Raw genomic sequence first — 72,089 nt, 5'->3', positions numbered from 1 at the left:
GGAAAACTATCGGAGTTAAAATGTGCAGCGGAATAAGCGGAAATAAAAATAAAGAGACAACACAAAGAGACAGGTCGATTTTACTTCGTTCGGAGCCTAAGTAGACTCCTACTCGAAGTCCCGCGATCCTTGATCGCTTCCGGTGGGCAACAACTATAAGCTCGTTAACATATTACAATTATGAGTACAAATAAAAGCTATCAAAAATTATACCGACGACAAGAAGTCGTCGGGCACTTGTAGTAGCACTTCGGAGCGTCTTTTGGAGCAGCGTGTTGATGAAAGATCACTTAGAATTCGTTGTACTTTGAAGCTGCACCTCAACCCTCCTTTTATATGCGGTTCCGGGCGCTTGGATCCCTTCCGGGCGCCTGGAGTGTGACGTGGCCAACCAACCAGGATGCTCCACGTGGCGAAGTCACGGCAGGGATAAAGTTTGGTCCCGGGCGCCCGGATCTATTCCGGGCGCCCGGACCACCTTTTTCCAGCAGGTTCCTCACCTGCAAAACCAGGTTAGTCCGAGCAAAATCCCTTGCAAGACAGTGTTAGAATCTGATAAAACACAGTAAGGAATAACTGACAGTCTTCGGACTGTCCGAGTCTGACTTCGGATTCCCAACCGGAAACCTTAGGTCGACCCGACGCCTACTGTTCCCTCTGCTGAGAACACGTCCTCACCTACTCCACTCAGGAGATTTACCTGTTGCCAGTCGATCCTCCAGATCGACTGGACTTTTGCTCAGCACTCGATGCTTCCGGACTTTCTGCTGGACATCCGCTTCCCCGGCTAGTCCAGTCTTTCACCTGGTTCGCGACACCAGGACTTTTCACCTAGGGTTACCACCCCCTGGGACTTTTGCCTGAAGCCATCGACCTGCCAAGACTTTCCGCATAGGGTTACCACCCCCTATGACCTAGGGTTACCGCCCCCTAGGGTTTTCCCTTTGCCTAACCGCAGCTAGGACTTTCCTGAAATCCTCAGGTAGGCTTGTTAGACTAAAAAACATCTTAACTTCGAATTCTTTGCCGTTATCAAAACACGAGTTCGATCGTCGGATGCTTCCCGCACCAACAATCTCCCCCTTTTTGATTATGGCAACACAAATTCGAAGTTAAGTAAACAAGCGAATAGATAGTCATTTTAAACACAGGCAAAATTTTGCTAAGTATGGATGAACAAAGTAACTAAAGTAAATTTTGCCCTATATACTCCCCCTTAACTTTGGCTCCCCCTTAATTTTTGCTCCTTAATTTTTGCTCCCCCTTAATTTTAATTTTTAACTTGAATTTTATGTTTACATTTTTGCTACTCTCCCCCTTTGCCATAATTAAAAAATAGGCAATGTATAAAGAGTTGTACATGATTAAAGTTAGCAATATTCAACAGAGTTTGGAAGTTTAAGGTCAATTGGAATTTAAGTTTTTAGGACAAGATTATTTTTTTTTAAGTTCAGTTGGTCCTTAAGTCCAAGCACAAGTCATGTTTATATATTAGGTATCAGAGCCATAGAGAACAAAACATTCTTAAAAAAGAAATTGAGTATCCTTTGCCAACTGTCTAACCTTTAGCTACTTGCTGATTGTCTATAGGACAATAGCTTTTACCAGGTTAGTCAAGTTAAGTTATTTAGGTCCAGATAGACTTGACTAAAGCTGGAGAACTTTAACTTGATTAATGTTTATTGCATATTTAACGCCCAGACTCATATTGATGCACAGATATAAGCATTCTTGAGTCCAGGCTATACCCTATGCATCTCACGCCATTCTATGTTTTTCAATCACAATCAAGGTAAACCTAGGTGTTTTGTGAGATGCTCTGGCTTAATTCTAGGGGAACATGATATCTAGGGGGAAGTCCTAGACTAAACCCAACTTTTGAAAGTCTAGTAAAATTGGAGTTTTTGAAAACTATTTTTCCTAGAATTTGAAAACAAAATAATAATAGTAAGATATCTATTCTACCCAACACATTCCTATTTGCCTTCTAAGTCCACTGAACTCAAGTTCAGGTAAGGGTTTTGTAAAAATGTCAGCTAGGTTTGATTTGGACTCAACGTGGTTGAGTGCAATTTCACCTTTAGCTACATGATCCCTTACAAAGTGGTGTTTTACCTCTATGTGTTTGGTCCTAGAGTGGTGTATAGGATTTTTGGTCAGATTAATTGAGCTGATATTATCAATAAAGATTTTAGTATTTTTATAGTCTAGTTGATAGTCTTTTAGTGTATACATCATTCATAACAATTGAGATGCACATTCTCCTAGAGCTATGTATTCACTTCAGAGAGAGCAACACAATGTTGCTTTTGACCAACTTACTAGGCACGACCTAGAAATTGGTACTTTTCTTGTACTTTGCATCCAACATAGTCTGAATCGGAGTAGCCATAAAGGTCAAAAGTGCAAGTTCTTGGATACCAAAGTCCTATATTTAGAGTTCCTTTAATATACCTCAAGATTCTTTTAACATATGTTAGGTGTGACTTTTGCATGTGATTGGTATCTTCACACATACCTACCGCAAAACAAGATGTCGTGTCGATTAGCTAGATAAAGTAAACTCCTATGACACTCCTATAGTATTTTGGGTCTCTGGTTTTCCTTCGGGATCGAGTCAATGTTTATGTTGGTTGCCATTGAGTATTTATAATTTTGAGTTTTCCATGCTGAATTTTTGATTAACTCCTTAGCATACTTAGTTTGATAAATGTAGATTCCATCTTTGGTTTGTTTTATTTGTAAGCCTAAGAAAAGTTGAGTTCCCCAACCATGCTCATTTCAAATTCACTTTCCATTAACTTAATAAATTCTTTTAGAAATTTTGAGTTAGTTGAGCCAAAAATTATGTCATCAACATAGATTTGGGCTATAAAGATGTCTTTTCCTATAGTTTTCACGAACAAAGTAGGATCGATTTGTCCTTGGTTAAATTCTTTGGATATTAAGTAATTAGATAATCTTTCATACCATGCTCTAGGGGCTTGTTTTAGTCCATATAGTGCCTTTTTTAATTTAAAAACGTGATTAGGGTAGTCTATGTCTTCAAACCCTGGAGGTTGGCTTACGTAGACTTCTTCCTTGATAAAACCATTTAAAAAGGCTGACTTAATGTCCATTTGGTACAATTTGAATCCTTTATTGGCTGCATAGGCTAATAACATCCTAATGGACTCGAGTCTAGCTACTGGAGCATAGGTTTCATCATAGTCTAGGCCTTCGACTTGACTAAACCCTTTGGCTACTAACCTTGCCTTGTTTCTTACTATATCACCGTGATCATCTAACTTGTTCCTAAAAACTCATTTAGTATCTATTATTGATTTACCTATGGGTTTAGGTACAAGGTCCCAGACTTGGTTTCTCTCAAATTGGGCTAATTCTTCCTGCATTGCAATGATCCAGTCTGGATCAGGCAGGGCTTCTTCTATAGTTTTAGGTTCAATTTTAGAAATTAGAGCAATCTGACTAAGGTTTCTATAGGACGACCTAGTTCTGACTCCTAGGTTTGGGTCACCCAAAATTTGGTCAGGTGGGTGAGAGGTGCTTATTCTAGTTGGTCTTATCTGTGAGTCAGAAACTGGTTCTTCAGACTCATTAAGATTAGGTTGGATTTCACCATCATCTACATCTCTTGGGTTAGTGTTAATATTTGTATTTATATTAGGTAAGTTGTTTTCTTCATCAAATATTACATTAGTTGTTTCTTCAACTTTCAATGTATTTTGATTATATACTCTAAAGGCTCTACTGGTAGAGGAGTATCCTAAGAATATTCCTTGGTTAGATTTGGGTGTAAATTTTCCTAAGTAATCTTTAGTATTTAAAATGTGAACTTTACAACCAAATACTTTTAAATAGTTTAGATTTGGAATTTTATGATAGTAGAGTTCATACGGTGTTTTGTTGTGATATTTGTTTATTAAAATTCTATTTTGAATATAATTTGCCGTATTTATTGCTTCAGCCCAAAATTGGTGACTTAACTCATATTCGTTTAACATTGTCCTAGCGGCTTCTTGTAGTGTTCTATTTTTACGTTCGACTAGTCCATTTTGTTGGGGGGTTCTAGGACATGAAAATTCATGTTGGTATCCATTTATTTTACAAAATTGGGTGAACTTATGATTATCAAATTTCCCTCCGTGATCACTTCTTATTCTTTTAATTTTAATATCTTTTTCATTTTCCGTTAAGTTGCAAAAATTACTAAATATTTCATAGGTTTCATCTTTTGTTTTTAGAAATTTTACCCAAGTGTACCTGGAGTAGTCATCAATTATTACTAAGCAATATTGGTTCTTGTTTAGTGATTTGGCTCCATGTGAATCAAATAGATCAAGGTGAAGGAGCTCAAGTATGGTGTTGGATCTTTCTAGGTTAGTTGACTTGTGGGTTGACTTGGTTTGTTTTCCTTTTTGACATGCATCACAGATTGAATTTTCAATAAATTTTAATTTAGGCAAACCTCTAACTAGACCATTTTGACTCATTCTTGAAATAAGTCTTGTGTGTGTGTGACCCAGCCTTCTGTGCCACAGTTGGATTTCCTCTTGTTGTGTCAGGAGACACTTTATAGAGGATATTGATAAATTAATTGTGTAGATGTTATTTTTTCTAAGTCCTTTAAGTCCGATTTCAGGGTTTTCGATGTTTTTAACTAAACACCCAGATTTGTCAAAATTGACTAAGTATCCACTATCACACAATTGACTTATGCTTAGTAAATTGAAGTTAATATTTTCAACCAATAAAACATTTCAAATAATGAAGTTAGAACTAAGTTCAATATTACCTTTTTCTGATTACTTTCAGTTTACCGTCGTTGCCGAAAGCAACCGATCCTAAATTCTTGTATTGAGTTTAGTAAACTTCAACTTGTCTCCAGTCATATGTCTGGAGCATCCACTATCCAACATCCATTGATTCAATTCCTACACATGAAGTAGTTGAATTGGTTTCTTTTTAATGGATTAAAGATAGCGTGATTGAAGCAGACACTATGTTTATTGTCTCCTTAAATTTTCTATTCTATTGTATTAAAGATAATTTTAAAATTTAAGTTTTTTTTTAAAATAATTTTGAAATTTAAGTTTTTCAAATAATTTTGAAATTTAAGTTTTTAAAATAATTTTGAAATTTAAGTTTTTAAAATAATTTTGAAATTTAAGTTTTTTTTTAAAATAATTTTGAAATTTAAGTTTTTAAAATAATTTTGAAATTTAAGTTTTTTTTTTTTTAAATAATTTTGAAATTTAAGTTTTTAAAATAATTTTGAAATTTAAGTTTTTTTTTTTTAAATAATTTTGAAATTTAAGTTTTTAAAATAATTTTGAAATTTAAGTTTTTTTAAAATAATTTTGAAATTTAAGTTTAAAATAATTTTGAAATTTAATTCTTTAAAATAATTTTGAAATTTAATTCTTTAAAATAATTTTGAAATTTAAGTTTTTAAAATAATTTTGAAATTTAAGTTTTTTAAATAATTTTGAAATTTAAGTTTTTTAAATAATTTTGAAATTTAAGTTTTTTAAAATAATTTTGAAATTTAAGTTTTTAAAATAATTTTGAAATTTAAGTTTTTAAAATAATTTTGAAATTTAAGTTTTTTTTTTAAAATAATTTTGAAATTTAAGTTTTAAAATAATTTTGAAATTTAAGTTTTTAAAATAATTTTGAAATTTAAGTTTTTTTTTTAAATAATTTTGAAATTTAAGTTTTTTTTTTAAATAATTTTGAAATTTAAGTTTTTAAAATAATTTTGAAATTTAATTATTTTTTTTTTTAAATAATTTTGAAATTTAAGTTTTTAAAATAATTTTGAAATTTAAGTTTTTTAAATAACTTTGAAATTTAAGTTTTTAAAATAATTTTGAAATTTAAGTTTTTAAAATAATTTTGAAATTTAAGTTTTTTTTTTTGTTTTTTTTTTTAGATTACTTAGTCATCTCACCCGATATAATTTTTCAATCAGGGAATCCTATAATTTTTTGTGAGATGAATTGAGGTTCAATTTAAGGGTTTTGTTTAGTCTTGTGTTAGATTCAGGTTTAGCTTTGGATTCAACAAGTAAACATTCTTTGGATAAACTTCTGGGCTATGGTGAGTCACAAGGAGCTCATTAAAGTAACCATGCCTTCGAGGTTTTCCAAATAGTTCTACCCATTGAACTTAATACTAAAACTTGGTCTAACTAGTTAGGATCCATTTAAGAGTAGCTTCGGTCAGTTCCACTTACCAGGTCGAAGCCATATCTTCCTAGACATGCGATGCCCAAGTTTCCCTAACGTACTATCATCCAAAAACTTCACCAGTACTGTGGTTCAAGTTAAACTTATCCCGTTTTAATCTAACCTTAACTACCCTGCCGGGTAATCCATTCTTGTTTTACCCATTCCGGGTAAATTAGGTTCAGTTACTCTGTCGGGTAGTTCAGTTGGAGGTGCCAGCTAGTTTGGACCCTCCTTCTATTTTTCATTTATAATTTTGATTTGTTTAATTTTTTAATTTTAAATTTGTAATTTAATTTCGAATTTTGAATTTTGAATTTGATTTTAGATTTTAAATTTTTAATTTAATTTCGAATTTTGAATTACAATCGTTTTCATTTTAGCTTTCCCTGGATCACGGCCTCGATATGGTCTGTCGAGGTAGTATATTTGATCCTTCGGAACCCAATATTGGCCAAGTCCAATTTGATTTATCAATTTGTGTAATGACCCAATTTTCCCTATTTCAAGTTCTAAAAGTCTATAAAAATATTTGGAAATACTTTTAAAATATTCTAGAGATTTTTAGGAATTTTTAGAGTATTTTTACGTAATTTTTGGAGGTCGTTTAGTAGGGTTACAAAAAGAAAGAAGTTTTAAAAAAAATATTGAAGGTGAGATTCGAACCCACGATCTCCGACCGGACTGACCCAAGCAAAACCGGCCCAACCAGCTGAGCTACATGGTTTTTGTTAATCATATATGGAGCGATGTATATTTAACTAGTAGTTAGGAACAGTAAAATAAATTGGAAATAAAAGGGGCGCGGCTGAGAATCGAAGCCCAGACCTGTGGCTTCGAGCAAAACTCAACGGACCAACTGCGCCAGCGGTCTTTGCTGATCAGATATGCAGCGATAAGTATATAAGGTAAAGTTAGAAACGAAAATAACCTAAAGTATAAGATTTAAGGGGGCGTTTGGTTTAGGGGAATAGGAGTGGGGAATGGGAATGAGAATCATTGATTGCCATTGTTAATGTTTGGATTATGGGAATAGGAATACAAATAAGGGAATGAATCCTTGAAATTGGGTAATAGCTCATTCCCATGTACCTCCCCTTCAATGAGTCATTACCTCATTTTCATTAATCAAAATATTCTCTTATTCCAAAAATACCCTTGACCTAAAATTAAAATTTTCTCCCTTAATATCAAATATCAAAATTTATTTATTTATTTTTTCTTTCGTATCACTTCTCTCTCCTTGTTCTCTCTCATCATATTTTCTCTCTCATCATTTTATCACACACTTTCTCTCTCCTTAATCTCTCCTATCACACTCTTTTTTTCTCATTACACTTTCTCTCTCATCATACTTTCTCTCTCCTCAATCTCTTCCATCACACTCTCTTCCTTCCTTTTTTCTCATCATACTTTCTCTCTCATCATACTTTCTCACTCCTCAATCTCTCCAATCACACTCTCTTTTCTCTTTTTTTCTTATCACACTTTCACTCTCATCATATTTTCTCTCTCCTCAATCTCTCTTGTCACACTCCCTCCTTTTTTTCCTCAACACACTTTCTCTCTCATCATACTTTCTCTCTCCTCAATCTCTCTCATCACACTCACTTTTCTTTTTTTTCTCATCGCACTTTCTCTCTCATCATACTTTCTCTCTCCTCAATCTCTCTCCTCACACTCTCTCTTCTCATTTTTTTCTCAGTACAGTTTCTCTCTCTTCATCCTCACCCATCATATTTTCTCTCTCATCTTCTCTCATCATGCTCTCTCCTATCACACTCTCTTTTCTCATTTTTTTCATCACACTTTCTCTCTCTTTATTCATTGTCATCACACTTTCTCTCTCATCATACTTTCTCTCTCATCATTCTCTTTCATCATATTTTTCTCTCACATTCATCTTTCTCTCCTATATAATTTTTTATCTTATTTTCCTTTAAGGGTAAAAAAGGAAATTTTAATTTATTCCGATAGAAAATATGCAACTAACCAAACATTGCTTTTAAGAGTGATATCCATGCTCATACCCATTCCCATTCCACAATACAATGATTCCCATTCCGATTCCTATTCCTAAGAATGAACCAAACGCCCCCTAAATCTTATTTCGAAAACCTAAAATTTTCTCTCATAATTCCCGATCCTTCACGCGCGACGGCGTTTCTGTGCTCGGGCGGAAACAACGCCGAACCTAGGGCATCGATTTCGACGACCGGCCGAGCATCTTTTTGTGAGATCGTCACACGGTGGTGGTCACCTCGTCGAGGAGAGTACACGGGTGTCAAGGGCTCGCCGAAACAGCCACACCTCCGAAGCCCTAGAGGTCGTCTCCGTCGGTTGTAAGTGCAAGAACAAGGGGTGAGTTGCTTCTCACCTGCAGTAGGAGTAGTTCCCTTCGATTGGTTTTCGATTGGTTTGGTTTCTTGCCACGATTGTGGATTTTCCGTGTAGCCTTGCCATGTTGTTCCCTTTTTGGTTGGGGTTCTGTTTTGTTGAAGTTTTAGAAGCATGCATTTTTGTTTTCCTTGCTTTTAAATTTTGTAGTAGCAAGAATTAGTATCCTGTTGCTAGATATGGGATTTGATTTTATTCTGTGATGTTCTTGAAGTAACTCAAGGTTTCTGTGCTTGATTCGGTTGAGATCTTAGAGTAGATTTTGTTAAGTGTATAATGTAGATTTGATTAAGATCACAAGTGCAGATTTTATAAGTTTAATATGCTGATTTTTGTTAAGTCTAGTATAGTGCAGATTTTTGATATTAGATGAGTGGGGAAACTGAGATAATTGAAATCAATTTGGAAGTTTAGATCTCCTCATAGTGCAGTTTTAAAAGATTATAGTGAAGTTTGATTAAGTCTTTAGAGTATACAGATTTGAGGTTCTTTAATCTGAACATGAGGTTTAGATAATTTGCTTATGTTAAATCTGAGCATGAGGTTTAGGTAATTTGCTTACATTAAATCTGAGCATGAGGTTTAGATAAATTGCTTATGTTGAATCTGAGCTTGAGGTTTAGCTATGCTACTTCCATTCAAGTATATGGATAAATCTGAGCATGAGGTTTCATTTATAGATGCATACGAAAGATACCCTAACAGTATTTTGGGATAAAGAAAAGTATAAGAAAGATAAAGAAAGGAAAGAAAAAGGCCAAGGCCTTAAGTAGATTCCAAAGTCAAGACTTTAGGGATTTTGGCACACGAGGTGCTTATTAAAATGCCAAGGCATTTAAAGAAGTAGTAAATAAGATAATAAGTATTTTACTTTTAAAGGGCATGTACCGGACACAAGGTCTAAGGGATGGGCTCCAAGTTGCCCCTAGGCACAAGGCCTAGAAGTATCTTAGTAGTTTCGGGATTAGCTACCTCGATTCTTACTAAGAATGCGCGCAAAGTGGTACAATGCCGGGCCCAAGAGAAGTTGATTATTATTTTAAAGTATTAAAGTATAAGTTTTGAAACAAATGCAACAAGCTTCAAATATGTTTAGAGTTGGAAAGTTTAGTTTCTTGTTATTTGAAGCATGCAGTAGTAGTTTTATTTGTTTCTTGCTATTAGATTATTCAGCATGCTTAGCTTTATTTGCTCTCAGCATGCAGTTATAGTTTTATTGGTTTATGAGCATGATCAGCTATACATGTTTAGTATTTCAGTTAGTATGATTCCTTCATTAGATTATGAGCATGATTAGCTATACATGTTTAGTATTTCAGATAGTATGATTCCTTTGCTATTTATGAGCATGAGTAGCTTTACATGTTAGCATTCAGTTTTAGCATGTTTTTATTTATATACATGCATATCGAGTTTTTGTGAGTAGATAGCGCTCACTAAGCTTTATGCTTATAGACTGCACTTCCTCCTACTGCAGATAAAGGAAAGGAAAAGATTTAGCAAGGAAGGCGACAAGGTGGTGGTGATGAAGGTGTGTGATGGCTGGACTATGGGGAGATCAAGAGTTTGCTAAGGAATTGTTAAGACTTTTCTGTTTAGAGTTCTTTAGTTTTCTTTAAATGCTATTATGAGTCAAGATTGTAATTAAGTTTATTCCGCATTTGTAGTTGGGTTCTATTGATGGAGTGATATTGTTGTTTGCTATTATTAGGGTAGTTTCCTTCCTTTATTTGTGATATTATACTGCGTGGTTGTGAAGATATATGTTCCAGCCGCCTGTGGCTGAGTATAGTTTGTTTGTATTGATGATTTAGTCATCGGTACAGGGGAGACTCTGTCGAAATTTTTCAGTAGAGATTCCTCGTGGTTTTTAATTATACCGGTTAAGTAGAGTTAGTAGTTAAGTAACGATCACTCTTAGAGAATAGTAGTAGTAGTAAGAAGGGTGGTCGTTACAATTTGGACTTGGGGACCCATGCTTGGACTGATTTACTACTTTGTTTGTTTATTAAGGATAAATAAGATTTATATTTCTTTTTACTTTTATATCCTAGCCCAGTTCTATTGTAGACGGCTCTTTGTGTCCCAAGAATTAGATCCAAATTCTTGGAGCCCAGAGAGAACTTTTCTAAAGTAATTTTTAAATCATTTAACTGTTTTTTCAGATTTGAATTTTCTTTCTCAAGTTGTTGTACTTGAGTTGAATCTTCAGTTAAAGATTTTGAGTTAGTTACTCCTTTAAGAATGGTTACTTCTTTTAAAAGTGACTTAATTTTCAAATTTGACTTGGCTAATTTGCGAAGTAAATAATTGACTAAATTATTAAGCCTAGGAATACTTACAGCGGAGTCTGGCCCTTCGGAAACGGATGCGGATCCGTGGCTTTGCTCGGAGTCGGCTTCTGACTCGCTCTCGGATTCGATGATCTGGTCCCGGGCCATCAATGCGAGTAAACTCGTTTGGTCGAGTTCGTCGTCTTCGTCCTCCGAAGAAGATTCGTCCCAGGTTGCCTTTAGGGCCTTCTTTCTTCTTTGCTTTTTGGCCTCCTTTTGGTTGGGACAGTTGGCCTTGATATGCCCTTTCTGGTTGCACCCGTAACATGTGACTTCGAACTTTACCTTTGAGTTGTGTTGGGCCTCCCTGGATTGGACTGCCTTCTTTAGATCTTTCTTGTTGAAGCCCTTCTTCTTCTTGTAGAGCTTCTTTACAAGATTCACAAGTTCGCTGGTCGGTTCATCTTCCGAATCTTCTGAGTCGGGTTCGTCTTCCGATTCCGATTCAATTTTTCGCCGTCCTCTTGATTCCCGTGTTCGACTTGTTCCTGCAATCAAAGCAATACCTTTCTCGGATGGCAGTGCATTAGTTTGTTCATGGAGTTCGAATTCACTAAATAATTCGTCTAATTTCAAGGAGGACAAATCCTTAGAGACTTTATAGGCATCTACCATTGATGCCCATAGTGTACTCCTAGGGAATGAGTTAAGGGCATACCTTATCATATCTCTGTTTTCTACCTTCTGCCCAATTCCATGTAGAGAATTCAGGATATCTTGAATTCGGGCGTGCAAAGAGCTTGCCGTCTCGCCTTCCTGCATTTTCAAATTATATAGTTTATTTAGTAACAAATCACGCTTACTTACCTTGGTTTCGAGGTGCCCTCGTGTAGTTCGACCGGCCTCATAGTTCCTTCATGGAGGAGAATGGACCGACTCTGAGCTCTTCTTTGGTAAGGCCGCACTGGATTGTGCAGGTGGCTTCGGCTTCCACCTTTTGATAAATGCCGGCTCCCGCTCACAAGATGTAGGCTTACCGTCTGCATCAGCTTGGTAGTTGCAATCTCGTTGACGATCATCCGTGTGTCGAATGGATCTTTAGATAATTTCCATTCGCCTTCCAATATCCAAGTCTTCTCAGGAAAATAATGGGGACGGTGCTAAATCCTTCTTGTTGGGCTATTTAGATCTAAAAAACAGAAACAACAAGATCTATTCCAAGACTAAGTCTTGGATTAGTAATCTTGGAGGAAGGAAAAATAACAGGCTCAAGTGGTATTGACCAGCTTTGAGCAGAAAATCGATTCGTCAAAAGAAATTAGAATATAGCTATGAGGCTAAATTCTAATCGACTCCGAACAAAACCACGAAAAAATTGTCTCGAATAGTGGTTGCACTGATTCAAGACGACCCCGCTCTGATACCAATTGTTGGATCGAGAAGCGCTAGAGGGGGGTGAATAGCGCTCGTGGCTATTTCATTCGATTATCGGAAAACTATCGGAGTTAAAACGTGCAGCGGAATAAGTGGAAATAAAATAAAGAGACAACACAAAGAGATAGGTCGATTTTACTTCGTTCGGAGCCTAAGTCGACTCCTACTCGAAGGCCCGCGATCCTTGATCACTTCCGGTGGGCAACAACTATAAGCTCGTTAACAGATTACAATTATGAGTACAAATAAAAGCTATCAAAAATTATACCGACAACAAGAAATGCTAATTCTGAAGCTTCGAGTCGTCGGGCCCTTGTAGTAGCGTTTCGGAGCGTCTTTTGGAGCAGCGTGTTGATGAAAGATCACTTAGAATTCGTTGTACTTTGAAGCCGCACCTCAACCCTCCTTTTATATGCGGTTCCGGGCGCTGGATCCCTTCCGGCGCCTGGAGTGTGACGTGGCCAACCAACCGGGATACTCCACGTGGCGAAGTCGTGCAGGGATAAAGTTTGGTCCCGGGAGCGCCCGGACCTGTTCCGAGCGCCCGGATCCATTCCGGGCCCAAACAACCTTTTCTAGCAGGCTCCTCACCGCAAACAAAGGTTAGTCCGAGCAAAATACCCCGCAAGACAGTGTTAGAATCGATAAAACATGTAGTAATAATTGATGCTTGACCGTCCGAGTCTGACTTTGATTTCCATCCGAAGCCCTAGGTCGACCCGACGCTCACTGCCCTCCTCTGGGAACGCGTCCTCACCTACTCCACTCGAGAGTTTTACCTCGATCCTCCGGATCGACGGACTTTTGCTCAAGACTCGATGCTTCCGGACTTTCTGCTGGACATCCGCTTCCCCGGCTAGTCCAGTCTTTCACCTGGTTCGCGACACCAGGACTTTTCACCTAGGGTTACCACCCCCTAGGACTTTTGCCTGAAGCCATCGACCTGCCAAGACTTTCCGCCTAGGATTACCACCCCCTATGACCTAGGGTTACCGCCCCCTAGGGTTTTCCCTTTGCCTAACCGCAGCTAGGACTTTCCTGAAATCCTCAGGTAGGCTTGTTAGACTAAAAAACATCTTAACTTCGAATTCTTTGCCGTTATCAAAACACGAGTTCGATCGTCGGATGCTTCCCGCACCAACAAAATATTCTCTTTTATAAGTTTCTACAAAAGATTAAGAAAAGATTTGATATCTTTCCTTATTTGTAGATTGAAAGGAGATTTTAATTTTTAGAGATAACTTTCCTTTTTGGGAATCATCCACATGTTTAAAAGAAAGATTTTAATTTATAAAATTTCCTTTTTATAATCCACCATGAAGGGAAAAATTATTGGAAATTTTTTTTATAAATTTCCGGAGACAAATTAGGAAGTTTTAATTCTTGTGTTAATTAAAACTCTCATTGTTTTGTTTTTAATAGTGGCCGGCCATTACAAATTGAGAAGAGAAAATTGTTTTTAATTAAATAAATTTTCCTTTTCATGGCATAAGAATTAAGGAAGTTTTTATTTAAATTTCCTTATTTACCAAGACCAAGGATTATAAAAGAGGGGGTAGAGGTGCCTTCATGGCTAACGATTCTATTCTTTTTCTCTCCCTCTTTTCCTTGGTGTGGCCAGCCATAGAAGTTCTCTCTTCTTCCTTTTCTTTCTTCTTCATTAGCCGAACCTCATCATCTCATGGAGCTTGAAAGTGGCCGGATTCTAGCATGGAGAAGAAGGAGAGAAAGGAAGCATCCCTTGGAGCTTGGTGGTGGTGGCCGAACCACATCTATTCATGGAATATTTGTGGTGGCCGAATCATGCTTGGAGAAGAAGGTGGCTTAGGTGGATTCTCATCTCGGTAGATCGTTGCCCACACAACGTCCGGGATAAGAAGAGGAATACGGTAGAAGATCAAGGGGTCATTAAAGTTTACAAAGGAAGGTATAATTAGTAATTAACTTCCGCATCATACTAGTTGTATTTCTTTTGTATGAATTCCAAACACAAGAGGCATTAGATTCTAGATTTTTGGATTTGTTTCGAAGATGTGTTTCTTTTTATTTTGTTTTTCGAATTTGTGATTCGATTGTTCTTTTTGATTAACCTAGAGTTATTTAAGGAAATTAAATATTAGCTTTCCTTAAAAGGCTTTGTCTAGGCGGTGGTGGTTGCTCCCATATCCAAGAAGTCCATGTGTCTCGCCATGCAGTCCTAGAAGCCAATTTTAGAAATTAATATTTAATGGAATTAATAACATAGGTGGATTTGAATCAATAGTGTTAAGTTCCGCTTGCGATTCAAATCTAAACCATTAAGAACAGATAAGTTAAATTTGGAATCAATGATGTTAAGTTCCGTCTGCGATTCTTAATTTAACTTCTAAAGAACACAATAGGTTATTTAAGGAAAGGTTTGACACTTGTACAAAAAATTTTATACAGTGGAACCGGTATGTTTTCCTAGGACTAACCAACACTTCAGCCTCATCCTAGTTGTCGGATTATACCACCACACTCGACTAACCTCGAACTAGCCTTCTAGCCTCCTCCATTAGCCTTGCGTCCCTCGGATATCTCTCCATCCTTCACACCTTGCCTTTAAGAGCTTCCTTCGGCCTCATCCTAGTTATCGAGTTCTTCTTGCCAAGTCACACTAGGACTTACCTTGCCAAGACCACATGCTTGGACTTATAACATGTGCCAAGATCACACTTGGACTTTCCAATTGCCTGGCTCCTCACCGGGACTTTCTCACTTGCCAAGATCACACTTGGACTTTCCACCCTTTGCCAAGATCACACTTAGACTTTCCAATTGCCTGATGTTGGTGCGGGAAGCATTCGACGATCGAACCTGAGTTTTGATAATGGCAAAGGATTCAAAGTTAAGGTGTGTTGTGATCTAACGTGCTTGACTAAGTGTTTCAGGAAAGTCCTAACTGTGGTTAGGCAGGTGAAAACCCTAGGGGGTGGTAACCCTAGGTCATAGGGGGTGGTAACCCTATGCGGAAAGTCTTGGTAGGTCGAGTGCTTCAGGTAAAAGTCCTAGGGGGGTAACCCTAGGTGAAAAGTCCTGGTGTCGCGAACCAGGTGAAAGACTGGACCAGCCGGGAAGCGGAAGTCCAGCAGAAAGTCCGGAAGCATCTGTTGGAACCCCAAGGTTGTTTTGGTGTGATCAACAAGATAAGTTAGGTCCTGCGTTGTTTCTAACCTTGTGTCTAAGTGTGCAGAAGCTTAGGAGCACAGGTACTCGAGCGGAAGACGCAGCTAGCGAGAAGGACGGCACGCGGTGCGTCCGAGGGACGAGGTGCTGCGGAAGAGTACACCGGCGGACGAGAAGGAAGTGCGCGCGGTGGTTCCGAGGTACGAAAGCCGGAGCGGAAGATTTCTCGGGGAGCAAGAGACGCAGCTAGCGCGAAGGTCGGCACGGGGTGCGACCGAGGGACGAAGTCTGCGGTTGAGTACGCTGGTGGACGAGAAGGGACACGCGACAATTCTGAGGAACGAGAAGCCGGAGGGAAGCATGGTCGAGAAGACCGGAAGATGGGTTCGGGTGAGCCATATTCCGGATGTCAGAGATCACCCAATCAAGTGGAGCCGGAGCAGAAAGACCCGGACCAGAGGCGAGCTGAACCGGAGAAGAGAGCACGGACCAAAAGTCAACTGGGTTGACTTTTGGCTCGGGAAACTTTTCCAAACTTTACGTGGTTCGAGCCATCCAACTGGGATAAATTTTATCCCTGTACGGAACTCCAGGCTCCCGACCAAGGCTATAAATATAGCCTTGGTCCAGAAGCTTTTCAACCATCACGATCATTCTATTTCCAAACACTTGTATGCTTTAGTTGTAGTTAAGCTTCTGTTTTCTGTGCCTAAAACGCTATAAGAGGCTTCTCCGCCTGAAGGAGTTTTTGAGCTTAATCTTCCTTGGATTAACAACCACATCGGTTGTAACCAAGTAAACATCTGGTGCCTCATATTTACTTTTATGCTTTTATTTATCTGCTTAATTCATTTTACAAGTGTTAGCTTAATCGTTCGAGGAAGGGTTGTCTGTTTTTAATTGGCAGGTTATTTACCAACCCTTCTAGCCGGCCCAACGGTCCTACACTATCTTCCCAGAAGGACTAATCGCCGTCTGAAGCAACAATGGCCGGAGCTAGCGACTACCCACCAGCATTCGAGGGGGAGCTTTCTTCATGGAAGCAACAAATGAAGGTATTTCTTAACTATGATATCGGTATTTCTCTAATAATGAAAACAGGTTATGAAGCACCAAACGACACGAACAGAGAGAAAATCGGCATACGCCTCTGGAACGAGAAGCAACGTGAAGAGTCCATGGCGAATGCTCGGGCAGAGTTTCACATTCTAAGCGCAATACCAACTAAAGATTTCGACAGAGTCGGAGAGTACAAAAGCGCGAAAGAACTTTGGGAAAAGTTCTTAATGCTCTATGAAGAACCGGTTGAAGTCGTCTCCTCAATAGACATCGAGCCGTCATCAGAAGAATCCGAGATGGAAGAAATTACCAAGACAACCCCAACAGCCGAAGTACATCTCGAGATCGATGAAGGGGGAGAATCTTCAGAAGAAATTAATTCAACAGGGGGAGAACCTACGGCCAAAAAGGTAAGTCAGGTATGGTCTCCATCTTCTAATCAATTGGTTAAACCAGTCGAAAAGCTGCCTAAAGATTTTTTCGAATTAGAAATTGATTCATCAAAAGAGATTTTCGGTTCAGAAAAACTTTTGTATAACAAATCTTGCAAACTAGATTCTTGCGAATTAAGTACTTTATCAAAAGATTTATTTCCAAATATGTTATCGAAAGAATTTTTCGGATTAAGAAATCGACTGTTAAAAGATTTTTGCAAGTTAGAATTTTTGTCGTCAAATTCTTGCAAATCACAAAATAGTCTTTCGAACGAATTTTGCACCTTTCCGAAAGAACTTCTTATATTGTCAAAAAATTTTATCAAGTTAAAATTTATGCTATTCAAATATTTTTGTGAAGTAAAAATTCAAAAAATAGAAATTAACATGATACAAATTTTTACATGTTTAATACTTGCGGTTTTAAATCTGAAAAAGATTGATTTAAGAAATTATGACAAGTTAAAATGGAAATTTAAAACTTTCTGATAAATAGAATTAAGAACTAAATAAATAAATAAATGCATAGAAATTTTTTTAATGTTTAAATTTTCTTGCATAAAAGTCTTTTTTGGGCTTAGAAAGTTTTTTTTAACTTAGAAACTTTTCAAAAAACTGTTGTTGACTTAGAAATATTTTAACAGATAACTTTTCAAAATTTCCTAAGTCTTTAAACCCTTAGAATTTTAAACCCCATTTTATTGTGATCAAAGGGGGAGAAGGAAAGTATAAGTCTAGGGGGAGGTACAAATTGAAAATTAAAAATTTCTGAAATTTAATTTTTCCTATCTTGTTGCACATTATTGTAATAAATTGTTTAATTTCATATCTATTTTTGACCCTAGCTTAACTTGGGTTGATCACACCAAAAAGGGGGAGATTGTTGGAACCCCAAGGTTGTTTTGGTGTGATCAACAAGTTAAGTTAGGTCCTGCGTTGTTTCTAACCTTGTGTCTAAGTGTGCAGGAGCTTAGGAGCACAGGTACTCGAGCGGAAGACGCAGCTAGCGAGAAGGACGGCACGCGGTGCGTCCGAGGGACGAGGTGCTGCGGAAGAGTACACCGGCGGACGAGAAGGAAGTGCGCGCGGTGGTTCCGAGGTACGAAAGCCGGAGCGGAAGATTTCTCGGGGAGCAAGAGACGCAGCTAGCGCGAAGGTCGGCACGGGGTGCGACCGAGGGACGAAGTCTGCGGTTGAGTACACTGGTGGACGAGAAGGGACACGCGACAATTCTGAGGAACGAGAAGCCGGAGGGAAGCATGGTCGAGAAGACCGGAAGATGGGTTCGGGTGAGCCCTATTCCGGATGTCAGAGATCACCCAAGCAAGCGGAGCCGGAGCAGAAAGACCCGGACCAGAGGCGAGCTGAACCGGAGAAGAGAGCACGGACCAAAAGTCAACTGGGTTGACTTTTGGCTCCGGGGCGCCCGGAAGTGACTTTTTCACAGGATCGAGCTTTGACTCGATCCAACCGTTGGGGGATAAATTTTATCCCCCCCAGGGCGCCCGGAACCCTTCCAGGCGCCCCGACCAAGGCTATAAATATAGCCTTGGTCCAGAAGCTTTTCAACAATCACGATCATTCTATTTCCAAACACTTGTATGCTTTAGTTGTAGTTAAGCTTCTATTTTCTGTGCCTAAACGCTGTAAGAGGCTTCTCCGCCTGAAGGAGTTTTTGAGCTTAATCTTCCTTGGATTAACAACCACATCGGTTGTAACCAAGTAAACATCTGGTGCCTCGTCTTTTCTTTTATGCTTCTATTTATCTGCTTAATTCATTTTACAAGTGTTAGCTTAATCGTTCGAGGAAGGGTTGTCTGTTTTTAATTGACAGGTTATTTACCAACCCTTCTAGCCGGCCCAACGGTCCTACAGCATCGAGCACCGAGAAAAAGTCCAGTCGATCTGGAGGATCGCACTGACAACAGGTAAATCTCCTGGGTGGAGTAGGTGAGGACGCGTTCCCTGTAGAGGGAACAGTAGGCGTCGGGTCGACCTAGGATTTCCGGTTGGAAATCCGAAGTCAGACCCGGACAATCCGATGACTGTCGTTCACTCATATTATTATGTTTTATGTGCTAACTTTGTGCTGCAGGGTATATTTGGGATTAATCTATCTTGCAGGGACCAAAGTGCAAAGAATAGCCTCGGATGAACAGTACCGAGGCGCCTCCATGGAGCTTGGAGGCACCTCGGGTGCGAGCCGAAGCCAGCTGTCCAGAATGGTTGGAGGCGCTTTGGAGGAAGCTCAAGGCGCCTTGGACTGGTGCATGGAGGCGCCTTGAGGAAGCATGAAGGCGCCTTGAACCTGATAAGGTTCGACTAGTTCAGCCCTTATCTCAGCGAGTGACTCGACCAACATTGAGGTGCCTTGGATAGCTTTCAAGGTGCCTTGAACACCCTTTATAAGAGGGTTTCGACCAGCAACTCAAAAAACGAACTCTGAAGCGATCTCTTGCTGCGTGCTGTGAACAATACGACCCCGAAGTGCTGTGACATCCTCCCAACGACCCGGAGCTCAGTTTTTCCGTCTTTACATTGTCGTTGGTATAGTTTATTGCTTTTTGTACTTTAAAGTTGTAAACATTTTTATGAGCTTATAGTTGTTGCCCACGAAGAGTGATCAAGGATCGCTGGCCTTCGAGTAGGAGTCGCCACAGGCTCCGAACGAAGTAAAAATCCTCGTGTCTCTCTGTGATTGTGTGCTTTTTATTCCGCTGTGTTTGCTCTTATTCGTACGATTCCGAAAAATGAAATAGCCGCGAGCGCTATTCACCCCCCCTCTAGCGCGTCTCGATCCAACACCTGGCTCCTCACCAGGACTTTATCCTTTGCCAAGATCACACTTGGACTTTCCAATTTGATTAACCTTCAGTTAGGACTTCTACCACTGCCTAAACTCCAGTTAGGACTTCCACCACTGTCTAAACTCCAGTTAGGACTTCCATACGCCTAACCTCCATACGCCTAACCTTCAGTTAGGACTTTACATACGCCTAACCTCCAGTTAGGACTTCCATACGCCTAACCTCTAGTTAGGACTTTCCCAGTCAAGTCTCTTGTCAACCTTGACCTACTTGACTTGTATTCTCATCAACCTGGTCAACCCTTTGACCATCTCCATAACCGGATGATTGCCCTAGCAATCTCCATATATTGTCAAACATCAAAACTCAAACCCTACTCAAGCTTGACTCAACCCAAGCTTAGTCAAACTGGTCAACCTTGACCAAGGGAAATTGCCCCAACAATCTCCCCCTTTTTGATGTTTGACAATTCCTCTAAGTTAGGCTAAATCCCATAGTCTTAACTTCTTCTTTATCACATGGCCAAATCTCATAGCCTTAACCTCTTCTTTATACCAAGGCTAAATCTCATAGTCTTAACCTCTTCTTTATATCAAGGCTAAATCTTATAGCCTTAACCTCTTCATGACAAGACATGAATGAAGGTTTCCTTCATTCTCTCCCTTTCCTAGAGGGCAAACTCCCCCTACTTGGGATGAAGGTATAACTTAACCTTCCATTCTCCCCATTTGTCACACATCAAACACTGAACACAGACTCTTCTCCATAAGAGTTAACTCTACGTCGTTGACAACTTCATATGTTGTTAACAACCATACAATGAAGTTCTCATATTCTTCATTGCCATCAAAGCTCCCCCTTGAGCTCTACTTCACTTCAAAATGCTCATCCTAGAGCATTGTATTCAATGCTCCCCCTTGAGCAGTAATCGTTTTCTCAATTGCTCATCCAGGAGCATTTTTCACTTTACCCATGAAGGTCCGAACCCCTTCATTAATCCAATGCTTCCCCTTGAGCAGTAATCTACTCCAAAATGCTCATCCAAGAGTATTTATCATCCTAACAACGAAGATAACCAATCTTTCATTGCTTCCCAATACTCGATCCCGAGTATTATCCAACACGAAGGTTTAACCCCCTTCCAAGGTCCTTAAAAGTAAATTTTCATGCATTCAAGGAGTAACTCCCCTAAAAATATGGTCAAACTTCTATCATTGTACCAACAATGACTTGGAATTCCTAAACAGTTAGGAAACCAAAACTTGAAGTTTTAAGGTTCAAAATTCAATAATGAAACTAAGCCCCAACCTAAACTTCACCTAAATCTACCTTAACCAATCCATTCTTGCTTTCAACATGAAAACTCCCTATAAATGGATACAAGTGTATGCCAAAGGGTTAGGAATGGTTAATGACCCTTGAAAATCAAAACTTGAAGTTTTAAGATTTCAAGATTCAGAATTGAAACTAAACCTTATCCTAAACTTCACTTTGGTTTCTCTTAACCAATTCATACTTATTTTTATCATGAAAAACTCCCCTTAAACGTATACAAATGTATTCCAAGGGGTTTGGAGTGGTTAACGAGACTCAAAGTAACTTGAAGTGCTGAAATCAGGCTTTTCAAGCCAAAATCAGACTTCTCAATCGATTGAAGTTGGGACTCAATCGATTGAAATCACTTCAATCGATCCATTAATCGATTCCGCAAGCTACTGCTCGCAGAAATTCCCTCTGAATCGATTGACTGATCGATCCAGCCTGGGTCAATCGATCGGCTGATCGATTCACTACCCTTCTGTTTGCGAGAATTGGTTTCCCAATCGATCGTCTGATCGATTGAACCCATACCAATCGATCAGCTGATCGATTGAGTTCCTGATTTCCTGAAATTCAATTTCAGTAAAATTCAGAAACTCCCCAAAAATTCTACAAAATTCTAAAATCATGAAAATTCATGTAGATATTATTTAGGGTATACTTTATCAAGGAAAAAATAGTTTTCTATGAAAATACTTCTTATTTTCAAAGATTGACACAAATTTGAAAACTTGTAAAAACTTTAGTGTTTTCTTCAAGTTTGTGTCTAACTATTCAATGATGATCACTATCAAAAGATAGTCTTCACTAAGGTTTTCCAAAAGTATTTTAAAATCATTTTCAAAGCTAATATCCAACCATGTTATTTGGGCTCAATGCACATGACTTGTACATTAGCTTTCCCAATGATTGAAAGTCACATGACTATGTGCTTTGATGAACCTAAAACTCAACAAGATGCACTAAATCAACATCTTGAGTTTTGTTCACCATCCTAACATCTCACTTGTATCTAATGTGTGCTAAAACACATACAAGTCACCTTATGATTCTTTGTAAGATGTATATTTGATTTTGCCCTAAACTAAGAGATCATGCATATCCATTTAGGCATTAAAAGACTTATGATCATCCACCTAGAATGCCATTTGGTATAATCCCACTTGTTGGGATATTTACCATTCTTAATAAATGTCTTTTGTCCTTAATTACAAGGAAATTAACATAATGCATGATGATTAATGACATACATCAAAATAAGTAATTTTTAAAAGAAAAGCATGCTATAGCTACATGATGTATGAATGACATGACATGATATTTTTGTGTTTTTCATAATACAAATAAATACAACACATGATGTCATGACATATGATAGGCAATCAATCATGACACTTTAGCATAGATAAAATATACCTAGATAGACTATCTAAGTATCCTTAATCCCTTAACTAAGCCCTTAAAAATTAAACATAGATTGCTTATCTCTTGAAAGAATGCCAAAACCCAACTTGACATTTATTTTCCCTTTCTAAATTTGTGCCATTTTAAATTAAATAAATTCCTCAAAGTATAGTACATTTTACTCTTTCAAAGAGTAAATGAAATCAAATTAAGGCTTAGATTCGCCTTTAACCTTCTAAGAAAATGTCAAAACCCCAACTTGGAATTTCTTATCCTTTTCTAAATGTGTCAATTTAAATTAAGTTCAAATCCTCAAAGTTTGACACATTTTACTCTTCCAAAGAGTAAACATCTTACATTAGGACCTAAATTTTCCTTTAATTACCCTAAGAAAATACCAAAACCCCAATTTGGCATTTCTTATGTTTTCCCAATTGTGCTAAGTTAAATTTGATTCAACTCCTCAAATTTTGACACATCTTACTCTTTCCAAGAGTAACACTTTAAATTAACACTTAGATTTCCCTTAAAACACTAAGAAGATACCAAAGTCTCAACTTGGTATTTCTTATAGTTTCCTTAGGTGTACCAATTTTAGATTAATTTCAATTCCTCAACACTTGACACTTTTTGCCCTTCAAGGCTTAATCCCATTTGATTAAAGCCTGGGTTTTCTCTTAATTCCTTAAGAAAGTATCAAAATTCTAACTTGATTTTTCTTATACTTTTCTTAAGTGTGCCAATTTAGATTAAGTTCAACTCTTCAAATTTTGGCACATATATTACTCTTTCAAAGAGTAACCCCATAATCCTTTTCATTTTCAAAGGTTAACAATAACCTTGAAAATGCTCTCAAGTGTCAACTTTAATAAGGTTGAGTTAACTACCCTTCCAATTTGAGTTGACACTCTCTAAACCCATCTAGGGTATAGAGAATATGCTCCTAGGAACCCAAAACCTATTGGTGCTCCTTGGATGCTCTAGGTATTCACTAGGGATGACTTCCCTAGATACCTTCCTAAGGACCTTTCTAGGCTTCTTAGAAGCCTTGGTCACTTCTACTAGGTCACTTCTAGGAATAACTTCCCTTGTAACCTTCTTTGTGACTTTGTTAGACTTCTTAGAAGTCTTAGTCACATTGGTCTTGCCAAAAGTACTTTTAGGGATTCCTTCTCTAGTATCTTTGGCTTGACCTCTACGCCTAGGGTTGGTCCTATAGCTATATGGAACTCTATGAAAGGTAGTCACATTCTTCTTGGCTTTAGGTTTGTATCTCAAACCTCTATAGCTATTGGATGACTCTTGTCTAGTTTTTCCTAGGTTTTGCTTATTTTGACCCTTAAGAATATTTTCCATTCTTGCTAGGGTCCTTTCTAAGTTATCAAGTCTTGACCTCAAGACTTAGTTTTCAGTCATTAAATCCATAGATTTGGATTTTTTTTGACCCCTATGAGCATTTCTATATCTAGGCATATATCTATAATTCTTAGAGTTATTGTCTAAATTGTTGTATACCTTCCTAACCTTAGGTGTGGTAGTTCTAGCATGAGGAGGAATGTATTTTCCCTTAATCATGCTTCCTACTTTCATGATAATTAACATTAAAATGATAGGAATTATTTCTAATATGCATTTTATCATGACTAAGAGGAATTGCACTATTAAAGTTTACCTTGGGTTTGCTCTTAAAAGCTCCCCCTTGATTTGTGTTTCCTCCTTTGACTTTGGTTGGCTTATTCCCCTTTGGACATTTACTTCGATAATGTCCATTTTGATTACAGAAGAAACACACGATGTGTTCCTTGCTCTTCTTTGTTGTGGGGATTGTCTCCTTGGGTTTCTCATTGCCCTTGGGTACTACTTGGCTCTTCTTTTTCGTCAACTTGGGACACTTGCTCTTGTAGTGCCCGTGCTCCCTACACTCAAAGCAAATGATATGATTTTTATTATTTTCAATTGAAGTTCCTATACCTTTGCTTGTAGGGATGATATTTGATTCTCCATTTGATGTAGCTTGAATTGTGGAGGTAACATCATCTTCTTCTTCTTCTCCTCTTGAGGGTGTGAGTGCTTCCACCTCTTCAATTCGTGAGGATGTGGATGCTTCCACCTCTTCCTCTCTTGAAGATGTGGATGATCTCTCCTCATCTTCCTTCTCCTCCTCTTCTTTTTCTTCCTCGAATGTTATACTCGTGTCAACATCCGATTGGTCCTTCTCTTCTTGGACCAATGAGCCCTTCTCCTTGGGCTCCTCCACTCCTTGGAGTTGTGTAGGGGTCTCATGATAAGCAATGATCTTTTTCCAAAGATCACTTGCACTCGTGTATTCACCTACACTCACAATGATATTAGAGGGTAATAAATTTAGCAAAATTTTAGTTACCTCCTTATCGGCCTCCGCTTGTTCCCGTTGTTCCTCTGTCCAATGTCGAGGTCGGAGGCACTTCCCCTTCTTGTCCGTTGGAGCTTCAAATGGGTCCTCCAAGACCATCCATTGGTTCCAATCCATTTGGAACCAAGTCTCCAATCGGTTCCTCCAAAAATTGAAGTCCTCTTTGTCGTATGGAGGTGGAATCCGGATGTCCCATCCGAGAGGTCCTTCACTCTCCATCTTCTTCTTCCTCTAGCTTCTTGCTCTCTTGGCGGTTAGTCCGTAGAAGAGCGACCTCGCTCTGATACCAATTGTTGTGACCTTTGTGTCCGCTAGAGGGGGGTGAATAGCGGTTTGTCGCGCACTTGTGCTTGCTTCGTCTTGATGATATGCAACGGAATACAAAGACACAAACAACCACAACGCTAACATTCAGATTTACTTGGTATCCACCTCAAGAAGAGGTGACTAATCCAAGGATCCACACACTCGAGCACTCTTCACTAGTAAACAACTCTTTCTCGGTCGCAGCCGGAGGCGGAGAAGCCTCTTACAAACACACACAACACTACAACACTCACACAAGAAGAAGATACAAAAATACAACTGAAATACATCCTTCTTCTTGCTTACTTGTTGATTGTTGTTGCCTCTTGAACATTGGGGATGCATCCCAAGAGCCTTCAAGAACTGGCGGAGAAGCTCGGAGAAGACTGTCGAAAAATCGTTGTGAGCTCGCAGGAAAAGATCGCAAAGATCTACAGAGAAAACGCTCCGCCCAGGCTTTAAACAGTGCTCCCAATCGATCCAATTCATCCTCAATTGATTGCCACGTCAGCACCGCTTCATCGTAGTCATCCATCACTCATTTCCTGCACAACGATCGAATCTCAATCGATCGACTGATTGATTGGGAACATCTGAATCGATCGGTGGATCGATTCAGAAGCGTTCTGTGTTCTTGCGACCGATCGATTGGGCAACTCCCAATCGATCTCTCGATCGATTGGGAAAGCTTCTGTGCTCGCGATTTTACATCCCAATCGATTGACCGATCGATTGGGCCTTCCCACAATCGCAACACACACCAATCGATCGACTGATCGATTGGACCCTAGTTCAATCGATCACCCGATCAATTGACCAGCCTGGACTTGACTCAAACTCAAGTCCAACGCCTCCAACCCAACTCCAGATCAACCGTGACCTGTTGGGTCTCCGTGCCTGGTATTTGGCCACACCCGACCAACCTCGAACTAGCCTTCTAGTCTCCTCCATCAACCTTGCGTCCCTCGAATATCTCCCATCCTTCACGCCTTGCCTTCAGGAGCTTCGTTCAGCCTCATCCTAGTTGTCAGATTATACCACCACACTCGACTAACCTCGAACTAGCCTTCTAGCCTCCTCCATCAGCCTTACGTCCCTCGGATATCTCTCCATCCTTCACGCCTTGCCTTTAAGAGCTTCCTTCGGCCTCATCCTAGTTATCGAGTTCTCCTTGCCAAGTCACACTAGGACTTACCTTGCCAAGACCACATGCTTGGACTTACAACCTGTGCCAAGATCACACTTGGACTTTCCAATTGTCTGACTCCTCACCAGGACTTTCTCACTTGCCAAGATCACACTTGGACTTTCCACCCTTTGCCAATATCACACTTGGACTTTCCAATTGCCTGGCTCCTCACCAGGACTTTCTCCTTTGCCAAGATTACACTTGGACTTTCCAATTTGTCTAACCTTCAGTTAGAACTTCCACCACTGCCTAAACTCTAGTTAGGACTTCCACCACTGCCTAAACTCAAGTTATGACTTCCATAGGCCTAACCTCCAATTAGGACTTCCATACGCCTAACCTTTAGTTAGGACTTTACATACGCCTAACCTCCAATTAGGACTTCCATACGCCTAACCTCTAGTTAGGACTTTCCTAATCAAGTCTCTTGTCAACCTTGACCTACTTGACTTGTATTCTCATCAACTTAGTCAACCCTTTGACCATTTTCATAACCGGACGATTGCCCTAGCAATCTTCATATATTGTCAAACATCAAAACTCAAACCCCGACTCAAGCTTGACTCAACTCAAGCTTAGTCAAATTGTTCAACCTTGACCAAGGGAAATTGCCCCAACAGTAGCTTCCGCTCGGCTTGGGTGGATCTGCACCTCTTCATTCTCTTCGTAAATCAAAGTAGGATGTTTTTCAGTTACAGTGCTAACCTCTAGCCGGGGAGTCTTCCGGGCGGACTTGGCCTCCGTCTTGACCATCTCGACGTAGCATCGTCGAGCGGCCAACTGATCACCCTTTACCTCTCCTACCCGATCTTCTATCGGGAACTTGATTTTCTGGCAGAAGGTCGAGATGACCGTTTTGAATTCATTGAGGGTCCGTTGGCCCAAAATGACGTTATAGGCTGAGACGGCGTCTACCACGATGAAGTTCGTGGCCCTCGTCCTTCGAAGTGATTCCTTTCCAAGTGATATGGCCAGCTTGATTTGGCCGATCAGTTGGACCTCATTGCCGGTGAACCCGTACAGCGGGGGTTGTCATTGGCAACAACTCGCCTCGATTGATTTGGAGTTGATTAAACGCCTTCTTGAAGATGGTATTGATCGAGCTGCCTGTGTCAACGAATACACGGTGAATGCTATAGTTTGTAATCACCGCTCGGATAATGAGGGCGTCATCATGCAGCACTTCGACTCCTTCGAGATCTCTAGGGCCAAAGCTGATCTCAGGCCTGCTGACATTCTCCCTACTGTAGCTAACGGCGTGGATCTCCAGCCGCTGAGTGTATGATTTTTGGGTTCGGTTGGAGTCTCCGCTGGTCAGTCCGCTAGCTATAATGTTGATCTCGCCTCGTGCCACGTTTCTCCTATTCTCCTCCTCCCGAGTGGACGGTTTGCTTCGCTCACGTGCGATTCGGTCGGGCTCGACGCTTCTTCGATGAGGTTGTTGTGATGATCTCCTTACTTCCTCTCGCCGTTCGGTGCCGTGGTGCCCGTTTCGCCGGTCAGGAGAGGGAGACCGGCGGCGATAACTTTTGGGCGCCGGTTGGGCGACTGAATTGAATCCGCGACAGTCGCGGGTGTTGTGAGTTGCTGACTGGTGGAAGGAACAGAAAATAGGGGTCCATATCTTTCCTTTCGGTTTTCGACGCTCGGCGGCCACATGCTGAACTGCATGAGGCCTTGCTTCCTGGTGTAGCCGTGCCCCTTCGGCTCAGGGTCCTCGTGGTGGCTGATGGCTGATTGGCGACCTCCGTTCGGTCGGCGCTGATGGTTTGGATGACGTTTTCTTCCTCCTTGCCGCTTGGGTCTCTTCCACTTTTATGTATTCGTTGGTCTTCTTCAGTATGTGATCGTAGTCCCGGGGTGGCTTTCGGATGAGAGACCGGAAGAAATTGTTGGTGCGGTTAGCACTAACGATTTAACCCAGGTTTTGATGAATGACAAATCAGGTTAAGTTAGTATGTTGTTGTCTGACACTTTGATAAAGTGCACAGGAGAAGTCCAGACAGGTCGACGGGCCGACCAGATATTTGGCACGAAGTCCAGCTAGGTCGACGGGCTGATCGGATAGCTGGCGAGAAGTCCAAGTGGGTCGACGGGCTGACCGGACGCTTGGCGAGAAGTCCAGCTAGGTCGACGGGCTGACCGGATAGCTGGCGAGAAGTCCAGACGGGTCGAAGGGCTGACCGGACGTCTGGCAGGTAAGTAAGGTAAGTCACTGGAGGGGAGTGACTGCGAGGACGCGTTCCCGGGAAGGGAACATTAGGCGTCGATCCGGCTTAGATCCATTTCGGATATCTAAGTCGAGATCGTGACTAGATTCCGGTCTCGGAAAGACGGAATCTAAGTCATACTTTGCTTATCTATAAAACTGTGCTAACAATCTTTGCTGCAGGGTACATTTTGCCTCGGACTAACCTTTTCTGGCAGGAGAAGGACTTTCTGGAGAAGAGGGGTCCGGGCGCCCGGAGGTCCGGGCGCCCGGAGGTCCGAGCGCCCGGAAGGGATCCGGGCGCCCGGAGGCAAGTTTTATCCCCAGGACGACGTTGACACTTGGAGCATGCTGGTTGGGAGTGTTACGTCACATTCCAGGCGCCCGGAAGGGATCCAGGCGCCCGGAGCAGCATATAAAAGAAGCCCCAGGCAGGAGCTTCAATACATCTGCTTTCTGAGAACTCTGAGCTCAATCACTCTGCTACTCTGCACTCCAACGACGTTCACAAAGCTTCGACGACTCACTCCGGTTTCCTTTAATTCATTAGTTGTCGGTATAGCTTTGTTTTTCTTTCATTAGCAATATTTGTACATAAATTGTAATTATCCGAATTGCTAGTGAATTGCCCAACGAAAGTACTCAAGGAGTACGGGCCTTCGAGTAGGAGTCGTCACAGGCTCCGAACGAAGTAAAAATCAACCGTGTTCATCTCTTTACTTCCTTACTTTTCCGCTGCGTTTTAACTCGAGATTTTCGAATCGATATTCACCCCCCCCCCTCTATCGAATTCAACGGTCTTACAAGTGGTATCAGAGCCAAGTTCCGCTCTGATTTGGTGCAACCACCAAACAGATAGGGGGTGAAATTTTTTTTAAAACTGATATTATTATCTTTTTGGAAGATTTTTTTTTCATTTAAAATCTAAATTGGTGCAACACCAACTTAGAGTTTCTGTTTCTCCAGCACTGCTAATCCAAGACGAAGTTTTGGGATATTTTTCCAGTTAATTTCGTGTGTGTAGGTTATAATGTCTCAACAAGAAGGCTTCAGCACAGTACGTCCTCCTCTATTCAACGGGGATGACTTTTCGTACTGGAAGAGGAGAATGGAGGTCTACATGAAGACAGACTACGACCAATGGATGAGCGTCACAAAGGCTTACAAAATTCCAGTAGACAACTCCGGGAACGTACTAGACCCTGAAGACTGGACAAATGATGTGAAGAAAAAGGCATCAATTGAAAACAAAGCCATCAATACACTACACTACGGACTAACACGAGAAGAACTGAACCGGGTCGGACCGCATCAAAACGCTAAGGAGCTTTGGGATAAACTGATCGAGCTGCACGAAGGAACAAGCGACGCGAAGGTAACAAAGAGAGATTTGCTGTTAAATAGAATTTTTAATATAAAAATGCAGGAAGGAGAAACGGCAAGTCAGCTCCACGCAAGGGTCAAAGATATCCTCAATGGTCTCCACGCGATAGGCCACCAAATGGAGAACCGAGACTTAATCAGGTACGCGTTAAATGCTTTTCCGCGAAACAATTTGTGGGCATCAATCGTAGATGCCTACAAAATTTCAAAAAATTTATCTAAATTAAAATTGGACGAACTCTTTTGTGAATTAGAACTTCATGAGCAAACTAACGCCGGGGTCGAGAAAAGTGTAGCTTTATTTGCAGGTTCCTCTAAAGAAAAGAAGAACAAGCCCGAATCCGAAGAAGATTCCGATCAAAACTCTGAAGACGAAGAACACCTGGTGAACCTGGTAAGGAAAATGTTCACCAGGAAAAAGAAAACAGGATCTTCAGAAGATCAGTTCGCCAGCCGACTCAAGAAATGTCACATGTTTCGGATGTAACAAAAAGGGGCACTACAAGAACGAATGACCAAGATTGAAACTTGACAAACCAAAGTCAACAAAGAAGAAAGCCCTCAAAGCAACATGGGACGATTCCTCCTCGGACTAATCGGAAGGAGAAAAGCACCAAAGTCACCTCGCACTGATGGCTCGCGAAACTGAAACGGAAGACGAATCGGAAGACGGGTCCGAACCCGAATCGTGCCACGAGTCCGTACTCGTTTCCGAAGGTTCCAAAGAGGTATACCTAAACTTAAATCGTAAATTCTTTAGAATTATCTCGTGTTTGAATAAAAAATTAGTTAAATTGGAAAATAAAAATAAATCGCTTCTTGAGGAAAATCAAAACCTCAAGGAACAATTAAAAAATTTGAATCCAACTCAAGATCGAACACTTGAGGAGGAGAATTTATCATTAAAAAATGAACTTAATAAGTTAAAGGAAATGTTGGAAAAATTCACAACAAGATCTAAAAATTTAGATTTAATTCTAAATAACCAAAAGGCATGCTATAATAAAACCGGACTTGGATATAAGTCAAACTCAAATAAAACCTTTAAATCATTATTAACCCAACACAAAGCAACTAAACAAGCTTGGGTCCCGAAAGCGTGCTTAACCACGCAAGTAGGACTTAATCAATTCTATATACCTAAAGAAAAATACATTTTATAAATAAACCAAACCAAAATCCAAAATACAAACCTAAATCAAATTCAAAATCTAAACAGTTTAAGAAACAACAAAATTATCACCAAGTTAACTATAACTATAAAAAGAATCGACACAAGCCTAAAATTAAAACTTAAATTAATAGCTAAAAATTCAGGGGGAGGCTCCAGAATAGCTGGCACCTCCAAAACTAGCTTACCCGACAGGGTAACCCAAAACTAACAAACCCGGCAGGGCAATTAGAATTAGAGACCAAGTTTAACTTGAATCATGGTATTGGTGAAATTTTTGGATGATAGTACGTTAGGGAAACTTGGGCATCGCATGTCTAGAAAGATATGGTTTCGATCTGGTGTATTTGGCCAAGTAGAACTAACCGAAGCTACCCTTAAATGAATCCTAACCAGTTAGACCAAGATTTAGTACTAAGTTCCGTGGATAGGACTATTCGGAAAACCTCGAAAGGTTGGTTACTCCTAATGATGTCCTTGTGACTCACCAAGCTTAGAAGTTTATCTGAAGAATGCCTATTTGTGGAAACCAAAGCTAAGTCTGAATCTAACACAAGTTAAACCAAAAGTCTGTAATCAAACCAATTTCATCTCACAAAATCATAGGATTCCCTGATTGATAATATAGTTCGGGTGAGATGAATAAAGCTTTAAAAATTTTAATTTTAACTTAAAAAAAAAAAATTAATTTCAAAATTTTAATTTTAATTTAAAAATTAATTTTAATTTAAAAATTAATTTTAATTTTAACTTAAAAATTAATTTCAAAATTTTAATTTTAACTTAAAAATTAATTTCAAAATTTTAATTTTAACTTAAAAAATTAATTTCAAAATTTTAATTTTAATTTAAAAATTAATTTTAATTTTAACTTAAAAATTAATTTCAAAATTTTAATTTTAATTTAAAAATTAATTTCAAAATTTTAATTTTAATTTAAAAATTAATTTTAATTTTAACTTAAAAATTAATTTCAAAATTTGTAATTTTAATTTAAAAATTAATTTCAAAATTTTAACTTTAAACTTAATTTCAAAATTTTATTCAAACTTAAACTTCAAACCTAAAAAAAAAAAAAATCAAAAACCAGGGGCGGGCGCCCCTAGTATTCCCCTCCGGGGCGCCCGGAATCCCCTATAAATAAGGGGCAGCAGCGCCCCCAACCTTTGCACCACCAACTTTTCTCTTTTGCTAAGGTTCACTCCGAACCTCCGCGCGAAAGTATTTTAACTAAAATTTTCTAGCGGTGAAGACGCTGTTGCGATTCAACCGAGGTCGTCATATCTTTATTTGTCGATGGCTCCTCGGTAAAATTTCTTTCCCTCCTAAAATGTTATTAGAATTTGTCCTCCTATTGTGTTCTTAGAATATTTTCTTATATATACAGTAGGAAACGAACAAACACTGGTGCTGGACCCTCCAATGCTAGCACAGACCCTAGGTTTCCCACAGATGAACTTAGGATTAAGTTTGAGTCAACTATCTATAAGGCCATTAGAACTACCTGCATAGATAGATCATTTTTTCTAAAGTCATGCCCCTCCGCTTTAGAGGTTATAGGCCACTATAACTTAAGGAACCTCGTCGAATGTACTAGTCCTATAAACATAAGTCTGTGTGCCGAATTTTGCAATAACCTAGTAAAAGTAGACGATCTCACCTATACCACTAGGGCGGCAGGCATTGATATCACATTTTCCCCTAGCGCTATCCGAGAGTTCTTAGAGCTGCGTCCGTCTACTTGTCCCTTTTTGTGCTACCCTCCTAGGGATCTACCGTTCGGAGATCCCTACGCACATATTACTCTCGATACGATTTATTCGTATTTCTTTGGAGGAGAGAGAGATCCCACTGTGACACAGTTTAGGTCAGTAGAGCTACGGGTCCAGGATTACGCTCTCTATAGGGTTGTGGTCCTTTGTATTTTACCACTGACTACCCGAGACATCGCTGTGATGCGCCCATTTCATTCGTTCTTACTTTATGCCCTGATCCATAGGTTAGAAATTGACATCAGCCTGCATATTTTTTCCACCATTATCTACTCGGTCGGATTCGTGACTGATAGACGAGTCCATATGCCATATGGTCACATTCTGACAGCCTACATGTCCTCATTGCACATTGATGTCACTAGAGGAGCCATTGCCAACATGACCGAGTTCGATGTTATCACAGCTCGAAACTTCTCCTTAGCTGGTGTCCATATAGATAGAGATGACGGGACTATGTCTTGGCGGAGGGGGGCACAGCACCAGCCCGATCCAGACGCACAGGTGGATGAGTTCATGCTCGCACTATTTCCAGAGGAAGCCGCACCGGCTCCACCACCACCACCAGCTAGAGCACGAGGTCACGCTTCCCGCACTATGTCCGACCGTATGACCGGATTAGAGAGAGCTATGGCGAGTCTCCAGCAGGAGAACTCTGATTTTCATCGGGACATACGACGAGAGATTACCGAGCTACGAGCTGCCGGGGATACACGACACACTGAGCTGATGGCACTTCTCCGATCCTTGGGATCTGGACCACCCCCTTCTTCATCTCAGTAGATCTAGTTATACTCACTTCTGTAGCTACACCACCTGTAAACTATTTTGAATTTATCTAGTGATATTTCTGCTAGACTTACATTGATAATATGCTCCATAGACTAGGATAATTCAAAATACTGTCAAAATTCAGGAGGATTAAATTTGAGTATCAAATTTACATAGACAGCTATGTAAATTTGAGTATCAAATTCAGGAGGATTAACTAAAGCGTTTTTTTAAATTTCTTTTGAAAATTCTACTCCAATTACTTTGAAAATCTTATATTAAAAATTCTTACCAAATATTTTCAAAAGCTTTATCTTAGATATCAGGTTCAGGGGGAGAAATAAAACTAATTCAGTTTTTCAAAACGAATTTTAAGCTTAATTTTGAAAATCAAAGTTTACAAACAACTTTTTTAAAATTGTGAAATTTTTTACAAAAATTTGAAAGTTTGAAAGGTTTTGAATCTAATACTTTTAAAATTTGATTTTGAAAAAAAAAATTTCTAAAAATATGATCTTACTTTTACCAAACTCCTTTGAAAACTAAAAGTAAAGATTTAAATTTAATTTAACTTTACTTTGAAAATTGTCCTGAATCTAGTTCTTAAAATTTGATTTTACTTAATTTTGGCATTTTGATTTGAAGGTTAAATTTTATAAAAAAAAATTTTTACTAAAGCTTCTCAAACTCATTTTCCTTAATTTTGAAAATTGAATCTTATACAAACTTAGTGTTGAAAAATAAATTTCATTTAGTTTTGAAAAATAGATTTTTTCAAACTTAGTTTTGGAATTTTGGTTTTTCTAAAAGCTAAAAGCTACTGCTTTATACAAGTTTTCAAAACTTTATACTCCCCCAAATCAACTTCTTTTCTTGGACTTAAAAATTGTACTTTTTTCCTTGAATTCTGAACCAAACTCAGTTATCTTTTAAGATTAAGTGTTATTGTTTTCAGTAACTCTACACTATGCTTGTTTACTCTTGTTTATTTTTTTGATGAATGCCAAAGGGGGAGAGTTAGGTGGTTAAGTTAGCTAAACCAGAATTGAAAATACAAACTAACTTAAAAACCCTTTAAATGCTTGTTTTTTTCTTGCATATGCTTTCACTAACTTAACCAGGTTGTCATTCCATCAAAAAGGGGGAGATTGTTGGTGCGGTTAGCACTAACGATTTAACCCAGGTTTTGATGAATGACAAATCAGGTTAAGTTAGTATGTTATTGTCTGACACTTTGATAAAGTGCGCAGGAGAAGTCCAGACAGGTCGACGGGCCGACCAGATGTTTGGCACGAAGTCCAGCTAGGTCGACGGGCTGACCGGATAGCTGGCGAGAAGTCCAAGCGGGTCGACGGGCTGACCGGACGCTTGGCGAGAAGTCCAGCTAGGTCGACGGGCTGACCGGATAGCTGGCGAGAAGTCCAGACGGGTCGAAGGGCTGACCGGACGTCTGGCAGGTAAGTAAGGTAAGTCACTGGAGGGGAGTGACTGCGAGGACGCGTTCCCGGGAAGGGAACATTAGGCGTCGATCTGGCTTAGATCCATTTCGGATATCTAAGTCAAGATCGTGACTAGATTCCGGTCTCGGAAATACGGAATCTAAGTCATACTTTGCTTATCTATAAAACTGTGCTAACAATCTTTGCTGCAGGGTACATTTTGCCTCGGACTAACCTTTTCTGGCAGGAGAAGGACTTTCTGGAGAAGAGGGGTCCGGGCGCCCTGAGGGGATCCGGGCGCCCGGAGGTCCGGGCGCCCGGAGGCAAGTTTTATCCCCAGGATGACGTTGACACTTGGAGCATGCTGGTTGGGAGTGTTACGTCACATTCCAGGCGCCCGGAAGGGATCCAGGCGCCCCGGAGCAGCATATAAAAGAAGCCCCAGGCAGGAGCTTCAATACATCTGCTTTTTGAGAACTCTGAGCTCAATCACTCTGCTACTCTGCACTCCAACGACGTTCACAAAGCTTCGATGACTCACTCCGGTTTCCTTTAATTCATTAGTTGTCGGTATAGCTTTGTTTTTCTTTCATTAGCAATATTTGTACGTAAATTGTAATTATCCGAATTGCTAGTGAATTGCCCAACGAAAGTACTCAAGGAGTACGGGCCTTCGAGTAGGAGTCGTCACAGGCTCCGAACGAAGTAAAAATCAACCGTGTTCATCTCTTTACTTCCTTACTTTTCCGCTGCGTTTTAACTCGAGATTTTCGAATCGATATTCACCCCCCCCTCTATCGAATTCAACGGTCTTACAGAAATCTCTGTCCACGAGCCCTTGGGTGAGTGCATTCATCATAGTCTCGGACGAGACCGATGGGATGTCCATGACCACCTGATTGAGGCGTTGGATGTATGCTCGAAGGGGCTCTCTGGGGCCTTACTTCATGGAGAACAAGCTGACGCTTGTCTTATGGTATCGTCTGCTGCTTGCGAAGTGGTGCAAGAAGGCCGTTCGGAAGTCCTTGAAGCTTTGGATGGACCCGTCCGACAGCTTTCTGAACCATCGTTGTGCCGAGCCGGAGAGCGTGGTGAGGAAGACTCGGCACTTGACTCCCTCTGTATAATGATGGAGAGTGAAAGCGTTATCGAACTTACCAAGATGGTCGTCCGGGTCGGTCGACCCATTATATTCTCCGATCGCGAGCGTAGTGTCTTGGCAGCAGATCTTGTAGGATTGCCTCGGAGAATTGACGGTTGATCCGCTCGGGCGACGAATCAGCTCGGGGCGCCTTGCCTTTACTTGTGCCCCGCACGGGTGCTTCATCTGAAGAAGAGTCCCTTCCTTGATGGGCTTCAGCAATCTCGGAGGGCGTTTGAAACAAGGCTCGGTGGATTGGAATAGGCGCGGGCGGAGCCTCCCCGTGAGTGTCGGTCGCCCCTTTATTCTGCCCCCAGATGGACAATTGCTCCGGTCGATCTTCATGGGCCGCTCGGCCTCCCGAGGCCGATGTTGCTTGTTGAGCCAGCCGATCGGCTAGCACACTTTGCTGTTGTTGCTCGACTAATTTTGCCGCTCGCGATTGTACTGTCTGGGCTGAGCGGGACGGCCGTTCGGCTACTTCCATTGTTCAGGTTTGTCGGGTCGGGTTTGCACTTTGATGGCTGTGATATGATCTGTGGCTGATCCGGATGTCTGCCCGACACATACCCAGCGGCTCGGCAAATGACTTGCTGGTCGGCGCCTGCTTTGGTGATAGTTTTGAGCGTCAGAAGCTCGATGCGAGACCGAGTTGTAATAACGTCGGACCGGCCATTCCCTAAGTTGATCGGTAGATGGGGTTGCCCGATCGGACACTAGCCCGGGGTGTTGACCATCTTGACTTTGACCTTTCACGTGGCGTTGACCTCTCTGCGGGGCGGGACGGGGTGGGACCTTGTCACGGATCATAAATATATATATATATATATATATATATTCTTGATTCTTATATAAAATTAATTATAAATTTATTTCATTATTTATAAAATTTTACAATCCGTTGATAATATATTAAAAATAAAATAAATTTTATGTATTGAATCAATATCATTAATTGAGTTTGATAAAAACAACAACTTAAATTTGATAAAAAGAATTACGAAACAAATTTGAACAAGCTTAATAATATAAATAAATAAATAAATTTGAACGCAAATAAATTCAGCTCTATTTAACTTATTTACACTCCTAATTCGAAGTCTCTCTAAAGAAGATGTTAGGGAATTAATGCGCATTTATTCTGTTTTATTAGAAACCATTTAAGCATATGTCATTATGTTTTGTCGAAAAAAATAGAGAAAACAAATTATTTTTTATTATTTAACTCTTCCTTAACGTTCATAAATTCTTTTGACATTTACAGCTTTCTTGTCGTGGTCCAAACTGGTGCCTTATCTATCCCAATTTTAAGGATGCGTTGACAAATTGAAATTATGATCTTATTATTTATTCGAACAACAAATAACAACGACTCCGTGGCCCAATGGATATGGCGCTGGTCTACGGAACCAGAGATTCTGGGTTCGATCCCCAGCGGAGTCGTTGGTTCTATTACTCAATTTGATGTTTGATTTTTTTTTTCAATAAACCGTGGATTAAAAGGACATTTCCAGGAATTAAATCCAAAATGACAAGTCAAGAAGGCAAAGGAGCGTACGTTTTTGTTGTTTGTAATTATCCTCTTTTTAATGCGATTAATTTAATTCATCGACGTAAGTGCGAAATTAATCAACTAATAATTACTATTAATTCAATCGCCCCCAATTATTCTGCCGGATATTCCATCCGGCCAGTATTTGTATCCATGCGGAATCTCCAATGAGGACGTACTCCATTCTATCACCCTCGATCGGAGGCCACAAGGGAAGAGCTGCGACGGGGACGATTGAGGAGGAACAGGAACGAGATTGAAATGAGTCCCCTCTGTAAACTCTGATTCCCTCTTCTTATTTATTTATTTATTTTTTTTTTTGATGATATTCTTGCGATTCTTTTCCTTTCAAATTGTTTGCCGTGGAATTGTATGGGAGTTAAAGAAGAATCGGGCTGAAAGATTTTTCTTTGCGAGGGTTTCAAATGGCTAATAAGAATAGTCGAGATTCTTTTGTGTTTTTTTTCCTCGAAATGCTTACTGATGGAATTAAGCGATGTGGATTAGGACGCCTAGGGTTTGTATTTTCTCATATTGACATTCGTTATAGATGATCAAAGTTACTTTTTTTTTCCCGAAAAGAAAAAGATTTAATACATTCTCAACGTTCTATAGGGGCTACTAGTGTGCTTTTCTTCTCCTTGTTCTTGGGGTCTCACGGCAGGCCACTGTATCCGCTACCAAGTAAGCAACAGCACAAAGAGAAAAAGGCCTTGCAGACATCGAGGCCTTACAACATTGCTCATCGTGGATCGAATGGAGAGATTCCTGAAGAAACAGCTGCTGCTTATATGGTAACTACTATCCAACTTAAGCTCATGGAATGTGATATCTTAAGTTACAGGGCGTATCTAAAGAGCATTCAGCACCCTCACTGCTGTAAGAACTTTTAGAAATATTTACTAAAGGATAACACAATCCAAGTGTCCAAACCTATACTGGTGTAATGAATTTAAATGCTTTTCTCGATGCCAGGTAGTGGGATCCTTCTTGAGCTACGTGATTTTTGTTCTATAAGACATGTTTGTTTGTTTTGAGGAACTACTTATTTAGAGTGTTATGATATTACCTTGGGCAGCCTTATTTGGGATATGGAGAGACTGGATCAAGCAAATAACTAACTAGATGTGGTGTTTCCTAGCTATGTCTCCAAGTATCGGATTTTATCCTTTATCAGCAATTGTTCTACTTTATTTTTATTTTCACCTTTTTAGTGAAGCAGATATTTGAGAAAAACAATCTATGTCGGTGTAGACGACTATAGACAACACAATACTTGGTTCTTTTTGCAAAAACATATGTAGCTCAAAGATTCTGAGAAAATTTTCTACAACAAAATAGTGAAATTCGCTTTATTCTGGAAACCAAATGTACCTAAAAGATGCCAAACAACCAAATGAAATTACATACAGATAATAATTGCAGTGGGTAGTTAATCTGAATTTAGTTAGATAGAGAATAAGATTTATGTTGCTAGACTCAAGTGGTAGGAAACACTTTCTTTTGTAATAGATGTTCAGTTGTTTAATTTGAGTTCACCAATATTTTGGTTCATGAGTGACTTTTACTTGCAGAGAGCTATTGAAGAAGGTGCCGACTTCATAGAATCAGATATTCTTGCCACAAAAGATGGTCAATTGATATGCTTTCATGATGTAACACTTGATGCTACAACTGATATTGCCAAACATGCAAAATTTGCCAATCGCAAAAGAACCTATGAAGTTGAAGGGTCTAATATGACTGGGTATTTTGTGGGCAAGTTTTCCTGCATTTCTTCAACTTTGTTTTTCTTACAAGTTTATTGTCTGCATATAACATTTGGCTTTTTGAATTTAATGTGTTAAATATTGTCAGAAATCGTTTGTAATGAACTTTTTTTATCCTTTAGGTACTTTGGTTTTAAAAGTTACTTAGACTATATGCTAGTGTATGATCCTCTTTGCAGAGATCTTATTGAACTTAGTGAACTACTGAAGTGGCTTTGGTCTTATGTTATTATTATTATTTGTTGATATTGTTATTATTATTATTTTGCTTGTCACATGAAGCATATTAACAACTGACATTATCTTTTTGGCTTATTTGCAGTGGATTTCACCCTTGCTGAACTTAAATCACTTGGGGTGAAGCAGAGGTTTTCATTCCGAGATCAACAATACAATGGTATACTAACTAGATTATTATGGGTTATAGATGTTTTTTTTTGTCACATCTGTTATACTTGAAATTATTTTGATTATGTTTACCAGGAAAGTTCTCAATTATCACATTTGAAGAATTTATTGCCATTGCACTTGATGCCAATAGAATTGTTGGGATCTACCCTGAGATAAAGGATCCAGTTTTCATCAACCAGCGGGTCAGTATATATTAACTGTGTTAAGAATTCAATTACTGTCACAAAGTACAGTTTTCCATGGTGCCTTATTTGATGCACATTTGACTTTCAGCTGAATTGATTACGTTTTATTGGAGCATTACTTATATGTACTTCTGAAATCAGCTGTTACAAGTATTTTGATATCCGTCCAACAACTTAATAGGTCAAATGGGCCAACGGAAAGAAATTTGAGGACAAGTTTGTCGAGACACTACAGAAGTATGGATATGGTGGTGCATACATGTCGACTGAATGGCTTAAACAACCAGTGTTTATTCAATCTTTTGCCCCAACTTCTCTTGTGTACATTTCAAACCTGACGGACTCTCCAAAAATATTCCTGATCGATGATTTTGACATACGCACACAAGATACAAATCAGGTTTACTTCTGTCTGAATAAGGACTCGTTTATCTATTGATCTAATTTGTTCATATTAAAATAAAGACAATATCTTGGTTTCTTCTTCTGGGCACAGCCTAATCCTTTTGGGTTTTTTTTTTTGTTTTGCAGTCATTCTGGGAAATTACTTCCGACAGCTATCTTGAGTATATCGCAAACTTTGTGATTGGTATTGGACCTTGGAAAGACACAATTGTACCTACGAAAAACAATTATTTGACCACACCAACTGATCTTGTTGATAGAGCCCATGCACACAACCTTCAGGTATAAATTTGTGTTCCTACAGTTGACTTTTGCTTTTCAACGACATTTTATTGCCAGTGTTATGTTTGTTGACTTCTTGAAATTTGCTTGTTTGATTCCTCTACTTTTATCTTGCCGATTCTATATTACCCTTTAAATGAGTTGTAACTTCAAAAAAAATCAGAATTTATTTTTGTTGTCTTGTTATAGGTACATACATACACCTTCAGAAACGAAAACTCTTACTTGCATTTCGATTTCCATCAAGATCCTTATGCTGAGTATGACTACTGGATCAAGACGATTGGAGTGGATGGACTGTTTACCGACTTCACTGGGAGTGTCCATCAGTATCAAGAGTGGGCGCAGGCATCTGCAACAAATGAAGCAAGTGCTCTTGGCTTATTGCATAAGTTGGCGCTTATGATCTCCTCGTTCGAAGGAGAAGAATGAACATATATTATCCTGTGTGTCAATCTCCCTCTCCCTTCTCGCGTCGTCTCAACAGTAAATCCAGAATGTTTGTAAAACAAGTGCTGTAAAATTGACTTATCGATTTGTCTGAATTTTTCAGCAAAAGTCGTCTCTTTAAATGGAACTTGGGGTGATATTCTTATTACATTTTTTCAGTCTTTTAGAGCGAGGGTATTTGGTTATTTCTCCGAATAAATTTATTTATTAACTATTATAAAATTTAATAATAAAAAATAATATGTATGAAAAATATTCATGAATAATTTTATAAATTTCTTTTATATTTTTTCTAGATATTATATTTTAAAACTATTTGTGCCTAATTATATTATATTAGTATTCATTTAAATACAAGGAAATATTTTTTTAAAAAAGATTTCTACTAAAATTATTTTAAAATATTTTAAATTTTAGAAAAAGTTAAAAGATATTATTTTTATATACAAAACCCTGGAGCAATTCTTAACTTACCTTTTAAAATTTAATAACTTAAAAAAAAATAATTTATTGAATATTAAATCTTGAATACATTTATTTTAAATTAAAAATACCTATTTTATTCTAGAAATTTAAATAAATTTTTAAAGGACATATTTGAGGCCGAACCGCTGGGGTTTGTAATTCTGAGCCGCGTCTCTGCTCCTCTCCTCTACCTGGCGATTAAGCGGTTCCCTCTGAGAGCACTCGAGCGGCGGCGTAGCCGCTTTCCCTTTCGCCGCCGTATGTGATAGGATCCACGACCGCGCGCCTATCCTCTCTGACGAAGGGGGCGACGGGACTGTCTGCTACTGACGCTTCCTGCTGCCTTCTTCCAAGCTGTGTTATCGTTTCTTCTCATCATCGCATCGCTACGTAATATATCTTCTACTTCTCGATTGAACCCTCCGTAAGAAGAGGGAAAAGTTATCTTTTTGGTGTTACGATATAGATGGGGAAGAGGAAACGAAGCAATGACTCCTCTGAGGAGAAGATCGATGGTGGGCACTGCCCTTCCACCATCTTCGTATCCAATCTCCCCTATTCGTTCAAGTCCTCTGAGGTAATTTTAGAACTTTTATTTTTCCTGTCGTTTGGTTTGATTGTTTCCTCAGTTATTTATTTGGTTCATCTTTTCTTCCTCTACAGCTGGAAGCATTATTTGGTGAAGTCGGACCTGTAAGACGCTGCTTTATGGTCACTTCAAAAGGTAAGTTGTGTATATACACATTGCACGCCTTTAGTAGTAGTTGTTGTTCAGTTTTGCTATGGATGATTTAATCTGCAATCAAAGGAATGAAGTGGTAACTATGTTAATTGAGATTAATGGATAAGAGTTTTTGAGGTGTAATAAATTATGAGGTAACATCTTGGTGTTGGCTAGTTTTAGTTTGTGAACCTGAATTTGTACATTTGATATTTGCTTTTTCACTTAGCTATGGTTTTATGTTAACTATTGCTAGTATGAGGTCATTCATCTTCTTCTAAAAATAGTTTGCTTCCTCTTTTGCAGGATCAGAAGAGAGTTTGGGGTTTGGTTTTGTCCAATTGTAAGTTTGACTAAAAAAAATCTTTTACCCAATTGGCAGTTAATCTTGTGTTGAAATGGCGAACCAAAATGTTTCGATCATACTCTCTTTCTGATTGTTTTAGTGCCTCTGTGTTGTTTGTTCGATTTCCCTTTCTTTTTATTTTGTTGTAATGATGTGTTTCCATGTTGATGTTGTCATTGTATGCAACACTATTGACTACTTTTTCCTAAACCTTGAAAAGACTTGCTGGAAGGAATTAACACAACATTTACTATGTATCTGAATAATGACCCTAAGCATAGTCGGGATGAACTAGAAGTTTGGTCTTATTTGAAATCAATGATCTAAGAACTTGAAAGTTCCAGGTTTTGGATCATATGAGGCATGGCAAACTAATGGTTCCATCTTTGAAAGATGCACACTCTAAATACTGGAGCATGACACTATGATTTCTAGAAATTCACAACTTGAGACCAACTCTTTTTTGCATTTGTTCCCTTCAATTGAATATTTTAGGATGATTTTTTTTTTAAAGTTTGGGAAAGAGAACATTGTATTACATAAGATTGTGACAAAACCCTAAACTCATTACACCTAATAACTCATTAGTTCTAATTCTCTTCTACCTCAAGCCTAAGGCAAATACTAGTTGTGTCCGACTTGTTACCTACATAAAGAGTTGAACATAAAGAGCCAATGCTAACCAAAACTATGTATATGAAAAATCAAAACATAACTAAGAAAGCTCTTGTAATTATTGTTCTTGCACACAGTTAAGGATCCCTTTATTCTCATATCAACACACAACCAATGATGCCTTGGACCAAATATTAACTTTAACAAAGAGGAGAAAGAGATAAGGAAAAAGTACAACTTTAACAAGAATGAAGAGAGATCTTGTGAATTAACTCTTGAGAACATTTCCCACCGAAGTGACGCTACAAAAACACACAATAGGCTGAAGGACAAGGAAAACACTTAAAAGTTCTAGAGGAATAAATATTATAGCTCAACCATCCAAGGTTTAAAATTTCGACCCGTGCCGAGGTTTCGGTCCTGGACCGGAACAATACGGTTTCGGTACCATATCGTACCATGCCGATATAGTTTCGGTATTTTTAAATATAAAATATATTAATTAAAAACTAAAATATTTAACATAAATATTTAAAAAATAAACAAAATAAAAAATAATTTTTTAAAAAAGGAAAAATATGAAAATAGATAAATAAATAAATAAAAAATTTATTATAATTTTTAAATTAAAATAAATGAAATATAAAATTTATTAGATAATTTTATTAGGGTTTAATAAAGTTTCTTTAGATTATCTCTATCATAGCTAGGAGTTGATTAAAATAATTAACCTAAGTTTAATTAAAAAAAAAATCTGAAATCCGACACCACTCGCGATCCCGCACGACTTCGGTGTTGTCGTGGGGTTGCGCGACCAGCCATGGCCGCGGGGATTGCGTGGCTCCTACGGCGCGACCATGTTGGCCGTATGACCCCAATGACCGCAGGGTGGCACGATGTCTCCGTGGCGGCAACGGAAGGGTTATGCGACTCCTCCGCTACTGTTGTAGGGTCGAGCGACCCCTCCGTTGTGACAACGGGGTCGCGCAACACGTCACTCCTATTGTGGGTCTGGTGCCGAGGTCGTGCCGGTGCCGGCCGCCGAGCAGAACGAGACGTTTCGCCCGTTTCGGCACGACACTTTAAACCATGCAACCACCCTTACAAACATATCATATTGAGAACATGATTTCTTTCTTCAATCGTCACTAGAGATGGATAGCACAACTTGACCCTTTGATAAAAGTAGCAAAACTGAGAACATGAGAATATGATATTCTCTCTATTTAGTAGGCCTTCATTGGGAAGAAGATAACATGCTGAAATAAGGAACAAAGAGCGCAGAAAACCATGTCTGCAAGTGTTGGAAGCAGCCCGAGGTTGTCTAGGCTTAAGGTTGATTGGCAAGGACTCCTCCTTCTATGCGACCTAAAGAAGTTGTAGAGAAACTGCATTACTGGGAAGAAATAAAAGGATTTCATTATTAGATTTATGGAAGAGGAGGAATATAAAAGGTGAAACTACAAGAAGAAATAAGGGTTATTTTTACGGATTGAAAATAAGAGAAAAACCAAAATTGAGGAAGGAATTGCAGATATATAGAAAGAAGAAACACCTGACAAAGGTGTTAAGCAAGAGCATGCTAATACCAGAGAATAGCAAAGGAAACAAGAACGAGGCAGAGAAATTTTCAATTCAAGATCACCTAATATAGAAGAGGAAAAAAAAAACCAAAAATCCAAGTAGAGAGTTGCAAATTACGGTTGGAATTAGGATTGTTGGCAAATTTATTCTCCAAGTCCTCAAGAGACAAAGAAGGGCTCAAGGAACAATGTGCTCAGTGGATGGGGTGCTAAGGATTAATAATCTACCTGTGCAATGCTTGAAGATGAGTCAAATGCTTAAATATGACTCAAATGCGTGCCATGCTTGGAGATGAGTGACTAGTGGTGATGATGAGTTGTGGCGATGTGTACTCTTGCAAGGATGAGTGATGATCACATGATGGCTGCGCTTGTGTGGTTGTCGTGGGATTGGACTGGAAGGCGAATAGAAGTGTGAGTGTCACTTAGTCACATTGATGTAGATGACTGATAAAGTAGGTGGAGAGGAGGCCACTGTAAATAGTGCAACAAATTTGATAAGGGTGGTCACTGATGGCAACTCCTAATGGGATTTTTGACTATGCCAGAGATAGATATAAGGTTGTTGGCACTTGAAATGAAAAAAAGGCGGAGGACGATGTTTCCTGGTTGGTGCTGTTAAGATGGCACATAGGATGTTGAGATTTGTTGGCATGAAGAAATTGTGGATGCTGTAGCACAAAGAGCACCAAAAGGCAGTGTGGTGCTGCAACGTGTGCTAGAAGATCCTTGCATGACAGAGGAGAAATTGTAGGATACGGTAGAGAAGAGAACTAGCGAGATAACTGTTACATGGTTTTATATAGGACACATGATAAAACCCTAAACTTAGAATAATGAATGTAGGATTTAACCTATTCCGCCTAAAAACTCATTAGTTCTGATATGTCAATGTAGGTGATTAAATAAAGTCAATAGCAATGTCCTGTTCATTTTGTTTGTACAATTTGCTTAAGCTCAATTTATTTTAAAATATCCATTAAGGTACATTGGTATTGAACTTTTTATTTGATTGTGCACTATTCTTGTAAGCTATCGAGGGAGTGCCAACCCTCCTGTTAAACACACAATTAATACAGTAATTTTGCATCAATGGTTGTTACATCCCAATTAAAATACTTGAAAGACCTCAGTTTCTCTATTTGCTCTAATCTTTTTTGTCAGTCTTGCAGTTTGTGTATTACCATTTTCATTTTGTGGCAATGCACTTTTAAGTCTAATTTGATCCAAATGTTTATTTTCTCCAAATGATATTGTGACTGGATTTTTTTCATTTATTTTTACATTTGTATGATATCTTGTAGACATTAATTTGCATTGTGTTTCTGAAAATGAGAATCTTTATAAAAACTCTTATCTTTGATTTCAATGAAAAATAAAAGATTATTATATTCAATGCATACTGTTCATAATTTTGCCTGCCTTATTAATTTAATTTGATAATTTCAGTGCTACTGTTGAAGATGCTGAGCGTTCTATTCAATTGAAAAATGAGGCATCCATCAATGGTAGAAGGATTAGGGTCAAACTTGCTAAGTCCCGTCTTTCTCTTGCAGAACGTCGGCAAACCACAAAGCATGGTTGCATCATCTGCCTAATATTAATTCTCACATTCCTTATATACCCAAAATCAGAGTAAATAGTTTTAATGCCCTTGGAGGTATTGTTATTGTGCAGTGCCCTCAGTGGAGATGGATAAAAAAAACAATGATATTGTTCACTCTGGTGGCAAAACTGAGCAAAAAGAGATGCCCAAGCCAAACAAAATAAATACTGATGCAAGTATGTGATTTTTGTTCTTTTTACTGAGATAAGGTCTTATTAAGTTTTTAATTTATCTAAAATCAGTAGCTGTAATAGAATCACCAAGAAGAATTGTTGATAAACTCAAGGAAGAGTTGGGAATCCAGGACCATAATGCTGTAGTGGTCGGCTCAGAAAAGCAGAGGTTAGTTTGGTGATTTGTTTGTTGGAAAATTTTGATTTATGCTTCATATCATATATGTCGGTTATCCTCCAGTTGACGTCAATTCTATATTATTTAAAAAATAAATTTGAGATGTATTGCAGCCTTTTGGTGTATTTTATCATTATATACCTCCAAAATTTCTTATGTTACCCTACAATCTTCTTCAACACTCTTTGTAGTGAGAAAATACCTTGGTCTTTATTGAGCATACATTTTAAATTTATTTTTCTGTACATTGCATTTAATAAAATTTCGCATTCACTTACCCCATTTTCTTTGCTGGCGGATTAAATTTATTTATAACAGTAGGTTTAATATAATTTCACATTCACCTACCTCATTAATAGTTCTCTTTAATGTTGAATTTAATTAATTTATAACAGTAGGCAAAAGGAGACTAAATTCTGACATCAAGACCATACAGAATCACTCTGGAATTAAACCTAGAATTAACGAGGGCATCTTCAAGTTGTTCAAACACTCTAGAACATCAAGGAACATTGCGAATATATTTGTATATTGTCTCATTTTGATTGTAAAACTATTTATGTTTGTAATGAGTTACTTAACTGTGTACAATTGTTTTCCACTACAAAAAGATCATAGTAGAAGTAGAGGTCAGATTATAAGGTCCGCAGAGAGCAATTTGAGGCTAACAATAACATATGTTGGTCATGTGCTAGGACTTAGCTCAATATTACAGAAGAAGAGGTCAGATGATTAGATCTCGTCTTTATGGTGGGCGGGTAGCAAAGGAGACAAGAGGTGGAGGCGAGCTAGCGAGGGAGGAATTTCACTACCAATATCAAAATAGCGACCTTCCCCCTCAAATGGGTTATTGACGCCGAGCATAATATAGATTATTCTGGGGCATGAAGTTATAGAGTGATTAAGAAGAAACAAGAGAGAAATAACGAAATAAGAAGTAGCTCAAGATAGATTTAAAAAAAACCTTCTTGAGAAAATAAGAGCGGGAAATAACGAACAAAAGAGATGTAGCCATAACGTGGTTTAAGCGAGACCAATTGATTCAATATCAAAATAACTTGTTTCCAAACATCATCTAAGCATAGGTTTATATAGCTCTCAAAACCCTCAAAAAAATCTAAACAGAAAAATAATCAACTATATTTATTCTTTAAGATTTAGGATAAATTAACCATCAAGACCTGGTTTCGAAGATTTAGGACAAAATTAAATATAAAAAATAAACTAAACTTAATTAACGGATAACTACTTAAAAAACCCCCAATTTTAGATTCTCTCTTGCATCAGTCGCCTGGAGTTGAAAAGAACTCGTCCTCGAGTTTAGTGTGGGTGTATCCGGCTCCAGAGCACAATGACTTAGGTGTTTTATATTAAAGATATCAGAAGTTTTTAAATGGTTAGGAAGTCGCAACCTGTAGGCATTGTCATTAATCTTTTCTAGTATCTCGCAAGGTCCAATCTTTCGATCTTTGAGCTTGTTGTATTTACCAACAGGGAAACGGTCACGAGTTAATACAACCCAAATCATATCACCAATATCAAAAAGAACCTGACGTCGATGCCGATCTGCCCTGATCTTGTATTCGGTGTTGCTTTCTTGAATAGCTTGCTTAACCTGCTCATGAATAACTTGAAGATGCTCGGCCATCTCCTCAGCCTTGGGGTTAGTTTGTCTAGGACGCGAAATAGGGACTAAATCTAGTACTCCATATGGGTTTGTTCGAAAGGACTCAAACCAGTGGTCCTGTTCTTTGATTTATTGTATGCGAATTCTGCTTGAGGTAAAACTAGATCCTATTGCTTCGATTTAGTTCCTGTGAGACATCTCAGAAGATTTCCTAAGCTCCGATTCACTATCTCGATCTGACCATCTGTCTGAGGGTGATAGGCGCTGCTGAAGTTGGGCTTTGTCCCTAGCTTTTTCCATAAAGTCTTCCAAAATTGACTGACAAATTTAGTATCACGATCCGAAGTAATAGTTTGAGGAATATCGTGTAAACGCACAATCTCTTTGAAGAAGAGGGTGGCAATCCGAATAGCATCCATGGTTTTTTTGCATGCCACAAAGTGAGCCATCTTGGAGAATCAGCCCACCACAACTAGAATAGAGTCAGCATTGGTGAGGGTTCCCTTAGATTGCTGACAAACAAAGCAACGGTCCACAAAATGAGCTACGTTATTGATTAGCTTGGTCCAATAGAAGTTGGAAGACATGAGGGCTAATGTCTTATCTCGGTCAAAGTGTCCTTCGTTATGCAATTCACTGATAATGTGTTGTATATCTAAGAAAGATCCAAAGCTGACAACCTTAATGCTCATGGTAGTAAGTAGGGAAGAATAACAACTTAGAACATCTGCAACACAATTAAGACTCCTGAATTGATGCTTCAGCGTGAATGTGAACTCTGGAAGTGCTAGAACGGGTGCTTCGGTCATCTTTTCCTTCACCAGTTGAAAACTAGTTGTAGCCGCTTCAGTCCACTTGAACCCGTGCCCCTTGAGATATTCAGTGATCGGAGCAATTAAGGTGCTGAAATTATAGATGAATCGACGATAGAAAGAGGCCAATCCATGAAAATTTTAGATGTCGTGAATGGTTTTTGGCTGCGGCCACTCTAAAACTGCATCTATCTTTGATGGATTTGCACGAACACCATCGGTAGACACTATAAATGTAAGAAACAAAACTGAGGTTGTGAAGAAAGAACACTTTCTGTTGTTGATGAACAAGTGTTCCGCCTTTAGCTTCTCAAAAATAGTGCGAAGGTGATCAAGGTGCAAAGCTTGTGTCGGGCTATAAATGAGGATGTCATCCAAGTATACAACCACGAATCTTCCCATGAAAGGTCGTAAGACTTGATGCATGAATCTCATGAACGTGTTGGGTGCATTGGATAGTCCGAAAGGCATGACCATCCACTCGTATAACTCATGTTGTGTCTTGAAGGCGGTCTTCCATTTATCTCCGGGCTTGATTCGAATCTGGTGGTATCCACTCCTAAGATCAATCTTGGAGAAGATCTTTTAACTGGAAAGTTGATCCAACATGTCATCTAAGCGAGGAATCGGAAATGTATACTTTATCGTGATTGTGGTAATGACTCTACTATCAATACACATGCACCACGAACCGTCTTTCTTTGGCACGAGTAGGGAAGGGACTGCACAAGGGCTCATACTCTCACGAGTATAACCTTGTCTCAATAGCTCCACAACTTGTTATTGTAGTTTTTCAGCATCCTTAGGGCTAACACGGTATGCCGGCCGGTTAGGTAAGCTTGACCCCGGAACGAGGTCAATCTGGTGTTGAATGTCTCTCCTAGAGGAAAGTCCCGGAGGAAGGTCTTCAGCCATCAAATTAGCAAAGTCGGATAGGAGTTGTTGCACCTTAGCTGATAGATCCAAGTCTAGGTCTATTTTATCGCTTTTGTAAAGAAGCAAAGTATAGACCATGTCTTCGTTCTTCATCTTGATAAAAAATCTGGACATAGAAAATAGTGTAGAGTTATTAGTTACCAAATCTGAAGGGATTCCATCTCGCCCAGACTCCGAATAGAGTGCAACCACGTCAGAAGACCACGAACTCATCATCTTTCTTGTAAGTAGCCTCGATCGTCTTTCTTCTAGATTCAAAAGGAAAGTTGGTAGCTTTATTTTCTTCTCGTAACAACTCCAAGGGGAACATAGCCATGTTGGATGGTACGAGATGATTGTGTTACTGGATGCTCCTGCATCAGACGCCCCAGGTTGAAAAGAACTCGTCCTCGAGTTTAAAATAATGTCTTCAACATCCATAGTCTCTATTTTCTTCGCATTGTCTTCCGATACGGCACAAACTGCATCCTCAAATAAGACCAAAATCTCATGGTCATCACCATAGAGTACCTCGTCAACTGCATCATCAAATATCGGTTCACCTAGTGCTTCGATCTCGTCTTTGTCATAAATTGGATCACCGAATAATTCGATCTTGTCGTCGTCTTCGCTGCCTCGTACAATTGGATGATCGAGAGAGTAGGATTGGTCGTACTCGATGTTGTCGAGGTCCGCATCCTCATGGTTGTCTCCGCCGCCGTGAGAGGAAGGGGGGATGTAGAGGCACTGGGGAGTTGGTGTTCTCTCGAAGTTGTAGGTGGTGGGGTGGTTGAACCCGTATTTCTCGAAACCAAACTTGTGCTTAGACAACTCTTCTCGATTGGAAATTAGAGATTTTTCAAAAGGGGAATAAAGGAACTTATGATATTTACGTTCTCGTATCGCTAGACATTGAGATAACTTTGTGACTTGTCTTTGTAGATATTAAATCTCGTCTTGGGTGCTACGACCACAATGTGAGGCTTCCTCAGCCGGAACTTGCCTTTCACGATCATGACCACGTCCACGACGACTCTCCATTGGATCTTAATGAGCTCTGATACCAACTGACGTCGAGCAGAATATAGATTATTCTGGGGCGTGAAGTTACTGAGGGATTAAGAAGAAACAAGAGAGAAATAACGAAATAAGAAGTAGCTCAACATAGGTTTTAAAAAAAGCCTTCTTGAGAAAATAAGAGTGGGAAATAAAGAACAAAAGAGATGTAGCCGTAACGTGGCTTAAGCAAAACCAATTGATTCAATATCAAAATAACTTGTTTCCAAACATCATCTAAACATAGGTTTATATAGCTCTCAAAACCCTCAAAAAAATTTAAACAGAAAAATAACCAATTAGACTTATTCCCTAAGATTTAGGATAAATTAACTATCAAGACTCGGCTCCTAAAATTTAGGACAAAATTAAATATAAAAAATAAACTAAACTTAATTAACGGATAACTACTTAAAAAAACCCCAATTTTGGATTCTCTCTTATATCAGTTATCATATGATAGAAGCCATAGTTTTCCTCAATCTACTACCTATATGAAAGGAATAGATTTGTATTATACAAGTGAAAAAGAGAAAAACTACACTGTACAGGCTCCAATATATTAGTGAGTAATTAAATCTTCCAGCTGAGATTGAATTTACATATTCCAATTGTAAATACATAATTTAGTTTATATAATTATACAATTATATAATTTTGCCATTTATTTAATATATTATAGAATATTATTATATTGTGTATGCTTTTAATTATATAACGTGATATGCTGAAATAATACAACATAATATTATGGATAATATAAATAGAAATTGTTGCATAGTTTGTGCCAGACAACACAAGCGAACTTATCTTTTGACTTACTGATCGACACATGAAACACATCAAGAACTTGAGACTTTTGTGAAAATGAGGAGTGGACACGAGCCTTCCTCCACAATGATGATAGCCTGTGAGCTTTCCTTTGTAAGCGGCATGCCTTTCTCCATGAAGATGTGGCACAATGGTCTTCTGCAAGTTGCAGATGAGGTCAGAGGGTTGCAATGAGTTAGGTAGGTCCTCTTCCTCCTTTTCTATTAGGGCTATGCACATGGATTGACATCTAGATTGCATGACTGATCATTGCAGTTAGGGCTCAAACAAGATGTCAAACCTTGATTATCATAACGTATAAATATCTGATATAATAGTTAAAATATCACCTTGTAAAAGAAAAACAAAGATGTAGTGAACTATACAAGCACTGTTTCCAATAAGTGTATATGTCTTGGTTGCCAAAATATCATCTAGTGAAAAGTATCGTGTTAAACAAATTCGGAATCTCATATGTTTATATTTTATTTTATTTTCTAGTGACAAGATGTTATTTGTTTTTTGTTTTTTGATTCTGCATTAAATGCTTGAACACGAATTTTGTATCAATTATATGTTTTCCCTTCATGGACCAGGATTGCCAGAACTGTTGTTTTTGGTAATCTGCTGAACGATGAGATGGCCGTTGAAGTCATTCGGCAAGCTGGAAAGATCGGCACCATATGCTCATATACCTATCCTCTTCCAAAAGAAGAATTAGAGTTACATGGTTAGGTGGCTTTTTTTTATATATAATATGCATAATAGTCGTTTCAAAACTAAATGGTCATTAGAAAAGAAGTAATTTTTAGTATTCTTTTTAGGGCTTGCTCGAGATGGATGCAAGTTAGAAGTTGCCTCAGTACTTTACACAAGTGTCAAATCAGCACGATTTTCTGTGGCAAAGTTACATCAGCAAGAAATAAAGGGTGTATCTGTTTGGGCTCGCCAATTGGGTGGGGAGGTATAGCTTCTGCTAGTTTTCTTTATCCAGGGTTTTAATAAAACCATTAGATTCAATCGGATTTTGCAGCTTCACTTCAGATATAGATTACATTAGATGTGTGAAGATGATATGACTGTTGTGATCACGATCTCATATTTGATTGTTGGCAGCTGGAGATTTATCTTTAGTTACTTGATTTTAGACTTATTAGAACTTCTATTTCCATTGAATAATACTTAACAGTCCCATTCATCATGTTAACACTTATGTATTTCAACTTTTAAAAGTTCTTTATTTGGTTGTTGATCTATAGAAGTATAAGATTATTCAATTTGTTAGGTTTGATTTTACATGTAAGTGTCTTATTATTATGCTGGTTTGAAGATCTTTTAGCCTCTTAACTAGTTACTTCTCCATACTAGATCAATTATGCAACATAGTTTTACTAATTGTATTTTCTATTGCATTCTGAGCCATATGACTGATTGATATGATAGTAAGGTCATCTACGTCATCTTTAGGATATAGCCTGTACACTGTAATGGCCTTGCCCATAATTTTAATCTGTTTTGCCAAATAGTCCAATGCTGATGCATCTTATGATGGTTGAATTTCCATTACTGGGTGAAGATGTAGGATAATTATTGGAATGATTTTGCTGTTGATTTTGTTATATGAATCTACATTGCAGATTTTGCATTCATTTTCAATATAAACTCCCTGGATAAATTCATATTTTGTTGATGCACCTTATGTTTTGCTATTATTCTTTTCTTCTTTCAATTCATGTGTCTATGTTAAATGCTTTTTAAAGTACATTCTATTTTATGTTTTACAATCCAGGGTTCAAAAATCAAGAAGTGGAGAGTAATTGTCAGGAACTTACCTTTTAAGGTGGATAATGGCCTATACTGAATTGCCAACCAGTAATTTTCTAGTTTTTGTTCTAAGAATACCATCTGGTAATGGTTGCAGGTTACAGTTAGTGAGATCCGAGATGTATTTACTCCAGCAGGTTTTGTGTGGGATGTTTTAATCCCTCATATGTCAAACGATGGGTATTTCTTGCATCCTCATTTTTCTTTAACCCTGATGAAATTGGCCATCTAATATCCTTTTTCCCCCCTATTATCAGAGTTTCAAAAGGTTTTGCTTTTGTATCTTTCACATGCAAACAAGATGCAGAAAAAGTATGTTCAGTTGTAAATATTTATTTACAAGCATATAATTTGTTGGAGCAGTACTAAATGCTTTCTTTATTAGGCCATAAAAAACCTAAATGGACGATCATTTGCAAAACGAACTATTGCTGTTGATTGGGCAGTTCCAAAAAAAGTATACTCTGCTGCAAACTCCGCTGCCACTAAGGAAGGTAAAGCCCAATGCATGAACTTCATGACATTGTATCTTCTAGTTCATACACAATAAAGAATTTAAAGTTCACTTGTGATGACATTAAATTGGATAGGTGAACAACATCCATGAGGATTGACATGTAATTGTATTTCACAAGTATGACTAATTCCTTCCTAATTTATGAACACTTCTTTCATACAGAATGCATACATCCTTTTTTTGTTTCTTTAGTATTATAGGCATTCATATGTTCTATACTATCTACATTTTGCCTACTTTATTGACTAGAAAATGTAGCCACCTTTATCTGAATTATTACTTGGTTGTGCTTCTATTGATGGGCTGTAACAAGAACTGAAGACATTCATTGATAAATAAAAATTGCTTTGGAGTGAGTCTAATTCATGTTTTTTGATGTATAGTCAAATAATACCTATTAAATCCTTAATGATTCATGGATTTCGTGATGCAATATGACAATTTTTTCCCAAAGTAATTTTTGGTAAGCTAAAGACAAAATAATATTTGATCAACTTTTGCTTCCATAATTTTCTTTTAGACCGAGTGAAATCATGTTGCAACTTTCTAGATTCTGTTGAAACTCCTAACTGTACTGTTTGTCTCATGCTTTTCTATTTGTTATTTACTAGTTTTCTTCCTTTTTTCCTCTTGGCAGAGGAGAAAATGCTTAGTGATATTAGTGATAAGTGCCTTATCTACAGTGATCTCATTTACAAAGGATTGGAAACGTTTTCTCCTCCGGTCTAATAAATAATCTTATTTACAGGACAGCACAATGACACTGACAGTGAGAGTAATTCAGACACTAACAGTGACAGTGAATATGTTGAAGACGACATGATTAAAGATGAAGTCAAACTTGATAAAGCTGCTATTCTTGAAAAGGCCTCAAAGGCTAGTGGAAATATGGTCCCATCTAATGATATTGATTTTGCATTGGAGGCAGAAGTTGCAAAAAAGGTCCTTGATAATTTGATCAGATCTACTGCTGGGTCTGATCCAGCATGTGGCATGGATTTCAAGAAAGATGAAAGTATTTCGGAGTTTGGTGCAGAAGATGACTCTGAAAAGGAGGAATCTCTCATGCCTACAAGGAAAGGTGCAATAGTAGAAGGCGAGAATGCAAAAGTGATAAAAACTGATATTACAGAATTGGGAAAGAAAGATAAGGATTTGGATAAAACTATTTTCATAAGCAACCTCCCGTTTGAAATTAGTATCGAGGAGTTAAAGGAGAGGTTTTCTTCATTTGGAAAAGTGCAATCCTTTCATCCAGTTCTTCATAAACTTACCAAGTACGTTCAGGATGATATCTTTGTTTTTGTTTCTTTTTGTTCCATGTAGTAATGAGTTTATACTTTATAGTAACTCAAGAAAGCTCCTTCCAAACACGTGTTTCCCAGAACTCCTAGTTTGTATTTTATTTTCAATTTTGTATGATTCTTGCTACTGCAGGCGACCTCAAGGAACTGGCTTTCTGACATTTGATAGTCCAGTTGCAGCAGATGCTGCCATTTCTGCTGTAAATGCTGAATCTGGCTTAGGAATCATTATTAAGGGAAGACCACTTAAGGTTTTAAAAGCCTTAGATAAGGAATCAGTTCACAAAAAGGAACTAGAGAAGTTAAAGAATGAGGTGCATGACAGACGCAATTTATATCTAGCAAAGGTCTGGTTCTTTTTGGACTCAAGTTACCTTATCAAATTTTTTGATATGGGCTGCTTTCTGTAAGAATTCTTCTTGTTCCTGTAACAGGAAGGTGAGATTCTTGCTGGAACACCTGCTGCAGAAGGTGTATCTGAAGATGATATGAAAAAGCGTGAGGCGTAAGTTGTTACCTCGATATAGTATTCTGACATTCTATGGATAATACATGCCCTTTACTTTTTCTTTTTTTGGATAGAGTATTTTAAGTTGATTTCAATATTATTATCTAGCATGGCTGCTCGGTAGCAGTATTGCAACGAGTATATTCAGCCTAGCTCTCGTTGCATGTAGCTCTCATGATATTCAATTGATTTGACTTATTTTCCTGCATGTTGGAAATTTAACAATCATGATATCCATTAACAATGTTTTTCCTTGGAATTGCTAAATTGTGGATGTATGTATTCTCTCTTATGACGTGAAATTTAACAATCATATTGTGAAGACATGTTTCTAAGATCAATCTCATGTGTAGGTTGATGAAGAAGAAGGTGGAAATGCTGAAGTCTCCAAAATTCCATGTATCAAGAACTATGTTGATTATCTACAATTTGCCAAAGACAATGAGCCCAGAACAAGTGAGGAAACTGTGTGTAAATGCAGTTACATCCCGTGCTTCAAAGCAGAAGCCTATCATCGAAAAGGTTTCTATCTTTAATTTACCTTACTTTTGTTAGAATTTATCCCTTAATTTTACACTGTTTGACCAGGTAAAGGTCTTGAAAGATGCTAAGAAAGGCAAGGTTACAACTAAAAAGCATTCCCATGGTGTAGCTTTTGTCCAATTTAGAGAACATCAACATGCACTTGTAGCCCTGAGGGTTCTGAACAACAATCCAGGTTAAAATTTGATGTGTTTCCCCCAGTGGATTCGTCTTTCAAGTTTTCTCTAGTGTATTGATGATGAATGATAGTTTGGATTTCTTTATGCTAATTTGTTGGACATCCTTCCTAAATTTCTCTGTTACATTTTTTTTATATACATTATTTTCTAAAAGCTTAGTATTCTGGAAGGGGAAAGTGCACCAAAACATTCTATTCTAGTGTATTTATTGAAGATTTTACTTTATGCTAATCAATTTGTATTTCTCTACTAGAAACCTTCGGTCCCGAGCATCGCCCGATCGTGGAATTTGCTATTGACAACTTGCAGAAACTAAGACAACATACAACTGACTTGGAGTCTAAGGAGAATAATCATAATTCAGCTGTGTTTCACAATCAAACCAAAGGGAATGACAGAGACAATGCAGGTGAGGAATCCAAGAAAGCAAAGCGCCGAACACTCCACAAGAGATCAGCCCAACCATCGGGAACTGCTGAAGAGCCCGGAGTTGAACTAAGGTTGACTTCCGAGGACACTGATCCAGATGTAAAAGTTAGGGATGCTGCTAAACAGGACAAGAAACAAAATAATGCTGGTAGAAGAGGCAAAGCTGCTCCTTCCACTAAATCTAAGCATATTCGGTCTGAATCAGAGTCCAACGCGAGACAGGGTGGAAAAGTTGTTCAAGCCAAAAAACCAAACAAGAATCAGGTAATTGACATGCCAACTCTCTCTTTGACCTCTGCCTAGCAATTTACAGTATACTATAATCTGTGATGTCATTGCAGATGGACACATCTGGTGAGACTAGGAAAAGGAAGAGCACAACTGAGCCTGATGGTGGGTTGGGACATCAAAACCCAACTCGAAAACCTAAGAGGAGAAAGGGCTCATCAGGGGGGGAAATAGTAGATAAGTTGGACATGCTAATTGAGCAATACCGTTCCAAATTTTCACGCCGCGATCCAACCAACGGCAAAGATGCAACTAAATCTGGTCAAAAGGTTAGAAGATGGTTTGAGCAACTTCCTGATAATTAGATGTTTTGTTCTTTCCTTCTGCTGAAAGCCGAAAGCCGAAAGCCGAAAGCCGAAAGCCTCATCTTAGAGTTTATAATTAGATGAGATGTAACCGCTGCTGATTTTGTGTTTAACAGACATGTCACGGCTTGCAAAACCAAGTATGAAATTGATATGGTGTTGTACCATATTATTTAGACGAGTTTTACTTATGATTAAATTCATAAGGATTAAGCACCTAGATCTCACTTAGGATATACTCACTTCTAGTTAATTCTTCTATTTACGAGAGAAAAATTTGCTTGCTTCATTTTTTTTTACTTATAGCATTATTTTCATGTACAAATTCATTTTAATCAAAAATATACATTTTAAAGATATTTGAAACTTAATGGTTAATTAAAATAATCCACTATTTTCATTTTTTTTTGGTTCTCAATTTTATACTTTTTTTTACTTACTATAAATCAACCACTAAATAAATTTTATTTGATTTTTTTTAAAAACAAATAATAATTTTTAAATACTTTTGATAGTAAGCGAAGTATCATAAAGCTTAGGAAACATCTCAAAGCAGTCTACTTCACATTGATGCTAAAGTCAGTCTACAATTTTTTATATTAGTTTAACGTGTGTACAGTATGAATCTCCTTTCAGGAGGATTATTAAAGTAACAGATCTATCTCTTATATTAGTTTCAACCTCTATAAACATAAAATTGACAAATTTTGTTCTCAATTTACAAAAATTAATATAATTCCTTCTTTTAACTAGTAATTTGGCTTCTTTACAATATAATATGGTGTCCCTTTGGATGGATCTAATGACTAGCGCATGAGGTGTTGTCATAATGAGGTCTGGGGTTCGAATTTCGGTTCCCTTATGTGCTAGTCACTATTTCAAAAGCTAGTAGTCGTCCGTAATTTACCTCCTCTGTGTTGACCTTGGGATGGATTGACGAAAACGCTGGGACGAACATATTAACCTTTTTACCACAATTGTAATATAATATGGATTGACTTTTCTAACCCAAAACCATTGTCGTCTTCACATCTATCGAACTCCACTCTTCTTATGGAAAACAAGGTGAGCTAACTAGCAAACTAAAAATATTTTTTTTATAAAAAAATCACACTTTTAATTTTCCAACCTAACATGACAACCTAATAATTAATAAAAAAAAGCCATTTTGGAAGCCAACCAAAGATGGCACATAATCAAACAATTCTGGAAGGCAACCAACAATCTCTACCTCCAAAACTTTTCCCCTATAAATCTCCTTCTCAATTGCTCCACTCCTCATTCATCATCACCACAACCTCAACTCCTCTTCTCTTTACTAAACTTAATTTTTCCCATGGCTTCCTCTTTTGCTCTCTTCGCCATGACAATTCTGATGGCTCACCTCGGCGCATGCAAGGCGGCTCGGCATCTCCTCGACACAACGGCGCCGCCACCGGTGTTCCCTGCCGTTCCGCAACTTTCCGCGCCACCAATGCCGGCAATGCCAGGGGTCCCTCAACTATCAGCGCCTCCAATGCCGACGGTTCCCCAACTGTCGTCAGCGCCTCCAATGCCGGCAATGCCAGGGGTCCCTCAACTGTCGGCGCCCCCAATGCCGACGGTTCCTCAACTGTCGTCTGCGCCTCCAATGCCGGTGATGCCGACGGTGCCTCAAGCGCCGACACCTTTGACGCCGGCCATTCCAACGACTGTTCCGCAAATGTCAACACCGCCGGTTCAAGCAGTGCCGACGATGCCGACGGTGGGAGTGCCGCCTTTGGCTTCAAATATCCCTGGCGTCCCACAACTTTCGCTGCCACCGATGCCGGCGACGGTTCCGGCAATCCCTTCCAACCCCTTTGTTGCCCCACCGCCGACGACCGCAGCTCCATGACGTCGATCATATTCAGTGATCTCCTTCCAATCCTATTATTATATATTATTTACGAGTGTGTACTTTTAGAGCGTATTGTAATCTTTAAGATTTTCATCATCATGCCTTTGTTTGGGTCATTACTTAGCTAATTAGCTTGTATTGTCATGGCATATGAATAAATTTAATTATAGTTTCCATATTTATTTAATTAGTTCTTGACATTCAGTACTCGTATTTAAAATTTGGATTATATATTGAGTATGTTTCTGCTTTAGCAAAAGTATTGATTTTGAGAGTGAGTTGATTAATGATGGCGTACGTCCTTGTGTAATTTATAGTACATATTCTATTTATCTTGTTTTATTTGGTTCACAAATGAATTTGATCATGCGGAATATAATTAATTACTATAGAATAAAAATGGAGTACGAGTCCATATGCTCTTGTATTGGATTCAAGAAGTAGCTAGCTAACTCAAGGATACACTTAGCAATATTTGTCCATCATTTTTCATCCTAGATTCATGTTGTGTATATCAATCACATTATGTTCATTAATACTTAGATAATGAGACGTGCATATAAAAATTAACTTGAGCACAGCCCTCATCAACTTAGCTCACGCAAATTGTTTCATTGATTGTCCGAACAGATTTCGGGCTTCATTCATGTTGTAGGTTGTGTTGGTGTTAAGAAGGTGAAAGGGTGCATCTTCCTTTTCATCTTCCAATCCTTTATCATTCCTCCATTAATGGAGATAGAGGAAGATGAAAAGTCATCTTCCTCTATAAAATAGGCGTCCAAGGCAATTGGTGAGAGGTGGAAAAAAATGAGATGAGAACAAGAGAGAAAGGAAGAGGGGACTTGCTAGGTGCGAGTTTTTGGACAAAGTCAAAGAGAATGAGTTCGTCCCATATGAAAGGTCTCTGTGCAAGGTTCACCCATGTGCACAAGATTGAAAGAGATATGAAGAACATTCAAGATTGGTTTGTCTAATCTCGAAAGAGGGATTTGGTTTGTAAACCATGAATAACTTTTCGATTTGTTCGTGATCGCTCTTTCTATAGCAAGTCCGAAGATTATATTCCGTCATTGATTGCAGATTTGCGAGAGATCGTTATAAGTGTTTACAGTTTTCGTGTTTCTGTATTTTTCATGCTTAGAACTATTAACAGGTTGATACAAGGATGACCTAGGCATAGTACGGGGATGACAATTAAGATAAAGTGATAGTTAAAAGTCAAGAGGAGATGACAGTTAAGGTCATGATTATGTGTTCAAGCAAGCCACTCCCATACTCTTGGATATAACTTTCAATCTACTCCCAGTCGGCTCCATGTCAGTCGAATCCCAGGGCTCCCTCCACTTCTCCTAAACATAGTTCCCAGTCTATTTTCGACCGACTCCATGTTGGTCGGACCCTTAGACTTAGTCCCCCCACTTCTCTAGGACATAGCTCCTAGTTTACTCCTGGTTGACTCCATGCCGATCGGACCCCAAGGCTTAGTCCCCCACTTCTCTTGGGCATAGCTTTCATTCTACTCCCGGCCGGTTCAATGCCGGTCGGACTATTGTTAGGAGACAACATTGTCAAGGAATCGCAACTACTTGTCAAAGAATAATAGCCGACCGTTAGGAAATATTCCAATGTTTTGTCACATGCATGAAGCGGAACCTTCCTGTACTCAATGGGAGTTCACCGTATATCCTTTATCACCTGACATACACTGATACTCGACATTATCTGATGCTTGATGATTACGGAGCTTATGAAAGACAATATAAAAAGAGAAGTCCACTCCGTTGGCTAGGTACACATGCTTTAGCACACACACATCTACTAACATTCTACTTTTTCTACTCAACCTCTTTCTGACTTGAGCGTCGGGTGTTTGGGACAGGGATCTCTTCCCTAGTTTTCACACTAACACTCTCGAGTGCTTGGTCTGTGGTGTCCATGGGTTCATGGGAACCATCGAAGATCATCTCCCCTTGCTTCGCTGAAGGCTTAAAAGCTTGCAACACTTCCGCTGGCCCCAAATCTGGGTCCACTCTTAGTCAACAACTTTTGTCATCGGTATCTCCATCCGACTCAGCTTCTGGACGAGATGATAGTTGTTGGAGCCCTTCTTGGTTGCTACGACCACCACTGTGCCAGCAACGCGATCCTTCAATAGCAATTGCTCCATTCAAAAGAAAAGAAAAAGTTACACCGGGGCGTAATTTGACCATCTTTGTATGCTTGACCAATTCGACCAATACGTGATGATCCGGTGGTAAGGGTGGGGCCCGCCTGGTAGGTGGTCATTGCCACATGGAGGGTCATAATCAAAATGGTCAACGTCCCGGGCACTCGTTTGATCGGGCGAACCACCTTCCCGATCGGCATGAAGAGTAGCCGATCCGACACTTCGACAGCTCGGCCAAATACCGAGCTTCCGACGTTCAAAAAGCTCAAGCATGGAAGGACGAGGGCCGAGCGATCGTCTCGCTCGGTTAAACGGTGGACGCAGCCCCGACCAAGCAGGCAGGGCTCCCTCGCTCGACAGGACGGAGCCGGATAGCAGACCATTGTCCGAGCGGATGCTCGGCCCGACCACGATATCACCCGGACAGCGGACTGGCTGAGCGGCTCTCCCGCTCGACCCAATAATGGACAAAAGGAGCAGTTGGGAATATTTTCCTAGGGACCAGTGTCGTCGACAGGCGTATAATTGGCAACATGGTCAGACAGAGAATCGTAGGGTGGAAGCTTCCACTGTCACGGCAGGGATATGCTCGGGCTGTTAAGGTATGACGTCAGTCACGCTTTTCTGACACCTCCTTTCCAGGTATGCTCTGAGAAGCGTGCATGCCTTGGGAAACATGCACACGCATCTTGGGAGCCCTATATAAGGACCCCCAGACTTCGACGGAGGCATGTTCACTCCCACTGTAGCTACAGTTACGTTGGTGCTCTCTTCTCTTCTCCACTCCATTTGCTTGCCACGCGGTGACTGACTTGAGCGTCAGAGGGTCATCCCCGAGGAACCCCTCCCCGGCTCGACACTAATGACTTGTGGTTGCAGGCTTAGCTCGTCGGAGGCCAACGTCATCTTCAATCTACATCCAGTCAATATGAGCGTCATCTCCCCAGCACCTGTCGACTCGACTCTCGGACATGATCACGTGACTTGCTTAGTCCAACCAATCCAATTGATGGCCTATCATCGACTCGTCTAAAGCTACCCTAGTCAATCTTTTAATCTCACCTACTTAATCTACTAACCTATTTTTGGTAGCTTTTTTAATTTGATGTCAAACCGTCCAAGATCCGTTCCAGCTTTTAGTAAGGAAAGATGAATGCAGTTGACCTTTCGAACTACCTGTAAAATCCATCAGTGCCCTCTATTGACCTCCAACTCAATTGAGATATATATACTGTTAAGCTAATTTGAGCAACCCTTGCATCAAAATATGTCCGAATAGGCACCTTAAATTAAACATTAATTTGAGTTTTTTCAAACCCCATAAAATAAATCTACACTTGTTCTTACCAAACCACGACACATAATCACATTACTCATTTTGGAAGCCAACCAACTTCATCTACCTTCTTGCAAAGATCGATCTATATATAAACACCATCACCTTGCTTCATCCTCACATCCACTCACTGCCTGAGCTCTTAATTATCCGTATCGACTCCACTTGCCTAGCTCTCATTCCATGGCTTCCCTTTTCAGTCTCTTTGCCATGACAGTCCTGATTGCCTCCTTTGGGCATTGCCACGCAGCTCGGCATCTCCTTGACGACACAGCACCGGCTGCTGCACCCCCGGCTGGCTTAGCAGTCCCAACCCTACCAATGCCAACACTTCCGGCAGCGCCACCATTGATGCCGACGGTGCCAACCGTTCCGCAAGTCTCAGCGCCATTGATGCCGAATAATCCGATGCCCACCGTCCCAACAATGCCGGTGGCAGGAGTGCCACCGTTGACTCCCATGATTCCAGCCATTCCCAAAGTTTCACTGCCTCCCATTCCTTCGGTTCCGACCATCCCTTCCATTCCTTTCCTCAGCACTCCACCTCCTGCAGCGTCTCCATAATCCATATCGATGGTGTATTTTAGTTTATAACAGCGTACGTGTCTAGATTATATATGTGTGTATGATTTTAGTCATGACCATTATGATGGTTTTGTTAGTGTATTGGCAAAACTTTGTGTACTAGTATGCATTATGCAGTAACATTTGAATAACTAATTGTTTCGGTTGCATGTTATTATAACTTTGCATGTTCATTTACTTTAGTACTATGAAATCTTAAAAGCTTTTCTATGTTTTCATGGCGTAGCACAGACAATGGGTGCATGATATTTCTAGTGTAATGGTCAGGGGTCAATTCTCAGGAACTGACGACCTGTGATTTACTCCGCCATATACCTATGGCCTGTGTACCTGCATGAACCTCCTTCCATATCCGTGAGACCGATACTAAATGACCATTAAGGTAACGAATCTTCCTTTTTTAAAAGCTTTCCTACATTCAAAGTCAGATCGAGTTGGCGAAGAGTTGATGGATGGTGTTTGTTTCCATCGAAACAAGGTCCTCCGCCACATAAGCTAAGAAAACAAATGATCGCATGCCATTTGGCCCGTTTGACTCTCTTTTAATGCTCAAGCTATTTGTCTTCTCTAATTCATTTGACTTATTTGGTTAACACTATAAGAACTCTCAAATAGAATGGAATTAACGATGAAATTTAATTTTCTTCCCTAATTAGTGACTGAAAATTATATTGATAGTTAATTTAGTAATGAAATTTAAATTCAGTTAATTGGCGACGGAATCTTAATTTTACTGTCAACTTAGCAACGAAATCTTAAATTTATTACTAATTTAGAGACAGAAACTTAATTCCGTCGCTAGCAATCAAAATTAGGATTTTGATTCCTAATTTTTCTTCCCAACCACTCTTCCTCTCCGATCTCCAACATGCTCCTATCCTCTTTGAGTTTTGACATGCATTTCGTCAGTACACTCCTCTCCTCTCATCCTGTCGCCTCCGATTTGATCGCGTCTTGGTTACAACTTCACGTTGAGGTCGCGAGCGACCTCGTGTAGAGATCGTGAGGCCGGGCACAACCTCTGGCAGGGCGAGCTTGGCCGACCGTGAGCTCTACCTAGAGCTCGATCGGGCATAGCCTCAGCCTTGGCCGAGAGCTTATCCCCAAGCTCGAAGTAAGGTTGCCAGTCGAACCGTGAGATCAGTCCTAGGCTCGAAGCAAGGTTGCCAGTCTATCCGCGACCTCGTTCCTAGTCGGGTGGCCATGCAGCCCTAGCCGAGCCCACGTGTAGCCCTAACCAAGAGCGCATACGACCTTGCACGGGGGGTCGGGCGGGTGTGCAACTCAGGTATTTGATTGTTGTTTATGCATCCTTTTATTTGATTGTTACTTCATGATGTTATTCGTGCAAGATTCTCTATTTGAGGTAGTTTGTGTAGACTTTGGCGTTTTCTTTGGAGATAATCTTCATTGTGTACCAATTTTAGGTATACGATCGATGATTATTTATTAATAATATTAGGTTTTAATGATTTAATTAAGCTTAAGTTTAAATTATATGTATGCTTAGTTTTACACATTTAATAATATTACAAATTTATTTTTATTAGGTTATAATATGTATGAATAAAGCTGAGATGTACAATATGTCAGAAAATTAATTTATCACTGATGAATATTTTGATGGAGTTGAAGAGTATGTAAATTTTGGTACGCATCATCCAAATTATATGGATAGTAACAAGTTACGTTGTTTGTATAATTATTGCAAATGTAGAAATATAACTATTCGTGATAAAGATACTGTGAAAAATAGTTTTGTCTAAATTATTACAACTGGTACTATCATAGAGAATTTTATTTGTTTGAGCCAATTGAGCACTCTGTTGCTTCATCATTTGATACTATTACTCAAGATAAATTATCATCTAATGACAATGCAACGCAATCAATGGTTTATGATGTGATGAATGCGCTCAATCATTCGAAAATTTATAAAATACCAATACCCGAAGTTCAAAAATTATATGACATATTAAAGGCTAGTGAAAAAGAAAGGTGAGAAGATATTCCTTCTAATTATTCCCAACTATCAACTATTGCAAGGCTATTGAACATCAAGACAAATTATCATTTCTCATAACGATGTTACCATGACATTTGTTAATTGATGTCAAAGTTATTCCCCAGGGATAACATATTGATTGATAGCTTCTACAGTACAACGTGAAACCCATTACCTTGGAAGCCTTCCCACGACTACCCTACACAATTGTAAGGCAATAAATCAGATATCGAGTAGGACCATATGTGGAAGGGTATTTCCACCTTTTTTTTTTTATAGGAATTCAACCATTGCTTAATTCTATAAATCTACTACATGGTTACCAGCTCGGCTACTCCTTTTTTTTGCAAGAAAGGTGAAACTTGTCGCCCTAGCGCCCCCAACAACTACCTCACACCATTAGGAGGGAGTAAATCAGGAAATTGAAGTAAGCCATCACATAGGAGGATATTTTCACCTACTTTGTCAGGAATTAACCCTTGCTCCATTCTGCAAACCTACCATGTGAAAACCGGCTCGGCTACCCCCTCAGGCACATGAGGTGGCATTATGAGTATGTACACGAAAGAGATATAATGTGTCATCCTTTTAACTCCCTTGTTTGAAAAATATCTTAATATAATATTTTTCTCCTTTGCAATAGAACCACATAATGTAAGATTGAGACTTTCTGTTGGGTTGTAAGGTTGCAAATAAAATCTCATATTAAAAAACACATGAGAAAGATCATGGATTTATAAAGGAAAGATATCTTCATTGGTATAAGACTTTTTAGGTAGAGCTCAAAAATAAAATCATAAAGCCTTAGGCCTAAAGTGGATAATATTATATCATTATAGCGATATCTAAATTTTTTTTTGTTCTAACAATTTGTATCAGAGCCTAGACTGCCAGAAGGTCTAATCGCCGACTATGCACAAGAGATATGATATAATTGAGTCATGTTAGTAGAATATTAACCTCGAACAAAGGAAGTGGAGGCTCCCGTGTCCGAATCAAGAGGACTAAACACCATGTAGGAAGTCGCAGTTGCGGCTAGACAAGGAAGTCCTAGTAGGTCGGGTGGACCGAGGGACAAGAAGATCTGGTGGATTTGGATTAGATGTGGGAAGTCTGTAGTCTTTCATTTGAGGGGAGATTGTTGGTTGCAAGGTTGCAAACAAAGTTCCACATTAAAAAACACATGGGAAAGATCATGAGTTTATAAGAAAAAGATATCTTCATTGGTATAAGACCTTTTGGATAAAGTCTAAAAATAAAATCATGAGGGTTTTAGTCCAAAGTGGATAATATTATACCATTATAGAGATATCTAAATTCTTTTTGGTACTAGTAATTGGTATCAGAGCAGCACCGCTTCGAATCGGTGAAACCACCATTTGAGCAATTTTTTCGTGGTAGTGTTTTAATTTTTCGGAGTCGATCGGAATCGATACGATCACCTCTTCCCATCATTTTTTTCGCAATCAAGTTTTTTTGTTTCTCAAAGTTGGTGCAACACCATTTGAGTTATTTTAGTTTGTCATAAGTTCTTTATACTGCACTGTTAATCCTGGACCAAGTCTTGGGACAAGTCTCCTTGTTTTATTGTGTGCAAGATTCTTTCAAATGACATACCAAGGAGGCTACAGTACCGCATGCCCACCACTATTCTTTGGTGAAGATTTCGACTACTAGAAGCGCCGAATGCAGTACAACCTTAAAACGTAGGCTGAAATGTAGTTAATCATCTAGATGGGATTCACATATCCCACCGAAGATGGAACTCTTGTCCCCTGTGACAAATGGGACGCACCAACCCGTAAGAAGATCGAAGTCGATGCAAAGGCAACCCAGACCCTCCAATGTGGCTTAACTAAAGAAGAGTTAAACTGGGTAGGCCCCTTCAACAACACCAAGGAGTTATGGGAAAAGGTAATTGAGCTGCACGAGGGAAACTCCGATATAAAGGTAAACAAAATAGACCTAATTTTAAACAAATTTTATAACATAAAAATGAAGGAGGGTGCGATGGCAAGCTAACTACACGTACACCTCCAAGACCTTTTCAATGGTCTCCACGCAATTGGTCAGAAGGCGGAAAATCACGACATTATAAGGCATGCCCTTAACGCTTACCAAGGAACACTTGTAGACATCCATAGTGGGTGCTTACAAAATTTCTAAGGATCTCTCTTTAATTAGGTTAGATGAATTGTTTTCGGAATTCAAACTTCACATATAAACTAATGCTACTTGGGCCGAGAAAGGTATTGTGCTGTTTGAAGGGAAACTCACAAACAAGAAGTCAAAACCTAAGTATCGAACCAAACCTGAATCCAAAGACGAATCAGATTCTAAAGATGAAGACAAAATCACCATCGAACTAGTCAAACTAGTTCGGAAAGTACTTAAGAAGAAAAGGTGACCCAATATAGGAGCAAGATCAAGCAGTCAGGAGTGAATCAAACTACGAAGCCAAAGTTAGAAGTGACCTGCTGTGGGTGTAACTAGAAGGGGCACTACAAGCCGGAATGTCCAAATCAAAGAAGAAGGAGATTTTGAAAGCAACGTGGTTAGAATCATCGAAAGACTCCGACCAAGAACATGGATAAGTGAGCTTCCTTACTCTATCGGTACAAGCTTACATTGCCGAAATCGAGTCTGAAACCAGAGCCGCATCAGAAATTGAGTCTGAAAGAAGCCACGAATCTATATTCATTTTCAAAGGGCCAAACGATACTGTATGTTCTCTGGTTTCTAGTACTTAAGTAGATAAATTATAAAATTTAATTTCATACTTATTAAGAATGTTGGTCAAATCCAATCTTCGGGTCAAGTCATTTCAAAAGGAGGTGACAATCCTTAAGGATGAGACTAACCTAAGCTATTTGACTGAACAAGTTCAAGATGGAACTGTTGGTGCAAGTTGCACCAGAATCAAACATAAGTTTTGATGTTGTCAAAGGTTCAAGTTAAGTCTTGTTATGATCTAACAAGTTGACCGAGTGTGCAGGATGTTTACTCAATCAGGAAAGACCTAGTTGGAGGCTAGATAGGAGAAATCTTAGCATATCGTGGAACCCAGGTGCAAGTCCAAGTAGGTCGAGGGGACCCGAAGCTTGGCAATGCGATTAAGAGGTCTGGGGGACCGAAGATCAAGAGAAAAGTCCTGGGGAGCCGATCAAGGCTGAGTGAAAAGTCCAAACTAGATGTGGAGGATCAAAGTTTGGCAGGTAGGTTGAGGTAAACAAACTAGAGGAGCGACAGTGAGGTCGTGTTCCCGAAGGGAACAACCTAAGGTCGCTGATCCAATTGAAGAAACCGGGAAGGTTTCAAAGTTGAGATTAAGACAGTTCTACTGTTTTTCAAATTACTCCTACATTATAATATTATTGTTCTAACATCTGTTTTGCAGAAGATTTTTGCTTGACACTTTTTTGTAGGTACAACTGGATCGGTCGACCGAACCACTGTATCGGTCGACCGAACAAGGCAAAATCAGTGCAGTATTCAGACCAGACCAGAACAGAGTCCAAGTCCGATCAAATACTGATCGGTCGACCGAACCTTATGATCGGTCGACCAAACCCAGATGACTCAGCACAGACAGCAACGATCAGAGTAGAAGGAAAGCACACTGATCGATCGACCGAACCCATGGATCGGTTGACCAAACCAATCAACATTAAAGGTGCATTAACTATTGATCTCGACAAATCACGACGAACAAGGAAGGAACCTGTTCGGTCGACCGAAAAATGGGATCGGTCGACCGACCCCTTAAAGAGCATTGATTGCCGGAAATCGAGCCAGCGTCAGACTCCAGCCAGAAAGGAGGGGAGCTTGCTCAGTCGACCGAACAAGAGGATCGGTCGACCGAACGTTCAGTACACCTATAAAAGGAGGCTTAAAGTCTACGACTATACAACACTCTTTCTGATCGACTCAAGCTCTGTTCTGCAAGCAAACTGTGCTACAAGCCTTCATCAGCTCAGTAAGCCACACTATCCGGAAGTGCCGACCAAAGCTTCAACTACATTTACTTGTCGGTATATTTTTGTATAAGCTTGCATTGTAATTCACTTAAGCAGGATAGTAGGGTTGTTACTATCTTGCTCATTTGTATGATCTGCTTCTTTTCAAGGATCTCGGAAAGAAGAACTATAGTGATTTTTCCATCGGTACGATTAAGGATCGCGGGCCTTCGAGTAGGAGTCGAGCTAAGCTCCGAACGAAGTAAACGAACTTATCCCTTTATATTTTCCGCTGCTTACGCGAATTATTTTGAAATACGAAAAGAAAAGTTTTTAAAAGAGCATAATATTTCCCCCCCCCCCCCCCCCCCTCCTCCTCTATCGCTCGCATCCGATTTATCAATTGGTATCAGAGCCTCATTAGCTCCGAAAGTTTTTAACCGATTTTCAAAGAACTTTTTACAATTGTTTTCTTTTTCTTTTCTTGTAGAATAATTCTTTTCTCATTTCTATTTTTCAAGCACTACTAATCCCAAGATGAAAGTCTTGGAAATATTTTCTCTTTTAGTTTTTTCCTTGCAAGGATGTCGAACTCGTATCAAGAAGGTTACAGTACGGTCCGACCTCCACTATTCAAAGGAGAAAATTTCAGTTATTGGAAGAATAGAATGGAGTGTTACTAGAAGTCCGACATCGAACTCTGGTTCACGATCTTGAAAGGCTACACTCTACCGACGAAAGACGGAACAACATTAGAACCAGAAGAATGGACTCCCCAAATGATCAAGAAGGCACAACTGAACTACAAGGCGATCAACACCATTCAGTGCGGGCTCACAATGTAGGAATTGAACCTAGTCGGCCCTTACGACAACGCCAAAGAACTGTGGGACTCGCTAGTCAAACACACGAAGGGACCGATGAGTCCAAGGTAAACAAACGAGATTTACTTTTAAACAATTTATTTAATATAAAAATGTTTCCCGGAGAGATGACCTCGCAACTACACGCTCGACTGAAGGACATCCTAAATGGCCTCCACCTGATCGGGCATAATCTTGAAAACCGCAAAACGATAAGGCACGCTCTGAACGCTTTTCCGAGGAATGCTTTGTGGGCATCAATTAATTGTAGATGCGTACAAAGTTTCTAAGGACCTTTCAATACTCAAGTTAGATGAATTATTTTGTGAGTTGGAATTACATGAACAATCTAACATAAGCCATGTCGAGAAAGGAGTTGCTTTGTATGCAGGTCCAAGCAAGGAAGCAATTAAGCAAAGTCAAAAATGAAGATCGAGTCAGAAAGTGAGTCTGACTCTGACTCAACAAACGAAGAAGAGTTAGTCAACATGATTTGAAGACTTTTGACGAAAAAGAAGTTCAGAAGAAATGACAAGAAGACACTGCTCAACCAGACCCAGAACAAATCAGAAGTGATCTGTTATGGGTGCAACAAAAAGGGACATTTCAAAATCGATTTCCTGAATCGGAAGGAAGAAAGACCTAAATCGACAAGACGAAAGAAGGCTCTTCAAGCGACATGGGACGAGACTTCATCTGACGAATCCGACACTGAACAAACAAAGCATTCGAGCCATCTTACATTTATGGCAAAAAATGAAGTTTCCGACTCCGAGTCTGACGAAGAGTACGAGTCCGAGATCGACCTCAATTCCGACAAAAGCCACGGATCGAAAGATCCAAATATGGAATCCAAAGCTCTAGATAAATGGATCTTGGACAGCGGCTGCTCCAGACATATGACTGGGGATCAGTACAAATTTACCAACATTGAATTCAAAAACTTAGGGTCAGTTGCCTTTGGAAACAATGACAAGCTAAAGGTAATTGGTACAGATGAAATTCAATTAGAGTCTAACATTTCGATTAAAAAAGTTTTACTTATTGAACATTTTAATTATAATTTGCTTAGTATAAGTCAACTCTGTGATTATTGATTTAAGGTTAAATTTTTATCTTCTGAATGCTTGATAAGTTACAATGACTCAACTAATATGTTATT

General features: G+C 39.1%; 3 protein-coding genes and 1 non-coding gene across 6 annotated transcripts; all 4 read left to right on the top strand.

Moving 5' to 3' along the window:
- The first annotated feature begins 37,648 nt into the window (after positions 1-37,648).
- On the top strand, positions 37,649-37,721 carry TRNAR-ACG. The gene has a single exon. It is a non-coding gene; the product is annotated as a tRNA-Arg (tRNA).
- Positions 37,722-37,942: 221 nt separating this feature from the next.
- On the top strand, positions 37,943-41,480 carry LOC122006736 (glycerophosphodiester phosphodiesterase GDPD6-like). The gene is made up of 8 exons (XM_042562343.1): positions 37,943-38,104; positions 38,446-38,624; positions 39,405-39,588; positions 39,922-39,996; positions 40,083-40,192; positions 40,377-40,595; positions 40,727-40,882; positions 41,072-41,480. Exons 1-8 carry the CDS (start codon positions 38,092-38,094, stop codon positions 41,312-41,314), a joined length of 1,179 nt encoding a protein of 392 aa, XP_042418277.1. The 5' UTR covers positions 37,943-38,091; the 3' UTR covers positions 41,315-41,480.
- Positions 41,481-41,938: 458 nt separating this feature from the next.
- LOC122006735 (RNA-binding protein 28-like) lies at positions 41,939-58,356 on the top strand. Of its 3 annotated transcripts, none has more exons than XM_042562342.1 (20): positions 41,939-42,187; positions 42,264-42,374; positions 42,461-42,521; positions 42,825-42,861; positions 46,512-46,642; positions 46,740-46,844; positions 46,923-47,010; positions 52,836-52,969; positions 53,064-53,203; positions 54,029-54,079; positions 54,161-54,243; positions 54,321-54,375; positions 54,449-54,557; positions 55,329-55,857; positions 56,018-56,231; positions 56,319-56,389; positions 56,746-56,914; positions 56,981-57,110; positions 57,368-57,807; positions 57,885-58,356. In XM_042562342.1, the coding sequence occupies exons 2-20, from the start codon at positions 42,264-42,266 to the stop codon at positions 58,134-58,136; spliced, it is 2,910 nt and encodes a 969-aa protein (XP_042418276.1). In that variant the 5' UTR covers positions 41,939-42,187; the 3' UTR covers positions 58,137-58,356. The 3 variants fall into 3 exon arrangements, with proteins under 3 accessions (XP_042418276.1, XP_042418275.1, XP_042418274.1); XM_042562341.1 differs by having other exon boundaries at positions 46,914-47,010; XM_042562340.1 differs by having other exon boundaries at positions 46,911-47,010.
- Positions 58,357-59,422: 1,066 nt separating this feature from the next.
- Positions 59,423-60,202, top strand: LOC122004027 (vegetative cell wall protein gp1-like). The gene has a single exon (XM_042558979.1). It carries the CDS (start codon positions 59,473-59,475, stop codon positions 60,010-60,012), a length of 540 nt encoding a protein of 179 aa, XP_042414913.1. The 5' UTR covers positions 59,423-59,472; the 3' UTR covers positions 60,013-60,202.
- Positions 60,203-72,089: the final 11,887 nt, after the last annotated feature.

The sequence above is a fragment of the Zingiber officinale genome, chromosome 7B, assembly GCF_018446385.1.
Source record: "Zingiber officinale cultivar Zhangliang chromosome 7B, Zo_v1.1, whole genome shotgun sequence".
NCBI classification, from domain to species: domain Eukaryota; kingdom Viridiplantae; phylum Streptophyta; class Magnoliopsida; order Zingiberales; family Zingiberaceae; genus Zingiber; species Zingiber officinale.
The sequence above is the reverse complement of the archived record's forward strand: the minus strand, read 5'-3'. Positions and strand labels throughout refer to the sequence as shown.

Excerpts from the sequence above, each read along its gene's own strand:
- LOC122006736 (XM_042562343.1), top strand. Across the intron at positions 39,589-39,921 it reads TATGACTGGGTATTTTGTGG|TGGATTTCACCCTTGCTGAA; the intron begins GCAAGTTTTCCT and ends GCTTATTTGCAG. Across the intron at positions 40,596-40,726 it reads GCACACAAGATACAAATCAG|TCATTCTGGGAAATTACTTC; the intron begins GTTTACTTCTGT and ends TTTGTTTTGCAG.
- LOC122006735 (XM_042562340.1), top strand. The coding sequence starts at position 42,264 with ATGGGGAAGAGGAAACGAAGCAATGACTCCTCTGAGGAGAAGATCGAT. Across the intron at positions 42,375-42,460 it reads ATTCGTTCAAGTCCTCTGAG|CTGGAAGCATTATTTGGTGA; the intron begins GTAATTTTAGAA and ends CTTCCTCTACAG. Across the intron at positions 46,643-46,739 it reads TCGGCAAACCACAAAGCATG|TGCCCTCAGTGGAGATGGAT; the intron begins GTTGCATCATCT and ends GTTATTGTGCAG.
- LOC122004027 (XM_042558979.1), top strand. The coding sequence starts at position 59,473 with ATGGCTTCCTCTTTTGCTCTCTTCGCCATGACAATTCTGATGGCTCAC.